Raw genomic sequence first — 72,089 nt, forward strand, 5'->3', positions numbered from 1 at the left:
TTATTTGTTTTGGGGAAAAAAAAATGAAAGCAGATGTGAGCACTGAGACTAACTGATTTCAACTTGAAAGGAAATGGATGCGGTGTTACACAGAACATGGCAAAAATGACAGTGGGAACTGCTTGGAAAGATCCAACTCCCAGAGGGAGGAGGAGCAGTTTGAGCATTTACGTGACCAGTTACATAACTTGGTCATGTAGAAATTATGCTCCTTTAGGCTCCAGAAGCATATTTTTGCTGTAATCAGCTACCACACTTTCTTGAGAGTCTTTTATTACACTGCGTGTGTTTCTTTAATCTTGTTTTATGTCCCTGACTCATATGTCTGTAGCAATTTTAATTAACAGCCACAGAAGAAGGGGTTGATTCACAGGGAAAAACCAGCCATCACGCTCCCAAATCAGCCCCCAGCCCAGCTACCCCAGTACTTCTCATTACAGCTGGTTGCTAACACCACCGTTCCTGTGCGCACCTGTCTATTTCACCATGCTGCAAAGCATTCATAGCTTATTGCCCTGATACATTCACTTTCCCAGTCTTGAAGATGGCTGCGAGAACAGTGGGATTCACTCTGGAGGCTGCTGGACTAAGCATCTGCTGCTGTGATCAAAAGGGACTGAAGATCAGTGATGGGAATCCAGCACAGGACGTCAGATGCCACCATTCAGAGCACAACTGTTCAGAGGGCAATGTCAATGTGTCACCTGTCACCAGACGAGAATGTATGAGAAGTGAGGCATCTTAAAGGTGGTGTCAGAACCAGAGAAAAGGTCATGGTACCCCACAGGAAGATCTGATGTGACCCAGAGCAAAACTCAGCCCTTTAGTTAAGCAGCTGCTTTCAGTTACAAGGTTTTTGCCTCTTCCCTGAGGCATCGTGATGATGGTCTCTGCTGGCAATAAAATGACTGTGGATTAGACAATGCTTTCTTTCACAGGAACCAGAATTCCTATGTCTAAAAATCACAAAAAAGGAAGAATATGACCCTCTATTCTCAAGCAGAATATTCCGAGTTTAGAACTAATTTCATTCCCCATGCTGTGCTCAGCTCAGCTCTAATTGAAGTACCAAAAGGGCATTTTGGCCAGCTCCCCAGGGGAAACAGCACCCAGGAAAGGAGATCAGATAATTTTAGATCACAGGAGTTGCTTTCGCCTAGAAGCATACTAAATCCCAGGAGATCAGGAAGCACTCCTTCACATTCTTCTGCAGGAGAATGACAAGCCCCAGTGTCACTGCCCCAGGGAGAGCATTACCGGAGAAAGAAGAGAGCAGCAGCGTGGTGACACAGAACCTTCCAGTGGAAACAGGGGGGGAAAAAAAAATGTCTTTGAGAGCATGAACACACATGATGAGATTAAGAGAGAAAATTCTTCATATGCTCTCACTTCTCACTCATTTTAGGCATATTCTTCCCACCCTTAAACTCAGCACAACTAAGTATATGATGCAGAGCTCCCCTAAAGGAGGAGGAAAGGCAGGTTTTTCCTCAGCCACATGACACACATGTCACTTACCACTATTGCAGCAAAATCCCACGCTTTTAGTGTAGCCAAAAAGTAGCATCTTCCAATATACACTTCTCTGAAAAAAACTTCTGAGCAACTAACTTTCTTACTCAAGTAGCAAAGAGTGAAAGAGGTCCTTCATAGAGTGGTCCACTGAGACCTGTGCCCTGGAGTATTGAGGCTCCTCCTGAATCCCGGTTCAGCCAGCCTGCTAATAACTGCTATTTGATGGTTTTTAACGGTATGCAAAACCTCCTCAAATATTCTGTGTTGTGTCACATGGTTTCCCAAGCAGAGTGTTTCAGGGGCTTGTGGCAGGGGGAGGAGGGGGCTTTTTGTCCAGTTGGGCTAAAACCAAAGGGCTGAATTCTGACTACTCCCTGCAGATAAATTTGAGACACTTCAAAGGACATTTAAAGAATGAAAAGTCCATTTAAAACCAGAATAATTTGGTTTTTCCCAGTGTAAAGCTGTAGTGATCAAAGCTAGCATCTTTTCCTATAAGGCAAGCACACGCGTTGCTAACTGGACTGTCTCACGTTTTTCTAATTGGCTCTGAAGGCACAATGGACACTGAGTTAACATGATTCTTCTCTACCATTTTGTTTACAGGTCAAGCAGATGTGTGTGTGATAAGAAAGGTGTGATTTCTGTAATTTAAAAACCAGGAGAATGTCTCTTACATGCAGGGAAACTACATTTCTGGTAAGGTGTGTATTGAAGGGTCACTCTAGTGCAACGCTGGAAGAGTGAACTATAAAGACAGATTATTTCCCAAAGATTATTCCTTACAGTAGCCTTGAAAAGTTCAGTCTCCGTTCTGCAGGCCTCTGGGTTTCAATGTTTACTCCTTTGCTCAACTGTCTTGCCTGCACATGCTCGTCTCTTCTGTAGACAACGCACCCAGTTTGAAGGCTCAAAGATTGATCCTGACATCTTCCATTGAAGAGAAAGCTCATTGACAGTTAATTTCAATTTCTTGTCCCACGCTAAGGAGTTTAAATCTCTGAAACATGGGATTTCACTCCTTTCTCCTTCACTTCACTTTTCTTCAGCTGCTGATACAGCTGTAAGGAATTATGTGGAAAAAAATCCTCTGACAGGTGCAGCTGGAATAACCTGTGGTGCAGAAGCGTCTGCTCAGGACTTTGACCTTTTGCTGGCAGAAACACTCCTTGCAGTTCTGCCCCAGGGGCTCGGCTGCCCAGTAAAGTGCTTTTGTTTAACTTAGTTTCCAGGTCAACGTGTATGCCCCTTGCTTCAGGTGTAAGGAACAGAACATTTTGTGTGCAGGTCTTTAGAGACAAAACCTGCCGCAAGGAGAGGACAACACCTGCTGTTACTTTGACCAGAAACAAGTATGAACGAAATAAAGTTCACTGTGTACACACCTCCAGCAGTTACAAAATAGTGATATTCCCATGAGACTGGGACTGCACTGTGCATTAAGCAGAGGATTGAATATCCTCTGTTAACAGAAGTTTTCGATGTAAGCCATCAAGGCTGATCAATAGTGGGCATAAGCCACAGAAATGAGGAGAAAGTACTATCTTCTACATGCATACGCTGTCTAGGAAAACGAAATGGATTTGTGAAAAAAGCCCCAAACCCCAAAAACAACAAACACAAAACAAAACCAAAAACAACCAAACCGCCACCCCCACCCCCCCTGAAAGCTCTCAAATCCCTGTTGACTGCTACTGACTTTCTCATATTATGCTACATTCTTAGAAACACATCGACTGCCAGTGAAATAGAAATTAAGCCCCACCCCACCTCCCAACCCCCCAATTTTTCTCCTAAAATTAGGAATTGAGGAGACTGCCTTGCAATTCTTCATCCCTGTTTTCCTTCCCCCCAGAAGTGGGGGGAAGAAATCCCACAGATCCCCTGTTACAGAGACAGCTTGTCTAGCACTACCATTTTCACCCCCTTTTCTTATTTTTGTACCTTCTACCCACTAGTGAATGTCTCACAAACTCAAGCAGGAAAACCTAGATCCTCCTCCACAAAAGATCGCGTGCAGCTAAGGGAATAGAGGGATTTCTAATAAAAACTTTCAAAACTGACAGCATGAGAGTCTTACACACATGAAGTAATACGAGAATTGAAAAATCCTGCTCTGAAACCCTCAGAGATTAATTGGATGCTTTCCTTTGATTTCAGCAGCTTTCATTCCAACCTCGCATAATCTTGGTACTCCTATTGATCGGGCACAATGTTCTGGAAACAAGACTTTGAAAATCAGAGCGCGTCCCCTTGTCTTTGCTGAATGCCCAACATCTGGAAGTTTAGAGGGTTTTTTCCCGATATGTGCAGCCATACAGAGGCTCTATGAGTATAATTTTCTTAAGCACTCTTCTTTGAAAGCCCTCATACAGACGCTTCTGCTAAATGAAGGTGAGAATGTCTGTTTATTATATGCGTACTAATAGAAGTATTATTAGTAAAATTGGTAATGATTGGTCCAAACATGGAAAAATGGTTGGGAAAGTCTTGAAAATGCCTCTATTAACTGTCACGTTTTACCGCCTGACGTTTGCATGCAAGCAAAGTGTCAAGAGGTTTCACTGTCTGTAGCTCAAATTATATTGTAAAAAGGGAAAGAAGACTGGATTTAAACTTACGCAAACTGCCTTCAGCATTTGATAGAAAGGAGTGAGGAGTATGTCAATCACACAGCATGTTTGCTGTTTTGGTAGTTTCTGAAGTAAAACAGGAAGAAAGGGACATAGCCTGTGTTTAACACCATTTAATTAATTCCAGCTCTGAACTAAAATCCCATTGTGCAATTAGAGGAGTATTGCCCTTCTACTGATTCTTTTCACAAACTCTTGATCCCAGAGCAAATTCTCATCCTGAGTCACACACCTCTGACTCCAAAGAAGTAAGCGCCCTTCTTCCTCTTCCAGAGTCAGTCTCTTTAAAAGGACTGCACAGAAAACACTAATCTCTCTATTAGGCAGAAATTACCACAGCTTCAAAGCAAAAAGAAAAAACCTGGCATAATTTTTCTGCGAGCTATCCTGAGCAAGAAATGCAGGTTTTTTCACTCCTTCAGCCCTTACTAGTAAGTGCTTAAATTACTTAAATTATGGGGTTCTGGAATGCAGGTGGATGGCACCTCTCCCTTCCTACATGATTGACACAGCCAGGGTGTCCGACAGAAAGGCTGCTAGTCTGCCCCAGTCCGTAGAGAAATGTTCTACTAGCCTCTGCTCTCACACTAAATGAATTAGTCTACCCCAGTAATAGTAGATATGGCTTTATCCCCACCACAGGCTTCGAATAGGACGCAAATCAGTCATGAAGACAGCGGTTTTCAGTGTGAAGTGGAACCCGCTGCTCTACCACCAATATCATTTTCTCTGTAGAAACCTTTGCAGGGAAGAAAGCTCTAAGCGAAAGAGACCTTTGCCACCCGGGATTTTTTCTCCCCTTATCCAGGACAGCACACGTCCTGCATGCTCTGTTTTGTTACTCAGCTAGGCTTCACAACTCCTATACTTTCTGAAGAACTTTGTGATAACGTCCATGTATTACCACATTTACATTTAGAAACAGCTGATGCAACAAAACCCAGTAGCCAGAGCAAGGAGTGAATAAGATTATAATTCACCATCACTGAATGGTATGGAGTGGCTTTTCCCCCTTCCTTCCACAAAGGAGAGTCTTACCTGCCCTTAGGTCTTCTTTTGCTGCAGTTTATGCTAGTCATTTCGGCCTTTCTCTCTAGAGACTGGTAGAAGTCATTCTTCCCTCAGAATTATCATCTAATTCTGGTGGCTTTGGAGATTTCCAGTTTGGGAAGCATCATGAACTGGCATTCCAGCACTGAGGAGTCAGCCTTTGCATCGTGCAGTCAAGAGTCATGCTGCTGGCACCAAGGGACACTGCCTGTCATGACAAAACAAACTGTCGCTCCTTTCTCACCGTACTTTCTGCAAAGCTGTATCGAGCCTTGCCTTGCTGGGAATTAAAAACAGAACAGCAGGAGAGAAAAGATTCAGAAAAAGACAACTCTACTTTCCCCACCCCACCCCGCCCTAAGAAATTTCAACACAACCTTTCAATGTGCTCCAGTGACAAAATTCTCTATACCAAATATGAGCCATTCACAGATTTCAGGTAAAAGTTTACCAAGAAAGGCCATCTACTGCTTCTCCAAGCTGGAATAAAAAGGAGATCGTGACCAAGAGCTATTTTAGTGTGTTCATCTGTAAAATATTAATTTTTACCTGTCTTTTTTCATTAGGTCTCCTTGAAGAGAACCTTGAACATCCAGAGGTTAGGTTAGGGACAAAACGTGCTATTTATTCCCTTCCACGTCTGAAACACTTTACAGCAGAAAAGCACATGATTACAAGATACCTACCAGATGGGTAATATATTTGCAGTACACTGGAGACAAGTGCTGAAACAGACTTTTGAAAAAATATGTTAATGCTATTCCAAAAATGCCATTGCAGCTGAGACTGGCCCATTTTATGTGTCTGGAGTCTCACTTGTAATAATGTAATGAAGTGACATTTAGCAGGGCACAGAATACGTATTGCTTTGGTCTGTTGCATCTGAGGGAGCAATGAGCACACACTGTCAGAAGCCAGATCTCACCAGAACAAAAAACTGATGATTCAAAAGGGAGTGGTCTGTTTCAGCCTTCAACACAATTGAAAGAGAAAGAACTGAATTGTGTGTTTATTGCTGCAACATATTCTTCCAGTATTATTGAGAACAAATTGTCTTGATTGCCTCGGTGTTTTCATTATGAGCTAGCAATTCCTGATGCTCAGAAAACCAAAATGCCGTCTTAGAGGTGGGTCAGTTTCTAAATCGTTAATTTTGTCAGTTCTACTATTAAGCACGTAAGTAGTTCTCAGATCACCATCTGAACGCCAGATGCCAGTCAGCTACCCGGCCTCCATTATACGGGAAGTATACCTATCCAAGTGTGTCTTCAATGGACACCTTCTAACGTGTAGAGATACTTCAACCAGAGGTACTTCAACTGCTGGTGTTATCTCATCATGTGGGAAACCCTGGCTCTAACCCATGGCTGAAGTCCTGCAGAAGCTGCCTCACACTGGGAACTGGACTGTCAGTGTCAGAGGGAAGGAGTCCGGGTAAGGCCGAGCACTTCTGAAACCCCACTGCCTAGATGGTCACACAAACTTGGCTCCCTGTGGTTAGGACAAAAATTATTATTCCCAAGGACCCCTTTCCAGGACTATTTCAGGAAGAGTGCCGCTGCCTCATTTTATTTGGGGGGTGAATTATTCGGTATTCCCTCTTCTGAGCGCTCCGCTATGGAGTAAGGCCCAGGTGACATTTCTCTGACTTCCTTTTCACATTGTCTCCAAAGAGGTTTTAGCAGCAGATCTAACCGCAGAGGCACTCGCTATGAGCAACCAGTCTGAGCTCTTACAATGCCCAATGCAACAAAAGACAGGCCAGAAAATTCTGACTTTATATCCTTCCTGTTCTCTCAATCCCAATGGAGTCACCTCTTCCAAGGGGCAGTGACCATCTCCTCGGGGTATTTGTAAGGTTGCTTGCTGATGGACAGCACATACACACCTGTCAGCCTGTGTGTCAGCACTCGTTTCTCATACTCTGCTGACCAGGGAAATGACAAACTCCTGTCTGAGGTCAAAATATGAAGTGAGAGGGTAAACACATACAGAGTTCAAGAAGATACTGGAAATACTCCCACTTCCACTGGTGGGTTCTACCTCCAGCCTCACTCTGGGTACATTTACAGGCTATTTTAGTTCTTCTCAAGCCACAAACCGGCTTCTCAGCAAGCTTTGTCTTGAGCAAAGATCCATCCTGTATCTTTCAGAAAAGAGTGTTACAGGTGGCAGGCAAAGTAGGATGTAAGACTTGTGAGGTCAAATCCCAATATATGAAGAGAGAAGAAAAATGTAAGGTTGCCGTTAAAACACGGGAGGTAATCAAAGCAGGAGAAGCCAAATCCCCACCCTGCTGAGCACCAGGTCTTGCTGGAGCACCAGACCTCTATCACCGAGACCTTTGCTGGGAACCGTGACAGTGCTTAAAACCATTCAAGGGCAAAGATCCTGTGTGAGCAAGGAAACATGGGGTGAAAAGGAAGGTAACGCTGTTGTGCAGTTGCACCACTGACCTTGCACTTGTTTGCAGTTAGGCAGAGGAACTATTTGTCCATGTCTGACATGGACTGACATGTCTGAACCATGTGTCCACCTCATGTAAGGTGAACATCAGCACACAAATACTGCAAGTTTCAAACAGATAATTTTAAGAGAATTATGGGATGCAAAACCACGTGAGGTTCACCCGTACCCACACAACCACATCAGGAATAGCACACGAGACTGAGGGTCTCTAATTTACAGTCCTGGAAATAGGAGGTTATGGTGCAAACATAGCAGAATTTGGATCAGTGAGGGGAAAGCAATTAGGAGTTGTTTTCATTTGGGGAGGTTTAGGTGGAGAAAGGGAGGTACAAGGGTGGCAAAGAGGTGCATGGAGGGAGGGGACAAGTGCAAAGAAAAGTTCGAATAGCAGGCAGGGAAAGAAGGGGGATGTTTTGATGGTAAGAGTGTGGAGGTGTGGGAAGGGAAGGGTGGCAGAACTGTAATCCATCAGCAATTTGTTAAGGTTTCACGGCAATAGCTAATGGCTTTATTTTTGTGTGTGCAAAAATGATGTAAATGTCAATTAGTATTGGTAGTGTGTATTTGTTGATAAGGCTGTAATTTACTTAATTAGTTTCTCAGTAATGTGGTGCTTAGCCACTAAACACTATAGTCTGTTAAACCAGTTATGCGTCGAGCCTGCAATCAAAACAGACAGTTACACCTGGATGGTAACGTCCCCCAGCTGCAGCTATCTGATACATTGATGAGAATCATGCTGGAAAGCTTTGGCTATACTTGTTACTCCTACTGGGTAAGAATGACAATCTAGCTTCTGAAAAAGTAAAAACATTGAATTGGGGTTTACAAATAATTCCCAGAAACTGCAGGCGACAGATTTTTCTAATCCAGTCACATCACAGCGCATAATTTCATGTTGGGATTTGTCTCCAGTATTAAACAGGGTTTGGTGGAAGATGCCCAACAAGATGGGACCGAAGTAGTCAAGAATGCAAGAAAAAATGCCCGATTCCAAGAAGAAATGCCAGATTCTTCACCTGGGACAGAATAAAGCCAGGCACAAGCACAAACTGGGAGAGGAGCAGCTGCAGGGCAGCTCTGCAGATAGGCATCTGGGGGTGCTGGCTGGCAACAGGCTGAATACGAGCCAGCAGTCTGCCCTGGCAGCCAAGAGGGCAACCCGCACCATGGGGTGCATCAAACACAGCCTAGCCAGCCCATCAAAAGACGTGGTTATCCCACCATGTTCGGCATTGGTACAACCTCACCGGGAGTGCTGTGTGCAGTTCTGGGCCTCACAATGTGAGAAGGATGTGAAGTACTGGCGTGCATCCAGAGGAAGGCAACCGCTGGTGAAAGGGCTGGAAGGCATGTCCCGTGAGGAGTCACTGAGGACTCTGGGCTTGTCTAGTTTGGAGAAAAGGAGGCTGAGGGGCAACCTCATTGCTCTCCACAGATTCCTGGAGAGAGGAAGTCGAGAGGGAGGTGTTGATCTCTTCTCCCTGGGATGCTGTGACAGGATGCGTGGCAATGGTTCAGAGCTGCACCATGGGAGGTTCACACTTGACCTCAGGAAGCATTTCTTTAATGAGAGGGTGGTCAAACACTGGAACAGGCTTCCTAGGGAGGTGGTCACTGCCCCAAGCCTGTCAGTGCTCAAGAGGCATTTGGACAGTGCCCTGAATAGCATGTTTAACCTTTGGTCAGCCTTGAAATGGCCAGGCAGTTGGACTAGATGACCGTTGTACGTCCCTTCCAACTGACACAGTCTAGTCTGTTCTGCTCTGTTCTATTCCATTCCATTCATTCCATTCCATTCCATTCTCACTGCCAGCTTACTGCTTTGAAAACAAGCATGGAGGGGAAACGGGACTCACCTATGACCTGTTAATATATGGATAATTTCTTCAGGAGAGTTCTGAGATGGAGGTCATCATATTTGCACACTATGAGAAATCCAGTGCTGTTTATTAGTCAAGTCATCTGAAGCAGAGATTCAGTCACAGCCTTGCCTGTCAGTATCTGATTCCTGCACGGTTACATGGTTAGGTTTCGACGCTCTTAAAGCTGCTTGTGTAACAAATGAGCATGACAGCCGATTGCACCTGATCTGTCTGTGTTCCCCTTGGCAGTTATTACAGCAGAGGTTAACCTGAGTTGGAGAAAAACTCTTTGTCACCTGAAGCACAGCAGCTGCTGCTGGATTACTTCTTTTTCAACCCCCAAAGAACTTCTCCTGAAGTCTGATCTCAAATCAACAGGTTTTACTCTCCTGCACAATTCAAAGCAAGACAATGAGCAAAATCTTTCTTCATAATATGACTTAACTGGGAGTAAGGAGTGAAGAGAGGTGGGAAAGTTCTGCTCTCTGGGACACAGAGCATGTGCCATGCCAATGCAAGTGAATGCCACAGGATCCTACCTGAATTTTCAGACTCCTCCACCAAGAATGAAGACAAATCCTGTTCACAGAAATTAACAAAGCCAGAGAGAGTCCTGGTGGGTTCCTCTTAGCCTATCGCTTTCTAAAAGCTCCACTTTTCTCTGCTTGAGAGCATTCCCATATGGAGATAGAACTGATGATGTCATGGTGCTGTCTCAAGACAAGTGAGTCTTAGCAAGCATTTTTTAGGACAGGAACTGGGGACTGTTTCACAGAAGCACAGCTAAGCCAAGCTTAAGGAGTTTCAGAGCAATTAAAATGCTTATTTCTTGAGTTTCTGTCTCGCCTATGTCCACCTACTGAAATGGGATTAACATTCAACAACAGTGATTATAACAATTCCTCTCTGCCTTCAGAGCTTTCTAATTATTCTTAAGGAAGAGACGAGAATCAATGATGGCTATAGAAAATCTGCCTGTATTTTGTTAATTGGAAGATTCTGGAAGCAATGCCTCAAAAGAATGGGATGTAAGACCTATTTTGTGTCAGTACGCTCCTTCATGTCAGGAACCCACCCAGGGGCTTTTCTGTAACAACAACAATAATAAGACAAAATTTTCTCTTGACTGTAGAATTCAGAGCTTGCTCCTTGCCGATCCCAGCTCAGAGTGATCAACAAGCCAGTTTGCTCTCCAATGTCCGGTTTTGCCTTGAAAGCATAGTAACAGCCAAGTGCACTCACATACAGGTGCTGGAGGCAATGCTTCTAAATCTGGACTGACTAAAACCAGCATGCAAAGCTCTCATTGATTCCAAAGGTAGGGAAGGGTTCAGGAGCTGGTGTTGACAGGAAGATCTTTGTGCAGTCGTCTTGTCTGCACATTCAGGAGATCTTTACGCCTGTATAAATGTCTGAGTCCTTCAGAGACAGAAAGGGCTGAAAAGCTAGTCCGTCACAGAATTTGGCTTATGTAAGTGAAATTTGGATCAAGAAACAAAGAACTGTATGGAGAAAATAGTGTTCCAATACAGTTTTTAGTTCTTGCAACTGTAAATATGAGTTAGAAATACTTTGTTTCTGTCTTGTTTTAAGGACTTAAGTAAGAACCCAATACTTGCTTGTATGGCAGTGACATTGCCCCACAAAGACTCTTCTGTGAATGGGAGCTCAAGGGAAAACAGTCTGAGCTGCTTGATTCAATTGCTTGGTTCCAGTCAGCACAACAGGCGTTCATCAATGATCTCTAAAGCCAAGAGGCCAAAACCTGCCAGACAAGGTGAAAGTGAAGGTTTTGATCCTAACCACTGCATTCTGGACCTGAGGCACTTGTGCTGCTGCAGGAAGAGGGTTATCAAGCCAGGCACAAGAAAGTTCAAGATTTCATACTGATAAATTTAAGTTTTGAAATCCTGGCCAAATCGCACTTGCAGTAGCTATAGGCAGTGCTACTAAGTAAAAGCATCTCTACAGAGGCTTGCTTAAATACTTGGAAGTGTAAAGGAGAGCTTGTGTGACAAATTAAAAGCCCTTCCAAACCACATTTTTGAAGCCTTAAGGAGGAGATCAGATATGCAACAAGTGGGCTACCCTGTCCCTTTCAGTGTGTGGCATCAGAAAGGCACTGAATACCTCCAAGAACGGAGGCTCCGCAGCCTCCGTGGGCATCCTGTGCCAGTGCTCAGTCACCTTCCAGTAAAGAAAGTTCTTCCTTATGTTCAGAGGGAACTTGATGTGCTTCAGGTCATGCCCATTGCTCCTTGTACTGTCAATGGGTATCACCTGAAGGAGTTAGACTCCAGCTTCTTTGCACCTTCACTTCAGATATTTATAGACCTTGATAAGATCCCCCCCTTCCTCCTCAGCCTCCTCATTGCAAGGTTAAACTGTCCCAGCTGTCTCAGCCTTTCCTCCTAGCAGAGCAGAAAGGCCCTTGGTCATCTTCACGGCCCTTCCCTGGACTCTCTCCAGGATGTGCACATCTCTCTTGTACCAGGGAGGCCAGAACTGGGCACAGTGCTCCAGGTGTGGCCTCAGCAGCGCTGAGCAGAGGGGAAGGACCACCTCCCTCAACCTGCTGGCAATCCTTTGCCTAGTGCAGCCCAGGATGCTGTTAACCTTCATTGCTACAGGGGCGCCTTCCTGGCTCACGTGTGGCTTTGTGTCTTCCGGGAGACCCAGGTCCTTTTCTGCAAAGCTGCTTCCCAGCTGTGTGACCCCCAGCATTATTGGCGCCAGGGCTTGTTCCTCCCCAGGTGCAGGACTTTACACTTCCCTTTGTTGAACTTCATGGGGCTCCTGTGGGCCCATTTCTCCAGCCTGTTGAGGGCCCTCTGGATGGCAGCACAATCCTCTGGTGATACCAGCTACTCCCCCCAGGTTTGTGTCAACAGCAGACTTTTGGAGGGCACGCCCTGCTCCATCATCCAGGTCATTAATGAAAATGCTGAACAGGATTAGGAACTGATGGGAGGCTGCCTGGCCTGTACTTCCCTGAGTTCTCCTTCTTTGCCATTTAGAAGATAGGAGTGATGCTTGCTTTCCTTCGGTCCTTAGGCCACACTCCTGATCACCATGATCTTTCAAATCTCACAATCCAGCCATAACATTTGCTAATAATGTGAGAGTTTCAGGCCAACCATGCCTGGTTATGTTTGCCTGTAGTGGATCCAGATGAATCTGCTCCCACTTTTACCATTTTATCATGTTGCCCTTACTGCTAGAAGAGATACGTGAAGAACATGGGTGGTTCCAGCTCACTTCTACAGCTTTTTTGTTCACCTTATGATGAGTATCCAAGTACCTTCCTGAGTATTCATCGTCTTAATATGCTGCTTCCCTCTGCTATTCCTTCCTAAACAGTGTAGCTAAGATGCGGAGAAAATAGTGGCTGACATCGATATTTTATCTTTTTACATTATGCAATTGCTTGTCCACAGCATTTCTGATTGGCCTGGTTTTAGGTCCTCACAGTAACACAGTGTGACAACTGGCATTCAGAGATCAGCATGTCTTGCAGAAGTCTGTGGCACCATCAGGGTATGAGGCAGCAATCAGAGACCAAGATCTTACTTTAAAATTACTTTCTCCTGGGAAAAAAAATCCCACAGTTAGAATTTTCTTCCTAATTAAAAGTGTTTTTTCTTTTTTCTAACAAAAGGGAATAAGAAAAGAAACAGTCACAGAAGTTACAGTAATTTTAAAGGAAAACCAACTGCCTATATCTTTAATGAGTATGATGCTATATAGACCCTTTGTAACCTGCTCTGTATGTTAAGTTAGACACACTGGCTGTGGATTACTGACTCCAGCTTCCTCATCTGCCTTTGTCGGCATTTGTACTTTTTGTCTCTCTAGGAAACTGAGAAGACAACATTTAGCTACTTGATTTATTATGGTTTTTAGTAGCATCTGGAAAACTAGTCAGCTTTGCCCTCATTCTGCTTCCACTCAAATACGTTGCAGTCTTTCTCCTTTAATCTCCTTGGAAGCTCAAGACCAGGCGCATTGGTCTTAAATATCTTGATTTACTTCATAATTCCATGAGGTAGTATCAGAAATATTAGGTAATGGGCGAGGATTGATAACAATGTTGACAGAGAGTTCATTCAAATACAAAATGGTCACCGGAATCTTATTAACAGTTTTACTACCAGAAGTTGCTTAAAATTGCAATGACACCCCAATATATCTCCCAGAGAATGGTGCATGCTATGCATAGTCTGTGTGGCTGGACAGAATCCACTCGAAATAGTATATTACCTTACCATATTAGCAAGCAGTAACAATATGGCAATTCCCACAGCCATGGTGCAGGACAGAAAGAACTTAACTGATAGAGTAAATTAACCTTTTAATCTTGAAGACACTTGCTGACAATTTTGTTATATACACGCTGTAATTACTGCATAGCAAGTTGCTCACTCAAGTGGAATAATGGACAGGCATGAGTAGTTGTTTAATGTGTCTTCCCTCCTCCTCTCAAAGCTTTTCAGGCACAAGTGTGTTTGCAGGTCCTGGAAACTGATTTTAATGTTTAACTTTGTAGATCCTGGTTGTCTGCTTTTTTTGCTTTGACAGGCATAGCATTTAACATGCGCATGAACATACACAGGATATCACTACACACAACATGGCAAAAGGTCACAGTCAGCTCAGAGTTAAAGAAGCTTATTCACAAAGTAAAATGCACATGTATGAAGGATTTTTATTTTATTTTGAAACTGGTGGGAGCTATGGTGCAGCTTTCAACCTTGACTTCTCTGGAGTCAGACTCCAGAGCCCCTAGGACACCTGATATTAATTCTGAGGAATCCCATCTACTGCATGAATCCACCCTGTAACTGTCGGTTGTAGGAGTACATAGTACGCTGGGGCAATGTTTCAGGGGCAGGGTGCCCCCGTCTCCCAGTTTCCAGTCTGTCAACCGATGATGACCTGAGGTTCCCAGAGTGTCAGTCAGGCTCAGGTTTCCTGGCTCTTTGCTGCAGAGCTGGGGTTCTGAAAATCTCAGGACCCTCAGTTGTTGCTGGAATAATCCTTTGGTCTCAAAAGGCGTGCCATGGAAAAAGGTCAGTAGCCATCAGCGCTTTTGCTGTCATGGCTTGAACAGCATGCGTCTTCTGAAAGTTGTCTGCAACCCATTTTCAGGTCTTTCCCTCGGGTGAGGTTTCGTTCTAGGATGCTTTCTTGATGTATGGAGGTTTCACACACGGTAGTTTTTAAATGAACTCTAAAAAAAAAAAACCCTCTAAAAATGCTGATTTTTATTTTCTTTTAATAAGAAAGCATCCTAAGTAACTGAGGATATGCTTGACCTATAGACCACTGGATGAAGGCAAAAATGTAGGATAACATGCTTGCCCTGCTCTTCAGGCTTTTTCTCTTTATCCGTTGTTTGTCCCTTTGGGAGGCAGGGTAATGAATGACAGGGTTAAACGAATGTCCTAGGAGGCAGGAGAATGAATGACAGGGTTAAACAAATGTCCAGTCTCACATCATAAAACCACTCTTACTTCCTTGTGCTCCATTCTGGATTTGTGGGATCAGCTAGCTGAGTCTTCTGTTGCAGATGGTCACTCCTGCTGACTCTACGTTGGACTCACCATTTAGGGACACATAGTTCTGTAAGTGCAATACCCTAGAGGGACCAAGAACTTTAGCTGGAACTTCACCAGAACAAAACCAACAAGAATATGGACTTTTAGACAATTAAATGCTTTCCATTTTCTCAGCATCACAAATGAGAGGGTTTGCTACAAGACCCACAAGAGCTAGAAGGGAACTCTCTACCTTTTGTAAGGAAGACTTCGTGAAGGTAAGAAAAGCTGTGAGGAAGAAAACATAAAAGCAAAAAGGTCTGCATTGTACAGATGTTAAAAATGACTGAGAGGGAGGTATAATGAAAGGCTTTACACAAACTGTGCAACATTGACTAAAGCACCATTTCAGCTGAGAGCTCACTAGGATCCAGTGCCAGGATCTCACAATCTGTGGCAAAGGAAGCAGTTTGCAACCTAATCAGATAAACGGCTCCCATCCTTGAAATGTTTAAACAAAAAGAAGCAATCCCTTTCCCTTAGAGGAACTTTTCCACTTAGGTGGAAAGCAGACCTCCAAGCGTGTTCCAGAGCACATGGCCTCTTAGACAGTTACAAATGTGCATGCAAAGAAAGATTTGGAAAAGGCTGGCAGAAATGAGAAATACCAATGCAAGCATCCTTGTGATGCTGTCTGTCCAAGCAAGTAACTAACAGAGCTCCCTCCAGCTTTGGTGGATGTTCCCTATCACACCGTGAATCTTTTCACAGCCCGTGCTTCCCTTACTTTCTAGCCCAACAGCACAAAGAGCAAAGCTGCAGTTTTTTCTTCCCATACATGTTTTTTTCATTCTATGTCTCTTTTTGTCCCTTCCTCATGGATTTTGGCTCAGATTTCACCACCTATTTCCTAGGCTGGTTGGTAGCATCCATAGAAAACTCTTTGCTATAATCTTCTCCTTAAAAAATTGAAGCAGACGCTGGCTCCTTGTCACCATCTCAGTCTTCTCTCTCCAGCCTTCTGGCCTCAGGATCTCTGCAATATCCCCCTCAAGCTCTGCAAAGAAGTGACTAACAGGGTATTACTCTGAAAACGCTGGACTCAGCCTGCTGCGACTGAACAGCAAACCCCTAAAATTGAAGGAGACTCAGTGGCGATGGGCAAGGGTGTTGTGCTCTTGAAGCTCATGGAATAATGCAGTGTGTGGCTGACCGCAGCTGTTTCAAAGAAACCTGACTATGTCTTGATACAAAAGAGACCACTGGAGGGTGGCCTTTATTTTAAATAAACAGCTAGCAAAAAGGGGAATGGATCAGCTGGTGGTGTAAATGTTTCTCCTTGAGTTCGCTGAAGGAGTGTGAATGTTTCCCAGAGTTAGCCAGACTAGCATCAAGGGAGTGAATACCTGGCTTGGCCCGACACAGTGTTAAATAAAATGAACAAAAGAATGTTGATGACATCGATGGGCTTGAGCTGGCCTCAACGCACATATTCTTTCCCAATGATGGGGATGCCCAGCGTCCTGTCAGTGAGCAAATTCTAAAGACAAGTAACGGCAATCACTATATTTTGTGAAGTGTAACTTAGATTTCTCTTGTGTGTTCTGTATACTTTGTATCACTCTGCTAAGTCAGAAATCCCATGTAGTAGCAAATATCTTCGGATAAGTAAATTTGGTATTAAACATTATACCCTCCATGTGTGGAATATCTAAATGCACGTTGTCACAGAGTATTGGACTCTGACACTTGACCTGCGCAGAAACATACCTGCCAGACAACCCTTCCGCAGCTTCACTGCACTCTTACTAAGCCTCGCTTCTAGGAGAACACAGCTACTTGCTGTTTCTGAGGCTCATGAAGTTTCCTTCTTCCTTTCTGGAAAAGGGATGCACTTGTGTATCAGGGAGTCACAGGAGACAAATGTTTATTTTTTTAAATTCTTACAATTAAACATTATATATATTATATAAAAATATTTTATATATTTAAGTTTATATATTAAAAGAAATATAATTTAATTTTAAGAATTAAAAATTAAACAATATTTAGTTGTAAATTAAGTAAAGGTAAGCGGGAGATAACATGGAAAGATTTCACAAAGAATTGATTGCTTTGTCCTCCTACAAACCTTACAACTTCCTCTACTGCAAACTCCTCAAACCACACTTTCTGCCTGTATTCTTTGATTGCTTCCAAGAATCATCCCAGAAGGATGATACTGTCCATCTTTTTTTAGCTGCTCAGATTATGTCTCTCTGTTCTTCCTTGCTTTGTGTCTCCCTGCCTTTGTTGTAATATGCCCAAGGAAACCTGTGGATTTTGAAACTGTTCAAGATAACCCAATCCATAAATAATACCACGATGCAAAGAACACAATGGACCATAATCCTTTGCATATGATTTGGCCTAAATGACCTTGCGCTGACGTCTGAAGGGTCATTTTGCAATGCAATCGTTCACATGCATCCCTTATCCTAAAAGATTAAACTTCTCATAAGCTGACTGAACAAAGATGGAGCCATTCTAGAACTTCTCAAGATGAAACCGGCCATGACACTACTGCACATGTACATGGAATACTCATTTTTCTAAGTGATTCCTTTCCTTGTCTAGTTCTACAGAAAAATCAGCCTGCTCAAAAACAATTGCTATAATTGAACGGAAAGCCAGCTACCTAAAATGTATTCCAAAGTATAGATTTAATTCATTTACATAGGAAGGAAATCATCAGCACTGCCAGAGAGTCTCTATACTACCATGCTAAAGTACTTTCTATCAGTGGGAGGAATTCCTCTGAGTTTTTTTCAGGCCCACAATTACAAAGAATGCTATAAAGCAAGTTACAACTGACGTTTTCAACCCATGAAAAAAAATTGGGCAAAATAGCAGAAATAGTTACATTTAGGCTGCATTTGCAATACCAGATGCTTTAATGCTTAAGGCCAGAGAAGTCCCGGGTCCTGCCCTTGTGTCACACCAGCCCCACGCAGCGCTACAGGCTAGGGCACAGTGGCCGAGAAGCTGCCTGGCGAAAAGAACCTGGGGGTGCTGGGTGACAGCCAGCTGAACATGAGCCAGCGGTGTGTGCCCAGGTGGCCAAGGCAGCCAACAGCATCCTGGCTTGTATCTGAAACAGTGTGGCCAGCAGGACCAGGGCAGGGATCGTCCCCCTGTACTTGGCACCGGTGAGGCTGCACCTGGGATCCTGTGTTCGGGTTTGGACCCCTCACTTCATGAGGGACATAGAGCTGTTGGACTGTGTCCAGAGAAGGACAGCAAAGCTGGTGAAGGCTCTGGAGAATAAGGCTTATGAGGAGCAGCTGAGGGAACTGGAGTTGTTTAGCCTGGAGAAGGCTCAAGGGGGACCTTGTTGCTCCCTACAACTACTTGAAAGGAGGTTGTAGGCAGGGGCGGTTGGTCTCTTCTCCCAGATAGTGAGTGACAGGACAAGAAGAAATGGCCTCAAGTTGTGCCAGGGGAAGTTTAGGTTTGGATATTAGGGAAATTTTCTTCACTGGAAGGCTGGTGAAGCACTGGAACAGGCTGTCCTGGAAGGGGGTGCAATCACCATCCCTGCAGGTGTTTAAAGAACACATGGGTGTGGTGTTTAGGGACATGGCTTAGCAATGGACTTGGCAGTGCTGGTTTAACAGCTGGACTTGATGACCTTATAGGTCTTTTCCAACCCAAATGATTCTGTGATTTTTAACCTAAATGAGTCTATGATTCTATGAAAGAGTCGGCTCTCATTAGTGTTACTGCAAGTCTGGCATAATCCCGTACATGTCCCTTTGGTGTCACTGAACATTTAACAGCGGTTGAATTGAATCAGTTGTAACAGCCCTACTCCATTATAATTTAACAGCGTGATGTCTTGGGAGAGTATTGAAGATTCTCATATGCATAGTAGGCAGAGGGTAGTAACCTAATTTTGTCATTTCAGCATGGGTCACTTTCAACTGCCTGAGCTGTAGCCGCTCATCGGTGCATCGTCCTTCCCTGCTGAGGCGTTGTGCTGGGCTGGCCCTGGCTGGACACTGCGCCCACCACAGCCGCTCCATCCCTCCCCGCCTCAGCTGGGCAGGGGCGAGCAAATAGAATGAAAAGCTCCTGGGTCGAGGCCAGGGCAGCGCTCGGCAACTGCCGTCACGGGCGAAACAGGCTGGACTTGCGCCAATTAGTTTAATTCACTATCAGATCAGAGTGGGATAGTGAGAAATAACCCCAAACCTAACACCGCCCCTCCTCCACCGCTCTCCTCCCTGCCGGGCGCAGCTGCCCTCCCGCACTCGCTCCCCCTCCCGCCCGGCGGCGCAGGGGCCGGGAACCGGGCTGCGGCCGGTCCCTCCCCCGCTGTCCCTGCCGCCCTCCCCCGCGAGGACAGGGCTCCTCACCCTCTGCCCCGCTCCAGCCCGGGGTCCCTCCGCCGGGGACGGTCCCCCCCGGCCTCCCCCTGCCCGGCCCTGCCCTGCCCTGCGGGGGGTCTCTGCCCCGGGCCGGTCCCCCCCGGCCCCCCGCTGCCCGGCGCGGCCCGGGGGCTGCAGGGCCGCTGCTCTCAGGCAGGCTCTCTCCTCTCTGCCGCAGCTCCGTGGGCCATTTCCCCCCCTCCTCAGCCGCGCTGCCCCCGAGGGGCTCCCGCCGTGGCTGCCGGGCCGGGCCGTGGCCAGCGCCGGGCCCGTCTGGCAGCCGGCGGCCGTGGGCTCCCCCGGGCACGGGGGCAGCGCCGGCGGCTGCGCGCAGGGCCGCCCGGCAGCCAGAGCCTGGTCGTGCAAAGCCGATATTCTCATGCCAGCCGCCCGCAAGGCAGCAGGCAACACACGGTGTGCTCTTGTTCCCTGTGTTTGTGCAGTGCCAGTTTCAATAATTCTTTGTTCGTGAGCTGGGCCAGAACACTCTTCAACCAGGCAAACGGCAGCATCGCTCTTCATGGATTTTTTTGAGAGCAAAAGCTCCTTTTGTTGCAGTGTGAAATATAAAGAGAGTAACTCTTTAGCACAGAGATCACACAAGGAAAAAAGAAAAGAAAAAAGAAATCTCTCATTGCTATTGCAGTCATGCTCAGAAATAGTGTACACCAACTCAGTGGGTTTATTCCCCAAACCTCTTAGGAAACCACTGTCCAATTCAGCAAAAAAAGTGATAATATCTGATATTACAAAACCCAACAATATCTGATATTCCAAAAATCAACATTAACAGGACTGTAATTTGGATGATTAGCTCCTCCTGTAGCTGAAGTAGACTCACACATTTAAGGAGAGAGGTGAAGCACCAAATTAAAAGATAAAAGAGAAAAGAAACAAAGAAACAAAGAAAGAAAAAAGAGAAGCCAGCTATCTCGGGTATCCTTTACCAGATCACATCAGAAATTCAGACATGTGCAAAGCTGACAGTCCTTTCCTGGCTAATCATAAAATTGATGTTGTATTACACATTCTGTAGGAGGGGTGTGCCTAATGAAATGACTAACGTGCTGTTAAGCGATCATTATCTTGCTCACTGTTCATTAGCTGTGACCCTTCTGTAGCAGCAGCAGCAGCACAGGACTATGAGTGTGAGCTGCCTTGCACTTTCTTTGCACAGTCTGTACAAGAGGACAAACAAAGCTTGGGGTTTTCTTACATGCAAGGATGCACATGAGTTCTGCAAACTCAGGTGTCGGTCCCCAAAAGGGCAATGGACCAGATGGCAGGAAAAGCAGGAGTAGCTGACTGACTTTGTGGACCATCTAACAAGTACCGTGGTTTGAGCTCTGCCAGTCTGTTGAAAGTATCATCAGACCCATAGTACATTAGGGAGAAGAGGTATAGAATTATTATACAGGGTGCCAGCTCCAAGGATCTCTCTGAAGGGAGTACTGCATGGGTGCAGACAAGTTTCAAGCCCTGCTCTTCAGGGAGATGATGACCTGCCCAAAAGGCTTTAGGATTCCATAGTTCTCCCTGTGTAATGAAAACAACAGAGTACGCTTATCATTTCTTGAGCATGGCTGCTTTAATTTGTGTCTCTTTACATCCTCATTGCAGTCAAGTGCCTGGCATCTGTGTTTATTTAATTGTCAAGTGTCACCAAAGGCATATAAAACAGAGCGGCTGCCATAACTGACCATGTAAAGCAGCTGATCGGGATCTGGAAGCCATGTCCACACAATCTGTGTTACAGTCCACAGGTGTTGGGCAGGAGGCAACATGTGCAGCAGTTACTGGCGATGGCTCATGCTTCTCCCTTCTGCGGTGCAATTTTCCCTTCCCCACGCTCTCTCAGTGCGGAGCTGCCAACATAAAAGCATCAAAGGCCTACTGTGACACCTTATCTCTTGCTCTGTTATTCTAACTGATGGTGTAAAAACATAACCTACATCCTTTTTGCCTATGGTGTTCCCAAAGATGAGCTGCATTCTTGATGCTCAAGGCAAATCTGCCGGTGAGGCTCAGTACGAACTGTAGACAAGCAAACCTTCGCTCTTTGCTTTTTCTGGACCTTATGACGGGCAATGTGCAGCAAACCACCATCGCCTTTTCTCCTCAGTTTCCTGTCAGAGAACCAAGTCTGTGTGTAAAGTGTAGCATCACCTAACACCACCAAGCAAAAGACTTCTGTCCTTTGGGTCTTGAGGACCTGACTCTTAGCGAGAGGAAGGCATCTTCCACTCCCGGTCCTGAACTCCCTCCTGAAAGGCAGACTGTGTGTCCTGGCCTTCCAGACCTACCTAGAAAAGTTCCATGCGTGCTGTTCCTAAGTTCATGTGTGTTGCTACTCCAAAGGAATTGGTTAAACCTTCAGCTTAGTGCAAGAGAACGAGAGTTCTGGTTTGCATTAGAAAAGCCAAAGCAGTTTTTAAGAAACAAGAGTGTGGCCTATCAAAAAAAAAAAAAAAAAAAAAAAGATTGGCCAACAGTAGACCACATTTGAAATCAGATCCAGAGACTGTCACAGCACTCCCCAAACTATCAAGCTGCAACAAGGTCTTTAACCATCTCACACCAGCATACTCTTCATACAGTCCCCCTGCTGCCTTCTCCTCGTCTCTCCTCATCCAGAGCCTGCTCTCTCTTCTCTTGCTTCTTCCTCTCCCTGCTTCTTCCTCGGCTGCTCTCCCTTCACTGGCTGCCCAACCACTTCCCAGAACCAGCCACAGCTGCGCCTTACCTACATCCGCCAACCCACCGCCCCTGAAGCCAGCCCACAGCTGTATGTTATCAACGTTAATTAACCCAGCTTCATTCCTCTACGAGAGACCAAATTATTTTTTTGCACATTATTAGTGTGCGACTGTATCTTTACCAATACATTTATACAGATACATTTAAAAATATATTAATATATATATATACAAATAGAAAAAATACAATATAAAGCAAGGAACAGAGCATAATGCTATGCCAATACTCTGACTGTATGTTCTAAGCCAAATATTCCCAAGGAATAAATAATCCTTTTAGAAGCCACATTTAAAACACAGGAAGTGGCTGCCTAATGTTAAGCTGCCAGGTTTATTTACTTTGCTAATAGTATTTTGAGTACCTTGAAGTGCTGAACTGACATAAAACGGTCTTTTGCTTCCCTCTTCCCCTCAGCCAATCTACAATAAGACGCACAAAAATCAGGAGACCAGCTTTGCTTCAGATCAGCTTTAGGAGGGGCAAAAATGAAAATACCAGCCCAGATGGGAGAGAGGCCATTTGGCAAAGCCTGAAAGGGCTCTGCAGCGGTGCATGATCAATCACAGCAGCTTCTGCTGAAGGGCACCCACCAGGCCGGTGAGAGGTGGTCACTGCGTGCCTGATTTTGACAATGCTGTTGAGCAAAGTGTTGTCAGTAACATTCAGAGCGTGTCCAGATGAGCACAGGCAGGAAATGTGATTTGCGGGTAGTCTAGAAGGCAATGGCTGCTCCTCTAACTTCTTCCAATTGCTCTCAAGGCTCCTGTATGCCATGTACTTCTGGAAACCTCTCAGTTAAGACATCAAAGCTCAGTTTATCTGAACTGCCTTAGGAGTGGCGCTTCCAGCCTTCATGGTCATCACGGAAGAAATTCAGGCCTGATACGTTAGCAGGCAAGAAAACAAGAGCAGCTTGTCCTTCTAAAACACGCCTTCCCCTTGCTCACAGAAGAAAGGCCCTGTGATGGCGACAATTTGCCTCTGCATGAGTCCTTCAGAGCTCTGGGCTCTCAGTGCACAGACCCGCTGCAGAGACCATGCCCGCCTGCATGATCTGTCACAGGATTTACGGCAATCTCCTGAATGTTTACCGTGGGAAGGTGTATGAAGGAACCGAGCCAAGAGTTTCCAGGAGCCACCGTGACCCTGTGCCCTGGGTCTTCAGTGAGTGCTCAAGCACCACAGGCTCAGTGGCACATCTCTGCCACCTGTGCAAGGCAGTCCAGCCTGTTTCTCTGAGCCGTGAGTGAGCTGCCTTAGCGTATGTGGGCCTGGCCTTCACAGCTCCCTTGGAACTGAAGACATAATAGAGTGTAGGCAAAATGCAAGGCTTTTAACGTACTTTTTGATTCCCTGCATTGCCATTATCTCCCATATCCTTAGTGAAGAAAGCTCAGAACCGGGCTCTGTAAGACTGAATATAAAGAAATAGAGTCAGAGTAATTTTGGCAAAGTCTGATCCCAACAAGATAACTATCTACCAGGTGTGTAAGGAAATTTCTTCTGCTGATGTTCTTCATTGAGTAAGAAGCAACTGCTGCTTCCAACAAACGCTTCTTGTAAAAGTATCCTCCATGTGTGCAAGCGTGTGTTTGTGTGCCTCTGTGTGTGTGTTGGGTGGAGAAGTATACCATGAAAACTTCCATAAATTTTCCATAAAAGTAAACTTTTAAAAGTGTATAAGCTTACGCAAACGCAGTACTGGCAAAATTACCCCAAGATAATTAGGTGATTTAGTTCGTCTGCTCTGAGACAGGTCAATCATATCAAGACAACTCTCAACAGAAAATTATTGTCTTGCTTGCTTTTTAGTGAAAGGATATAGATAAAAAATACCATAATTCAATCAGAGTTCGGGTTTGTTTTCCCCAAATTGTAATGCTATAGTTCAATTAGAGAGTTGGTTTGGGTTTTGGGTCGTTTGTTTTTTTCCTTCTTCTTCTCACCCACCCCACCTCCACCTCCAATTTTGCTAATTTTCTAAAGGTAACCTTTCCAAAAGAACATGTTGCAAGATCAAAAAAAGAGTTTGGTCACTTTCTGAAGGGAAGTTTGATCACTTCTGAAGCCTTACCCAGTTCAGAAGTCTACTTACCCTTTAAGAAGGCGACGTCAGTTACAGGAACACAAAAGCCTGCCAGAGGGATTTAAGGAGACTCCATTAAGTGGGTACAATTTTATTATCATGCTGCAAATACTGGTTAGGAAAAGAGTAAAAAAGAGCATTCCCCTAGATTGCCATGAACATAGCAGTTCCATTGTTTTATATCTCAATAGTTGCCACCTCTTTATTATAAGATCTGTTCTTTCACCTACATGTCTTGATGGATTTTCAGGTGTCCTCTTTAATTTGGTGGTAATGGAATGAACATTTTCAGTCTTGTCAATGTCTGTGCATTTTGGATATGCATATATTTCCACAACAGAGAGAAGAAGATGGAGTGAAGAGGATGAGAAGAGCTGACACGGAGCTCAGAGCTGAGAAGTCATGGAAATCTTTCTCATGCTCAGACTGGGAACCCTGCCTCTGCAAGCAGACCATGACCACCTATCTATCTCAACAGTATGTCTCCTGGTCTGAAGACCCACTTAAATGTGCAAAGGCCTTTGTCCTGCTCCTAATAATAGATCAGTGACATCCCTCGTCAGAGGCTGCTCTGTGCTTAATGAATGGATATTATATATCAATATTGTAATTTATAGCATTACTCCTTGAAACCTCAGAGCTAAGTTGTCATCATTGGGTACAAATGACCACTGCAATTAGTACAGCTGTTAATACTTCTACTCCTTTGAAAGCTCAGCGTGTCCTGTACCATGCGTTGTCAGGCTGCCGGTACCAGAGAGCAACCAGCAGATCTCAAGTTGGTTTTAACACTTCCCATTTCTCCAGGGTCATTTATGCAAGGGCTTCCCTAAATTTCACCAAATTGTGGGAAGTTTTTAAGGCAAGTGCAATGCCCCAGGGAAAAGGAGAGACAGTTCTGGATTATTTGGCTTTACATGGGGTGGGGGGTGGGGGAACACCAAGATGGCTTATAAAAAAATCTCAGTTTCATATAATTTTATTAAATGTAGACCATCTGGACCTGGAGTAACTTAAAGGACATTTCACTCAAAACTTTCATTGCAACAAGATAGACTCTATGGCTTTTATAAAAAGACAAAATGCTGAGTAGTTAGCAAAAGGCACAAATAGCCTGTGCATCTACTTAAAAAAAGGACAGGTTATTTTATGAAGAGTTGGTGAGACTTTTAATTTCTCCCTTACCTAGCAAAAATGAATAATATATAAAATGTGCTAGGGTAGATTTTGTAGAAAAGTGCGTACAGGTACAACATAGCAAAGAGAAAAAGAAACTAGTGGAAGTTTATAAATCAGAAAGCTAATGTAGGTTGAAATTGTTAGCACTCCAGGGCCAAGGAAAGGCTTCATCTAGGAAGCCAAAAGATAAGATTTAAATGCTAGATCTTCATCAGGCCTTCCAGGTACTTTTAGTTTCCCATGTCAAGTAAAATCATCACTCATTCTATGAAATTCAGGCCAACGCGGTTGTTTTATTTTGGTTAGCCTAGCATGGATTCACATTTAGCGTGGCAGTTTTAGTCCAGCTCCTTGACAGAAAGGAGTCACCAGGAATATTTATTCAGAATGACAGAGCTTAGTAGGGTTTGACTCAGTCACTGAACAAACTTTAGCAAGTTGTAACTTGCTTCCAAGATAGGAATATGCCAGCACCTAGGTTAGCTTTCAGAACGATGGCCTGCAAAACCCATCAAGTGAAATTCCATCTGCCTTTCCCATTCTGGAAGGATTTCTTTTCCTTCCTATACGTAGCACATGGTGTAACTGACCCTAGGAAGAAGAAATGGAAAACACTTCTGCTAGCAATGAAAAAAATAAACCTCCCAGCAGAGTTTAGATCTAGAAGTGCCACAGCATACTTCAGCCTATCTGTCTCCCTGAGCAGCCACACACAAGAATAGTATTTAACAAGAGGGTGCAGAGCAAGTTTAAGGTAAAAATCAGCTGTAGTGACTGAGAGAAGAAAGCTGATTATTGTCACTCACTGGAAACAAATCAAAGCCAATCCCTGCTTGTGGTTTTAAACACTGTGGCCTACCAATGCATTCTTCTAAAATGTGAAATATTACAGGTAGCTCATCTCCTTCCCTTTTCAGCATGTGTCATTTTTCAGCTCAAGAAGAAATGCAAAGCAAACACACAGAATCAAGAAGAACTAAGGTTTTCAGAAGCCTGATGACATCTGAAGATCTGAAGTCCTTGGGCTCTGGCTGCATTTACGAAACCTCGTGTAAGAATTGGGTAAAAATTTGAAGGAATCAAAGGGCATTGGTTTTCTTTCAGAATCATCTGAGGATTTCAAATGGCACCTATGTCTTTCCACAGAGATACTCAGAGGCAGAGGTATAAAAGGCCTGGTCTGGGAAGGGAAGGCACTTGCTCTGTCTTTAACCACAACAGACATTTCCATTCCAGATACCTCTCAAGAAAGTACAAGAAGGAGGCACCAACATGCCTCAAACACAGAGAATAGTGGTTGGTTATGTTCTTTTAGAGTTTACATAACCAATTCATGGCTGATGTGTAGCTCTGGTTTCACTTGCACTCATTCTGACTGGCAAGTCTTGAGACACAAGCTTTCCATTTACCTACAGATGCAGGAGATGGGGCAAAGTTAGTGCAGCCATTGCCCATCTTTGGATGTGCAGAAAGAAGTTTGCAAAGCAGAGGGTACTTGATGCCTCTTCCAAGCTCCCAGGCCTGTTGCCAAGTGCCACTGAGAAAAGTGCCCGTTTGTTTCCAGCTTCATTACAATCCTCAGCCCTGAAGTGCTTGATGAGCCTGAGATTCTAAGAATTTTGCCTCCTAAGAAAAGATGAGTGCTGGTTCTGTTCTGTCAGGAATTCAAAGATTTTGAAGGTTGAATTCAAAAGACAAGTGCTCCAGACCTGGCACCTGAGAGACAGGTTTCTTTTAATAAGTGGGTTCTAGCAGCCATCACATTCAACTAACTGCTGTGTGCATTCCTGCATGTACTACTCCAAGACACAGTACCAAAGAGACTGGATGAGGAAGAGTGTATCGTGGCTTTCTTCTCCCTGGAGGATAAAAGCAATCAGTGCAGGCAGTAAACTTGGCTAACATCGTTAATAGCATTCAAAACACTATGCATCCAATTTTGTAAGCCATGGAGGAATCATAAGAAATTCCACATAGGAGAGCTTGTTCCCTCCCCCTGACCAGTTCCTTGCATTAACTCTTTGCTTTTGAACTGTAAAGAGCCACAGGGAAGAGAAGAGGAACAAGTGCTGCAAAACTGTTTGCCATACTTTCTTCATTACACTACCCTGCCCTTTTTCTGCTTTCTGCTCAAGATCATTGAAGCAATGAACCACTATCTGCATACTCCAGAAGAGAAATTCACTGTTAGTGAAGCATTCCCTGGCAACATTTCCTTGCTCTCTCTCTCTACCTCAGCTCTATAATCCCTTTTGAAACCTGTTCAGAAGTTACCACAGTCCTTTGGTAACAGACAATTTGCTAGACCCCAAACATTTACTTTTTATAAGAATATACAGTGTGTTCTAAAATTAATTGTGCACACATGTAAAGAGAACATGTATGTCATTTCACACAGGCAACTCATTTTGTGCAGAGTACTGTACCTCAGGTAAGTCGGGTACCGGTGCTATGAATCTAGACAGTAAGCAAACGTGATTTTTTCTTCAAAAAAGAATGGAACAGGATGCTAACCAAATGCATGTTGCCTCAGGACTCTCACTTACAGAAGCCTTAGGTAAAGACAGATTTCAGGGTGAGAGACTTCCACATTTCTTTGAGTACCTGATGCGTAACAACATTGTTTTAGAAGCATGCAGAGCCAAAGCTCCTGTATAAAACCACGTAATCCTCTTTAGCCATAGACTGAGGCCTAACAGCTCGTGCGGTACCAGTGGTTCTGACGCCGGTGCTGTGCTTTCAGAGGTGAGTTGCCTGTGTCAGAAGAAGCTCAGACCCTGAGAATGAGGATGGGTTCTGAAACCAGACGGACATGGTTGAATCCATAAGGAACACAGGACAAACCATCAGGAGGTTTCGTAGCCCAGCTGTGGGCAGAGCCAGGATTTTCCGCATGACCCTTTGAACTTTACATGGCCAATTTCTACTTCAGAATTGCCCCCTGAGGCAGATATTTCCTGACCTATCATCCAGACAGGCAGGCCAGGCCTGAGCAGTGACTACTCAATGCTTTGAACCTTAAAATCCCAGTGCTGCAATGTTATGAAATAATGACTGAACTTTTTTTAATTACTTTTTTTTTCCCCCCTATTAAAATGATATGAGGCCTGTTAACTGCATTTAGCCTTTCGGTCCTAGGTTCTGTTCTGAACATCCCTCTGGGAAAGTGTCTCCAGGCCTCAGCAGTTCAGGGATTGATCTGTCCAGAAAGCCTCTCCACTTGGAAAGGTTAACGTTGAGCAACCGGAGCAGGACATTCATTACACACTCGAGAGTTATTAACCTCTTCACATTTCAGAATCAGGATGTTGTTTCTGAATACCGTAGGAGCTTGGTCACTAGGTTCTTCTCAGTAAGGTTCTATTGATGCAAGTCAACAGAAAGTTATTTGGGAGTAGGAAACAAACAAACAACAAACCCCCCACCCCAAACCATAACATGACACTTGTGTATTTAGTTTGAATGTTTCAGCTAGTTATTAGACCTCCTATGAGGACCAAATCTTACAGCTCATCGGCTTGGTTTTGTTTTGTTGCCCCTACGCTATCAATGGTTTCATAAAAGATTTCACCTCCAAGTACAAAGCTTGCCCATTTCACATTACTGGACCTTACAGCTAAAATAACAATATCAAGGAGCGTAAGGGAAAAGAAACTAACCAACCCAAATTTAAACAGTGTGTCCAGATAATCCAGTTTTTAAGAACATTTAACAGTCTTTTTGAAAGAGCAATGTCAAAAATCTTAGCTTTAAGGTTTTGTTTCCTCTGTTATTAATGTTAATGATTTAGAGAGCAGACACACACACAGAGGCACACACACACCCCTCCCTCAACCTGTGCCAAAGACTGAAAAAAAGTTTCCTAATGACCAGGGAGCTGCTTGTTCCCTGCCTGCCTGGAAGTTGTGCAGGGTGGATATTAGGAATGCACATCTGGTACAGCTCTGGTGCTTTCAGGAAGGAATTAAGCAACCTCTCAGGCACCTTTTCCTTCCTTAATTCTGTGATTAAAGAGTAAAACCAACCTATAGCAAATTCCCTTTTTTTTTTAGATGTTTGAGTCATTGTCCAAGGAAGTTGAAACAAATATCTGTTGGTTGTCAGGTGGTATATGCAAATTGGTTTGCACAAGAAAGTGGAGTGGTCAGATATCTTCCATCAAATTGCTTCTACATTACGTAGCTGTCCCATTGCCATCTAATTTTGCGTGCTTTTGCGGGAGCAGAGGGAAGACACTCTCAGTCTGTCTGTGCTGCTCTTTCTCTGCCCATCACTGACTGTGTAGCAAATGGAGTTCAGACTAAGGCTGTCAGCATGCAGAGGATCTGATCATCTAAATGATGAACACACTTCCTCCTCCCTGCTGTGGGAAGAACTATTTGTTTTACTCTTGACTGATGTTCCTACACAGGGATAACAGTGGAATTGAAGGAAAACAACCCACATGCACAGTGTGAACACATTACAATGAATTTATTTGTCTCCCACAAGCAAAAGCATACTTTTCCTTTTGAGCTCAAATGCCATTAATTTGGAACATTTGCCAACAACTTGTCCTTCCATACTCTTTTTAATCTCTGAATTCTTACAAATGGACAAGACTATGCAAAGTCATGTAGTTCAGTGGGTGACACCGCTTGCATGTGTCAATGCCATGCATTATTTTATAGGATCTTCCTGCTCGCCACCCCATTGCCAGATGTAAACGTGCCAAGTCAAAATTTGCTCCAGGGACAATGGCAGTCCCCAGTTCCTGTCTAGACAGTCTCAGCATATTGAGAACCTCAAGTTAAGTAGCCTTCTAGAAATATGAAAGATAGAGCAGAAGACTGAGAGTACTGTAGGGACAAGAGTGGAAGAAATTTCTTTCCCTAGAAAGGATTTAACAGGAGAGAGAAGGGTAGATGCTTACGTGATAGTTTGCCTGCCCATAACAGCGAGGTATAGGTTTCTGTGAGGTTTTTTGAGTGCTTAAATGCAGAACTGAATTCAGAAGGCAAGGTAAAACATGGAGTAAGGAAAAGGCAATTCCCTAAAAGCTTAGAGCAAATAAGACTCCTGTGAGACACACAGCAACACTCGAAGTTTATGAGAGGTCAGTGAGGGAGATGAGGTCTCATCTCTGGTCTGGAGCTAATTTGCAGTCTATTCCAACTTTCTTTCACCGTGTCACAGCACAGAGGCTTTGGAATTGTTCCTCCTGTGGGTGGCATGGTGCTCTTCACCAGTGTGCACTCTGACTTGCACGGCAGACACAGAGAAAGAGTGTAAAGCATCCCTTCCCGCTCTCCGAAGGCTGTAACAACAAGCATGGCCCTCTTTGCTTTTACTCAGCTCCAAAGACCTGCAGGCAGGGACAAAGCCTGTACTCTCTCCTCAAATCAGTGGTCCTCAAACTATGGCCTGCAGGCCAGATACGGCCCCCCAGGGTCCTCAATCCGGCCCCCGGTATTTACAGAACCCCCCTGCCCCGCCACCCCCCCACACACCCCCACCCCCACCGGGGGTTTGGGGGGGGAAACCAGGCAGCCGCAGATGACGGCCTGCCCCTGCCACTTTGTCCGCATGCCGGCCCCCTGGTTAAAACGTTTGAGGACCCCTGCCTTAAATGATTGGCACTTTATCTAACAATTATATATCAGCATTTGTCAGACACACATAACCTGCTCTGACATTGAACGTTTGAAAGCAAAATCACTCGCACAAGTTCTTTTTCAGTACAAACTCCAAGGATACTATTTGACATAAATCGTGTAACAGGCAAAGCTGGATTGGTGTCTGTTAAACATTCAATTGCAAGCAGTTAAATGCAGAGTTTTAAAAAAAATGCTGGCCACTCTGTCCTTGAAATCAGTCTGAAATCTCAGTCTGACAGAAGCAATTTTCACAGTCCTTTGTTCACAAATCAGCATTTACATTCCACCATGGTTACACAGGAGACTTCCATTCAGCTGGTCAGACCTTGCCCGTGACTAAGCAGAGTCTAACGTGCAGTTCTGTGCATGCACCCCAGACAGGCTGTGCACTCTCCACCCTTGGGGTTTTCAAGACCCAGCTGGACAAAGCCCTGAGCAACCTGATCTCGTGTCATGGCTGATGCTGTGTTCAGTTAGAAGCCGACCTCCTGAGGTCCCATCCCACCTGATTTATTCTGTGATTCCAGGTGCACAGGTTCAGTTTCAGCATTGCTGCCCAAGTGACAGACTGCTAAAACTGGCCAAACAGAAGCCAGCTTCATTCCTACCAGCTGTCTTTTGGAGTGAAAGCCATAAGTACTCCCAGGAGTAAAGCAGCTTGCACGCAGAGAATCAGGCTTGCAGAAGGAGGCTTCTCAGCAAGGTCCAGCTGTCGGGGTCATGCAGCATTCTTGAAGTGACGGCAGCAGGTTGTATGGTCCCCATCTGAAAACTTGCTAGGGAATTGAGATCACAAGAGTAACCCTGAAGAGGAGCCAAGAAGAGGATTTGTATTTCTCAGAACTCCACAGCGTGTCCCATTTCCCACATACACTTATTTATCTCAGGAGTGCCTTTCTGTCAGGATTTATGGCTGTGGGAATCTCCATAACAGGACCTTTATGAACCACAGGTATCAGTCTCAGAGGTCTTTTTTGTGCTCATAACTGAGGAAGTGTGTCTACATGCATCATCTTAATCGATCTGCTTTTCATTTCAAGGGACAAGTCCTAGCAAATGAGGCTTATTCTTCTCACTCATTTTCTTGTTGAGGAAACAAAGGGCATGCTTTAATGGGCTTCCTAAGCAGGCAAAGGAGCTGAAATGGCTGTTCTGAAATTCTCCAATGACCGATATACTTAGATGTTGGGCAACATCTCTTCCTCTGTTTACACCCAAAAACCAAAGCTGATGGCTTTGCTGAGGAATCACCGGTCCATTTACATGGGCCGATGGCAGACACGGTAAATTTTGCTATGCATTTAAATACCCCTGCTTTCAAATTCAATTTAGGCATCGTTTGGCTGCTAGATGTGTTTTAACATACAGGCTGGTTTTCATGAACCACCAAAGAAATCACGTCAAATTAGACTTGCCACCCACTCTGGGGAAATAAATCATGAACCACAAACCTCCATGTTCGCAAGAAGAAGCGGAAGAGTCAGATTACAAAGCGGGAAGGAGTGGAAAGGGGAGAATCAGGTGAAAGTGCATGAATCATTTTAATGTGTCCTACCACTGGGATTAATTCAAACCAGGAAGACTAGCAGTCTGACTTATGCCCCAAGGAGGTGCACCCACGGACTCATCCTTTCCATCAGTGCTGCTCCACAGTTAAAATCATGGGTGCTGTCTCAGCTTAGATCTTTTATGCTTGAACTGAAGATGATACTGTTCATTTCAGCTAGAGCAGAGTTAACTGTCTTTTGCCTGAGTTGACCCGAGCATGCAAGTGACTTGTCCTTTCTGTGAAAACTGAAGAGGTCCACTTCATGCATACGTATGTGTGTATGTAAAACCAGGCTCTGCCTCAATTCCCTATGGAGCCATTTTCAGAAAGCTTTTTTCAAAGCTTTGGAGACAGAACATCCAGAAATGGAAAGCATTTTATGCAAACAAAACCTATGATATCTGCCCAATGACTAGTCCATACCGTAAAACGAGCTTCACACGCAAGACTGCATGTATCCACTTCCATCCTTGTACTCATTACCGCAAGAAGATCCAACCACACATTCAACAGTGATAAGTAACCAGGAATGTCACAAAGGAACTCTGCAAGATGACTTGGAACAGCGGCAGAGGAGGGAATCTTTTTTCCTAATAAGAGATGTGAGGGGGAAAATGACCCAACAAACCCCCCAAACCTCACAGAGATTGTTTTAGAGAAGAACGCAGGGAAATTTATCTGATCACCCTTTCAACGTGCCTGCATAAAGAGGAGGAAATACCTGAGGTTCCAGGAGTCAGGAGTCTTCCTTCTTGGAAAGGAATGTCTAGTAAGGAGCAGGCTGTGAAAACAGAAGCTCTCCCTGACAAATGACCAAGCTGCCTGGCCAGCAGGTAAATAGAATTAGACAGGGACTGAAAGCACTCACATAAATTGTAACTGAAAAATGCCTGGGAGACTTATCAGCTTTCCCGTTAAGTCTTTTGTTGTCTTTCCACCCTGCAGTAATCTGCTGTTTGAGAAGTAACCCTTGGTCTCCACAGGGTAAGTCAAAACTACAATAAAGAGACAGACACAGTCCTGAAGCTCGATGCAACTCAATCACATCAGTCTGTCTGAAAAATTAAATGCCAAAGTACTTGAGTAAGGATTACTGGCATCAAGGCTTACGTATGCAATTACACACGGCAGAGCTCTGTGGTCAAAGGAAAGGAGAAAGGCCTGTGGAGCAGCACTCTGTAAAGAGATGCCTTGCAGCATTTTCCGGAATGACACTGGAAACAAAATATTTCAAGTGAAGCAGGACCAGAGTGGAACCCCGTGCAAATCATCCCCATTAATGCCCGGCAGGCAGTACTGCCATCCTGGCTGGGTGGGGCATGTGTCCTGTTCCGGGATGGAACACGCTGAACAACATTGAATTACTGTACCGTAAGCTGCGTTATAGCACTTTTAGAAAGCTTTTGTAAGCAGAGCAAGAGGGAGTTCAAGGCCAGGCAACACTGGGCAGCACCTGAGTTACCATCTCACCTTGGCATTACCTCCTTTTCCTTTCACTTGATGATGTAAATGACACCATGAAGACATCAATCACATCGACTAGGTTGTTTTTCCGTTGGTAGAAATGACGCCATTTTCCTAGTCAGTTGTCTTAGTCCGGGGCAGATCTGCTGCAACTCAGAAAAATACAGATGTGTGCTTTATAGTGGGGGCTTTATAGAAGTGAGCATTTGACTCCCAGTTATGATTCCACCTGATTAACTGGTTTGCTTTCCACTACCAGGCCACCCATTGCCAGCTGAAACGAATGACCAGGTTTCCCCTCCCCTCTGCCTTCTGGTTTAGAGGTTGAATGAGGAGAAGGAAAAAAAGAAATCTTAGGCAGCTAAGGGGAAACAGAAATTTCTCAGAATATCTTTCTTTTGCATCAGCCTTTCAGGAATGCATGCGGAAACGAAGGCAAATGTTTAATTCCTTACGTGGTGGAACCAAAATAAGGAGTGGATCCCCAAGCCCAGTAATCTCTTCCTCCCTCTCTGAAACTGTTTGCTGAGCTCCAAGTGAATTGTCAGATTTTGGTCTGTCGTCTTGAAAGTGCTTTAGTTTTGTTCCTTTTTGGCAAGTGGCAAATTCTTAAAAAAAATTTGACATTCCTGCATGTCTTCCCAACAGGAAAGTCACAGCTACTTTAGTTTCTGTCATGCTAAGGGACCACTTTGCAAATGCCACCTAGGGACGGGCTCTGAGCACCCTTTACCTAACAGACCTCAGCCTGTCTGTTGTCTGCATTGGCCCACTGCAGATCTTCAGCAGGCCACATGATAGCTTTCCTGTGATTTATTGGCTTTAAGAAGTATTTGCATTCAGAAGTACCATCTTTCCACATAGTTTCAAGACGTTTCCTACCAATCCCCTTAGGCAAATTATCCTTTATTTGTGTTACTTTCTGCCAGGAGTTGGCATACGGGTGCTGGATCACAGCTAAGACACTGTCTTGAATTCCTGTCCAGAAACATGAAAAAGAAAAGAAGTGAAGCTTCGTGATATTCCCTGGCCTTTTCTTCCCTACTTACAAACATTAACAAGCCCTTGTTTGTCAGGCCAGTCAGTCTGAAGGGGAAACAACCCCCCAGCACAGCAGATAAATAGCAAAACATTCAGTACCAGAGTACAAAGATTTCACAGCCCCTTTTGCCAGTTCTGGGGCAAGACACTTTGTGGGTCGAGTTTTCTTCTCATGCTCTTCAGTAGCACTCACTTACAGCCCTGAGGTCTGTCTTCTTTCCTGGTAGGCAGCCAGGCCTAAATCCAGTTGCCACTTACCAAGTGGTGCCAGCTCTCCTCACCTCCACCGTTCTTTGCAATGCTGCATTGCCACAGCTGTTCCACCCTGTTAGGCACTCCGCCCGTTTCTCACCTACCATTGCAGCTTGCTGCTGTCATCTGTTATAGATCATCCTTCCAGCAAAAGCTGAAGGCAGCCTGCGGAACTCACGCTGGATTCCCACTTACAGGACAATCCTGAGTAAGATGCATGTCTTTCACTTATTGCTGCATTTTCTAATACTGCTCTTTGGCAGCTGCTGGAAACTGGAATTTCCACGTCCTTCTCTCCTAAACGTTACGCTTTGCACCCCAAACCTGAAAACCATTCATTTGGTCAGGGGTGAATATCTACGCCAAGCTTACTTTGAAGCTGCCAGTTGGCTGCGCCTCTCTTCCTTAGAGCTACCACTTTCCCCCCAGTTTGTGAAATGCCTTCTCTTTTGTCAAGGTATCTTCCTGAAGGTAACCAATCGGCATGGGTGATGAATGGATCGAGAGCAGCCCTGCAGGGCAGGACTGGGGGATACTGGTGAATGAAAAACTGGACATGGGCTGGCAGTGTGTGCTTGCAGCCCAGAAGGACAACTGTGTCCTGGGCTGCATCAGAAAGCGGATGACCAGCAGGTCGAGGCCGGTGATTCTCCCTCTACTCCAGTGAGACACTGGAACAGGTTGCCCACAGGAGTTGTGGATACGCCATCATTGGCAGCGTTCAAGGTCAGGTTAGACAAGGCTTTGAGCAATCTCATCTACTGAAAGATGCCCCTGCCCATAGCACAGGGGTTGGACTAAGTGATTTTTAAAGGTGCCTTCCAGCCCCTACCTTCCTACCATTTTACGATTTCAGGGCAGATGGGTCAGGAGAGGAAAAGAGAGAAAATGTGATCATGATAGTGAGCTAACAGGGGTATCTTCTGGGATACGTAACTTTAAAGAACTCAAGATTTTCATAGCACCTTGGGGCAGAATCCTTTCAGAGTATGAAATGCACCTCCTGCGGTATCTGTGGACTTTAGCTCCCAGGTACGCTGGTACTCTGAAATTCCAGGTACTGCTTGCATCTTTAGACCTTGCAACTCTTCAAAGCAAGTCAAACTTCAATTCTAAATGAAAAGAAATGCAAATGGCTTGCTTCAGCAAGCCCTTGCTCAAGCAAAGAGAAATACCCTTCCCAATAACAGCAGAAAAAAGTCCTCATGACCAAAATGCCATCTTTGTCCACACAGAGATTGTTAAACCCCCGCGTATGGTAGCGGACATCCTCCATTTGCATAGGTTTAAAGAGAGGTCTCTGCACTTTGCAGCACAGAGAAATACTGTGTGCAAGTAATGTCTACAAAACATGAGTCAGTGCCAAATTTCATTCTGTTCTTCTGAGCAGAGACCAAATATTCTAGCAAACAAGCGGGGTCCAGCGGGAATTTGATCCTGCCTCATAATTGTATCCCCATGTTCCAAACAAATAAATTTGTTTCCATATGGATTTATGGTTATTGAACAATATTTTTTAAAAGAGCCAGTAATAGCTTTGGCTGCAGCCACTATTAAATCTTGGAAAACCACTTTATAAAGCAATACTCTTCATTTCCTATTAATACAAAGGCCGGAGTAGACCCATTTGAGGGAGTTTACTGAGTTTGTTTCTGAAGAAGATACGGTATCCCAAGAGAGCAGAATATGGATTACTTGTTGTAAAAAGAAACTAACACAGTACTGCAGAATGAGAATCATAGATCTGGCAGGAGTGTACATGACAGAGATAATGGGGCCCCAGGAGTTTAGCAGAAGAGGGATCTACTATGTTGAACAACATAATAAGTGAGCACATTTTAGAAGTCACGTTGCCTTCTAATATGACCTAAGAAAATCACCTTTTCTGCAAGGAGGTAAAAAGTGATTTTAAAAATCTTGTTCTTGTAAAGTATTTTAAAATACAAGGCAGAGAAGAGCAGCCATTTTAATTCAGTAAAGAAAACCTACCAGCAGGATGGATAATGGATAACTTCATTGTCTGATATTGCATATTGCAAAAAACGCAAAAGGGAGTTGCTCCTCAGCCGCTCCTTACTCTGCAGAATCCACTCTGATGTATTGATCAGAGAGCTACAAGTGCGCAGCTTCTCAACTGAGGTATGAAAGAGACTGGCATTTCACCTGAAACATGCTTTCAATATTTTTGCATTAAGAGCCTAAGCAAGCCTTTCAGCTATTTTAATTTTCTTTATTTGCAGTATCAAGCTTTTTTTTTTTCTCCTTCTGATTTGAAAGGAAAGCCATTTCAAAGCCAAACTCGGTGCATCTGCAGAAAGAAGACCTTGGGTTTTAGTCTTTTTAGAGCTAGAATCTAATGCTGGTGCTGAAAGTGTAGGCACAGTATTCTGGATTTGGAGTAAGGAGGGCTTGGGCAATAACATGCAGAGGTGTTCTCATGTGTGGGAATTTGGAATAGATACTCCATGAATGGAGGTTTAACATCACCGCATTACGGGCAATGTGGAAAAGGAAACTTAGATGGTATTTAGGGCTACTTGTCTTCTCACAGGAATTGTGAAGTCAGGTCAATTAAGTAGGGAGACATCAGTACTAGTTCCACTGGGCCAGTTGTTGGTAGTAGTGCTACCTTTGTTAAGTTTGCTAGCAGCCATGAAGCGACTGTCAGGGTGTGAGTAATTATACGCCTTGTGCTGGCAGACCCATTTGAACGCGAGCTTGTAAGAATGTGAATGCTGGCAAAAGAGAGTAACAGTGAAGAAGCCAGGCCATGGAAAACAGGGGTGCTTTTTTCGTTTTGCATAAGGCTTTGAAGATTCTTGGCTTACATGGCTCCATCCTAACTTTCTATATAATGGTCAGAATTGCAGGGGGGAAAGATAGGAAGAAGGTAGAAAGAGACTGCAGCAATGACTGTAGTGGGTCATGTTTTGCAACATCCCTGGAATGTCCCTGTCCAACGTGTGCCGTGGAGTTTGGTGTTGGGGTGATTGCTAATGCAGTGTGAGTGTTATAATTAAAGAACAGACTTAGGAGAGCTATTACCATGACAGCTGAATAGGTAACTATATGGGTCTTCTCTGGAGAGCTTCTTATGAAGCTATGTAAATAAAAATCAAGTTAATAGCAGTGGTGTACCTGTGAATGCTGACAGGCTGTGTCTTATGAGGCATTCAGTGCTTGTGCTTTACCTCACGGTTACTGTTGTGGCTGGTTTGGGAGCATGAGTAGTGCTAAGTATTAGAAACACTGTGTTTAGGACTTAAAGTAGACATGCCAAACCATATAAAGGTTTGAACTGGAAGGGGACTTTAAAGATCTTCCAGCCCAACTCCTCTGCCAGGGACAGGGACATCTTTCACTAGATTGTTTCTCAAAGCCCTATCCAGCCTGGGCTTGAACACTTCTTGTGATGGGGCATCTACAGCATCTCTGGGCAACCTGTTTCAGTATCTAAGTAGTGGACATGACAGCACGGAAGACGCAGTCTAGACCATCCCCAGGCTGCAGAGCAGGGCAGTCCTTCCTCCTACCTGCAACAATGCATTTGTGAGCCTGTTCTTACATCAGCAGTGGGTAGCCCATGGGTGTACACAGCTAAATCAGGTTTCAACAGTCATGGTCTGGGCCATTTAGAAACCAATTTCTTTTGCCAGGTACAAGTTGCCCTTCCACCGTCCCTTCTCCAGGTTGTTGTGATGTAGGTCCCAGTGATGCTGAGGTGTGAAATGGAGTGCAAGGTTAAAACAAAATGCATTGCAGAAGAGAGAGCTTAGCAACCTTCAGCAAGCTGCAAAAGTAGCAACTGGAGGAAGAAGTGTTTCCATCTGTTTCCATTGCCAAAGAAAACAAGTATTGGTCCTTGTTCTTTGGCTGTGGTCTGTATTAGAAATTTTCCATTTTCCACTGAAAGAAGGGAAATCCTGCCCAGTGTTATTTTTAAGTTTTGTTTTGTTTTGGTTTGTTTTTAAAATCTGGACTATTTCAGAAACCTCTTTTACAGTGATGCAAATGTCCTTGGTTTGACTTGCCAAATCTATTTTGACTTGCCAAGTCTATGCCACTATGGCTGTAAACCCATGCAAAGGAAATACTTGGGCAGCAGGGTGGGGTGGGGTGGGAGGCGGGGAAGTTGTGAAAATTGTGAAAAATATGTAAGTTTGAAGAAAGAATGCTGTCTTATAACCAGACAGGTACCCTACAGAGTTCTTCTTGCTCCTAATTGAATGAGTATACCATCATCTGATTTCCACTGAAGTAACTGTGGACCACACAAAATTAATTTTCTGCAACCTTTGCTTCGAGTTTGTTATTAAAGAAGATGTGCTCATGCCAGTGAAAACATTAAATGAGGTATTTTTGGAAAGTGAAAGCAACTGAAGCAGATTCTTTTCAGTGGCTGTTATAAATTTCCTTGGTGATTTTCTTTTTCTAATACAGCTACTGATTACTGCAGGGACAGTGAACATAAGTTGTAGTTTTTTGAATGAACTACATTAAACCGAAATCCAGTCTGAAACTATATAACACACATAGTTAGTTCTGGAGAAGGTTGCCACAACACTGTGCATCTGTTAAGCCTCAAAAATCTGAGAAGTTACTACTTAAGAATTCATTTGACAAAGTGTTGTATCTTGTTGAATGAATTAATTGGAATTAATGGTAATTGCAGATTTGGTCTCACACTTAACAGCTCAGTTTTTTTACATTGACAGAAAATTTTTTCAGTAGCATGTGAAAAGTCTCATGTATCTTCTTCACAATGAGGATTGCTTTTTTTTTGGGGGGGGTGTCTTTTGTTGTTTTTTTTTGTTGTTGTTTTTTTAATGAAGGGGAAATTAATCCTCCTCAGAGACTTTGTTTCAAATATGTTTTATATGTTTAATAATATGTTTTTTGACTTTCTTTTGAAGATCTTCAGCTTCCCTCAGACGTCTTTGAATTCTGTTTTGTATCACAATAGGAGGAGGTTTTCAACAAAAATGCAGGTGTGTAGTCAGCTAAAGAGGGGAAAAATATTATGAGATTCTTATACCTACTTATCCTTATTTGGATTTCAATATACCATCTTCTGCTCATAGCCCTTGTACTGTGGGTCATAATGTAGAGAACTTACAAACTTATTCCCATGTTTGCCATAAAATACAAGCTTCATGGCCTCACCCCAAAACATTAACTCTCTTTTATCATAAAGTGACAGGATCTTGTTTATTGTTGACTCTTTCAACTCATTCCATCACAATTGTCATAATTATGCATTGGAAGATTGAGGTAACTCAAATCAAACACCTGCAGGAACATGTTAAGAGAATAAACAGCATATCAAATAGTCCCATAATTTACTTAAGTACAACTACTGAAAAGATTAAGCCAAGGAAACATGAGTACTAGCAGGGTATAATACCGTGGGTCTTCCCTTCAGCTAGTAAGAAATTGATGGTGTTTGACAGCCATTACTTTGAAAGAAGACTGACCTTCAGCTCTGTGAAGCTTTTGAGTATGTAGTTCTTTTCCTGGGATCCGTTTATGGGAATATCTGCAGGAGCTCCTAGAATTCTTGAAAAGTTAAGCGGAAATGTGAAGTGAAAAAGAGATCTGGAGTTTCAAAATACAAATGGAATGGGATGCTGTGACTTTCATATCAGTTATAAGGATGAACAACTGTTTTTCATTCAGATTTTTATTTAACGTAGTCTTATGGATGGAAGAGTAACTTGTCTGACTCCTCATGATCATACTTAATTTTTTCTGGAAAGATTTGCTTGTAGCCCATAGTTCAAAACCACCACCTGAATATATGAACATATGCCACAGGATCAGAACACTTGCTTTGTTCAATTTTTTTTTTTTTTTTTATTCTTTTTTTCCAAGTAAAATGAGTAGAACAGTCCTAGGCATTATATAGTCACTATTAACAATAAAAGTGGAAAATAAAACTTGGGAACTACAACCATAGCTATCCAACAGATCTAAAACTTCAACAAAGAAAATAAGCTTTCAAATGTACCCCCCTTTTGAACAGAGGTAGGTAATGTATGGAGAGAATTCCAACAGTGTATCATCATGAACTCAATTATTCCTGTATTTGATGGGTATTTCCTCATATTGGTGCTCTCCCTAGATTCTTTGTGCCAAAATCTGGCTGCAGAAAGTACCCTTGTGGGCATTGCTGCTGCATAATTACTCTCCTAATAATTAAATACAAAGGCTGTGTAATTTATTAGTTTGGAAATACCTCAATATGGGGAGCAGCAGTTCTAAGGCAATGAAAACTTAATTGATGCTAATTGTCTTTGCTTTTATTTATACAATGACTAATCTGTTTATACAGAGTTGATGTTCTCTTGACAGACTTCCAAGCTGAGGTCTAAACAAGGGATGAAAAATATTTTTTTTTTTTCCCCCAGCTACAGGGAAGATTTCAGAGCTCAGCTCAGACTGATACCTAGGAAACTGTCAGGCTCCACAGAGAGGCCACTGCTGCAGAGACACTACTTAGGGAGAGAATGTTTGTTTAGAAGAAAAAAAAAAAAAAACAAAACCCAAAGCTAATTTATTTGGATCTTGACATGAGGTAATGTCTACATGGGAATGCAAATGTCTCAAGCAGGGATCGGTCACTGTTAGGTGGTGAGAGAAACGTCTGTTGTGAGGGTCCTGGCAATGATGTATTCAGCTGTAGCTAGTGAGTCTCCCTGAACTGTTGCTCAGCTCAGTCCTAATAATCCAGATGACCCATGGCCTTGCATGACCACTCCAGCATATGCATGACCTGTGGTGACTGACTATCTTAAAGTATATACAAAACACCTTGTTAACTTATCTGTGTCCAGAATATCTTCCTATAAGACTACTTCTGCCTCTGCCGTACCAGCTTCTAGGGCCTGTTTACAAGTATCTTATCAATTCTGTAGCAAGAAACATCTAGGGCAGTCATTTAAAAGGCCAGATTATCCACCTGCAATGTCAAACAGCACTTTTCAGATTCTCTTAGTCATAGCAGGAGCTGCTTGAAGGACTTGGGGCAGCTGGATTTTCCCACCCCGTGACCTCCTGCACCTCTTGTTGTGAAAGTGGCCAGAAGCTCACTCATCCACTTGGTTTTGAGTCAGTCCATTGTTTCAAACCAAGTCAGTATCTCATCTATGAAAATAACTAGAAGCAAAGTTTCTGGATCGCTCAGGGAATTGATGTCTAAAGCTTGCCAGGTGTGCAAACAGGTGTATCCCTGGTACTTGGCAATACCACAAATTTAATGAAAATTTTATTTGCCACTCACTTATAGCTTAAATCCCATCTCTTGCCACACTGCAGTATAAATAAAGAGGCTCATCTTCTGCTATGAGAGGCAGGTCATTAGTCTTAAACGCTAGCTGTGACTCTGCTCACTGCTTAGCAGATGAAACTGTCAACAAACCAGCTCTGGCTTTGTAAAAATAATTCAGGCAAAACCCCCTGTATTTTCAAGAGGCGACTGACCTTCAGAGATGTCCCCACAGCAAACTAGATCACGAAAAGGAAAACAGAGGCAAGCACAGTGCACACTAAAAGCTATTTATTTCCCTCATGGGTACAGATTAGGTGAACAAAAAAAGGTTTACCCATTTCTCTGTCTGCCTAATGCCTGCTGGAGAGTCAAGTCTCATGCATGGTTCTCGTACCTGAAAGGGTGTCAAGTGCACAGTTAAAAGAAATTCAGACAGCATGACTATTTTCTACTAGGTAAGATGTTTCAGAAATCACTAGTTGGAAGCTGATACTGGACTATGTTTTTGAAAAATGGTAGTTCAACCAAGGCAAGCACAACTAACTCCTAGCAAGCAGGGGAAAGCCCAGCTGAGAACTAAATTATCAGATCTTTTTCCAGTTAGAAATCTTTAATTCCTTTCTTCTTACCTACTTCAGTTCTACTCAGAATTTAAAAAAAAAAAAATAAATCCTTTTTCTAGGTTTGCTAAAGATAACCAGCTTCTCCAGAATATGTCTAATTTAGCTAAACAATAATTATATTACAGCAGCAGTGCTGTTTTCCAAGAAGCTTGGATTTAAACTACACTCTGTTGTTGCTGTTGGGTGAAAGGGTTATAAGTATCTTTGTGTACTCCTTACCAGTGTGTTTCATGCTAATGAGATCTCTGACCCAAAATGCTCAAAATAGTTCTTGTGATTTTTCACAGCACCACAGTGTCTCATCTGAAAACAAACAGCCATGATACATCAACAAGCACTTTTCAGCCATAGTTTCACTTCATAGAAGAGTCTCATGAGAACATATAAGAAAAGTATATGAGTATTTAATTTGAAATCTCTGTCAACTGACATTTTTTATCCCACTGTGCTAGCCTGTTCCTAGCTAGAAGTGAACAGCTGCTTTCAGGCAAATAAATAATCAGCCAAACAGATTGCCCCAAAATAACAGAAGACTCTTTTACGCAGCAAGTCCAAAATGCTAGATGTTGAGAAGCTTTACTGGCATAACCCAAGACTGACAGAAGCATCAGCTGTTACAACCACTTTGTTTTTCTAATGATGTGAAGGAGATGGTGTGTAGGCATTGCTTTTTAAGGAAGATACAAGCAATAAGGCATCTATCTGTACTGATTTGCCTGCAGACACCCTATTCAGTTGTATCCTCCCCGGTGAAAACAAGTAATTTCTTTTTAAGGATTCTTTTGCTGATTGCTGTTCTAGCATTTTTTCAGATTATACTGAAGCTTTAGGGTTAGTTTCTATTGTGGATTGATTTATTTTTAAAGATTACTGTATTTTTAAGGGACAATATTTCTTTTGAAACAAGTAGCATTCTTCATAGAAAATTACTACATATATTCTGCCCTGGGAAAATATTCACAAGGGGACGTAATTCATTGAAGTGAGAACTAGGTAAGAAGTTATGTTCCTAAATTGGTCTCAAGGCAGGAAAAGGTGCGCTCACCAGCAAATGTTCCCCTATAGCCTTGGGTGAGTGATGGCTTAGCCTGACAGCTGTGTTCTGAATGACAGTGTCTTGCCAGCCAGTTAGAACTGTGTTTTTCAGCACATATTTACTGGATATTTGATTTATTAGATAAACAAAAAAAAAAAGTTTATACAGTTAAGAAAGGCAGTTCAATGCCTTGTTATAAATAAAATATGTTTTGTAGATGTATTGCCACACACATGTAAGGTTATCAGTCACATATTTTGGCAATTACTGTAAATGTACTGTGGTGATATGTTGCATCATTTTCTATGCTATTTCATTCTCTGTGAGCTTCAACCTGTTACTGCTATGAAATTATTTTGGTGCTCAACGTCTAGTCATCTTCTGATTGTTCAATTGCTTTTGGCACCAGTGTTCTGGAAATAACTTCTTAAATTTGCCACCCTACTGGATTAATTCTTTTAGCACCACCTTCAAATTTGTTGTTGACCATTTGCATTAGGCATGTGCTTGTGGAGGTGGTATTTGCACAGAAAAGAGCTGGGTGGAGTCAGCTTAATTTCTATTGACAGTCATTTTCTATTGATTTCCTGGTTGATTCTTGGTTCTCATTACTTTTTTAGGAATATAAGCATGGCACATGCACTCTGCAATTGTTATAAGATTTGATAAGAGCATCTGTTGTCATCCAAGTTGAGAAACAGATTGCACAATATTCCAGGTCACCTGCTATCTTTCTTTTGGAGGTTATACCCTGTAAACAATAAATAAATAAAACCCTAACTAACTAACGAACTAACTAAATTAAAATCAAAGCATGGAAAAGCTTGCTAAGGTCCATATTTGTATTCTAATTTTTTGTATCTATTGGGCAAGATAAATTACTGCTGAACCCAAAACTGAACAACAGATACCTGTGTCTTCAGCAATGCTTAGTCTTGAAACAAGACAAGAGCCTTGCCCTCTTCTATTTCCTTCTGACAAGGACATCTGAGACCTTACATTTTCACATGCTGAATCTTTTTATTAGCTTGAAACAGAGTGACTAATATATATGTTGACAGCAAGTTCTTTGTGCGATATTTGTAAACTTTTTTACTAAAAATCTGGTTTATAGAAATACTTACACATCTATGGTATCTCCATTATTGAAACAAAAAGACTTAAACATTATTCCTTACATTAAAACTTGATTTTGACCTTTGCACCTCTAAGCAGTTTTTTCGATATGCCCAGTGGTTGTTTGATGGAAGACTGAGACATGTTACTAAAAAATCCACTGTTAATGAAAACTGAGTAATTCCATAGACCTGCATCATACAGAACCTAGATGTAAGTATGGGAGATTTCATTTAAATTCTTCCCTTACAGACAGCATAAGCAGCATAAACTATTCTGCATCAAAAAGAGTATTTTCATGCTACTCAGAAATTTTACTTTTATCATGTTTTACAGCCAAACTACGTGGCTGCAATAATATTGTCTAACTGCTTGGATAGCTTTTTAAGATACAATGTCAGATGTTCTGCATATTTCTCAGGAATCTGAATATTTAAGATGTTACAAATTTTCAATGGAAACTGCATTTGATATGGTCTGAGAATGTTTTGGAAAACCCCAGATTGCTCCTACACACACATTTTGCTACTCAAAGAGTCTGTACGTCATTCAGTGATCATTGCGTAACATTGTAACAACAGAACTTTTTCTTTAGCAGAAATTTTCATTGTGCAGTACCTGTATTAAAGCCTGCAATGCAGAACATGTTTCAGTTTATAAATATGAAGGCGTTCATAACAGAATTTTTTCCCTCCATTTGTGACTTTGTCTTCCTTGTCTGTTATACAAATCCTTTCCCTTACATTAGCATGGGAAGGCTGACAGGTAGTTTTTCAGTATATTTGATCTACTGAATGAGGTTTGAACAGCAGTTCTTTTTAATAGAATGTTGTTCATCTCCATTTACTGTCTTTTCCAGATGTACTCTTCAAGCCAAAATAATGTATGCATGATGACAAATGCCATTTGTCACATTACCAGACCGGTTGTACAGCAGCTTGCTCTGAGTTTGATTACAGTTTTTTAAGACAAAGGTCACCTTCAATCACTGCATAGAATAATTTTGTGTTTTGGCATGTGCATAAGCTCCTCCATACTTGACCATATTCATCAGCATGCATTTTTGTGGTTAACTTTCTGCCTCTGACTGCATAGACTAAGCCTTTGCAGAAGGACCTTTTGTTGTTCTGTATTGACGGATATAAGAAAACCTTCCTTCTGTGAAGTTGCGTGCATTAATTGGAGCTGTATTTGCTTCTGAGAGCTCTGTTAAGGCTCTGGCTCATTCACATTTTATGCCTTCTAATTTCTGTATGCTGCTGCACCCAAACCTGCCTAGGCATCTGGTACTTTCAAAATGGTTGCTCTCAGTTATTCCTTCACCACTAGATTGGCCACTAACCTACTCAGACAGTTTGATAATAGATATCCAAGTTTCCTTTTGAATGAGAAATTATGTTCCTCCACATGACACCTCCAGATTACAATGGATGTGCTTCTTGGACAGACTTTTTGTCACAGGATCACGGCATGGTCGAGTGTTGGAAAGCACTTCTGGAGATCCTCTAGAACAACACCCTGCTAAAGCAGGTTCACCTAGAGCAGGTTGTACAGAATCACATGAAGGCAGGTTTTGAATGTTTCCAGAGAAAGAGACTCCACCAGCTCTCTGGGCAGCCTGTCACCCTCAAAGGAAATAAATTCTTCCTCATATTCTGATGGAACTCCCTGGGTTGTGCCCATTGCCCACTGTCCTGTCACTGGACACCATTGAAAAGAGCCTGGCCCCATCCTCTTGACACTTGCCCTTAAGATATCTGTATGTATTGGTAAGAACCTCCCTCATTCTTCCCTTCTCCAGACTAAACAAGCCCAGCTCTCTCAGCCTGTCCTCACAAAGGAGATGCTTCAGTCCCTTCATCATCTTCTAGCCCTTCACTGGACCCTGTTAAATCCATTGACTTCATGGGTACAGCTAGTCTTGCTGTGAGTTCAGTCATCACTATCAACTCCAGACAAGCAAAGATGATTTCAAATGACTAAAAACTGGCTATGGTATGCATTATTTTCTATTATATCTGGATAATCATTCTCTCATTATTCATTTTCCTCTGTCTTCTCACTTTACTGTATGACCTGACATGACACTACCTTACTACTTGGATCTTCCAAAGTTGTGCACATTCTGCCTGTTTTCTTTACCTATTTCAGAGAAAGACCACAGGCTTCTTCACAGTTTAACTCTATAGCTTTGGCAATTAACTCTGCAAAGACTAGAATGTAATAATATAGATTTGCACATGTGCAAAGGTAGTCTTTTCCCTCTATATTTTCTGTAGTGTTTTCTCATTTATTCATTGTGATAACCCTACCACCACTTATTGCAGGATGCTTGCTTTCAGCAGTCTGCTGCTGCTTTGTGACCGATGTCACAAAGGGATTTTGCTGTTCTTTTGCTGATTTTGTTTTACCTTGGCATCAGTGCTGCCAAGTTGTGCTGGTGTGAAATTGCTAACGGTATGAGCAGAAGTATTTCAGGAGTAACTGGGCGTCTCCACAGAGGGCTCATAACATCACCCCTCTCTCAGAAGGAACTACATATTTGTAAAGGTGTTAAAGTTTTATGCAGTCTAGCTAGCGACTGTTAATAAAACTGAAAGGCTCTGTAGTCACTTTATGGTCACCTCATCGCATATATGTAATGTGGTAAGGTCTTAGACCTTGAGGAAAACATAAAAAGTATTCCTGGCAGTGGACCATGAAATATAGTTTTTCCTAAGTTAGTTAAGGACATCTGTAGCAAAGACTAGCATCTGCAGTGTCTTCTATGACTTTATCTTCACTATTAGCATTTTAAAGCAAAATGCTCTAATTTCATGATAACATAACAAACTCCAAAATTTATATTTAAAATACAGCAATTTTAGGAATTGATTAAACCACATTCCATCTTTTCCAAGAAAAATGCCAAGAAACAGATTTAAAATTCAGCATGGCATTATCTAAAGCAACTTTTAGAAGTTTGTTAAGTGCAGAAGAGAAGTTTGCCTGTGCACTTAGGGCTAAGTGAACAGTAGTGTCTTTTTTTGGTATTCTCTAGTAATTTCAAGACTGTCTCTAATAAAAGTTTCTGACTACAGTGAAACTTCAGTCAGACAGACATACTCAGGAGCTTGCACTGAAATATTATTAGTTTTGAAATCAGAAAATGGATGATTTCTTCAATGGTAGTTTTCTGTGGGTTGGTGAGGCTAAGGACAACTTTCAGGCTGACAGAGCTTCTTTAATTCCTTAGGTTTTATTACCAACACCATGCACTATCCAGCATGGGCAGTATGCAGCACTGCTATGACACAGTTGAATTAAGGCACTTGTAAACTGAGGAGGGAGAGCTCAAGCTTGGAGCTCATGAGCTTTCCATTGCAGGTCTGCTGCATTTCTGATGTTGGGCTGAGGAGTGTCCTATAGCTATGGACCTCTGAGAGGTGAGTTGGATTTGTTCTTGCCAGTGTTTGGGAACTGTTCAGGAAATCACTCCACCTGTAAGGTGCAGTTTTGCCATGGTTGCAAGCTACTGTGCTTTCTAACCCTTTCACAGTCAGAAAAACACTTGGTATTTAAGGATGTGTGTGCATATACTTATGTGTATATATATATATAAATTTGCAAATTTTGTTAAGTCTTTTTGATATCTGCTGTAGATATTTCCTCACTTGAAATCAAGCTTCAGGAATTCAGAGCTTCTGGAATTCTACTGAACAGAAAATTAACTTCTCATCTCGTGACAAGACATAGTTCAGTGTTTGAAAATCAGTGTATTTTGCTATTCGTGTTTATTACATTGTGACTCAAGCAGAGGTGCAGAATTTGATTTTACAGCCATAATTAATTCAGAACATTTTTTTCCCCTGTTTGCTTAAAAAATCTTGCAAATCAGCCTTCTTCTATTTAATAAAAGGCAGATATACTGACATTCAGTCATGCTACAAAAGTGTTGATGTCCAACATGGAAAAGAATTTTTTTTGCGGTTGAAAGTTGTGTTGGAAGAACAATGAAGTAAAGCAAGAGCAGTATAACATTTATGAAATGTTTGGGGACTTAGAAACCTCATCAATGTGTAGGATACAATAGCATGAGAGTGATGGTTTGTTTGCATTTCCTTTCTTCAGGACTGCTTTTACCCAACAGAAAAGTAAGATAAAGAAACCTTATTGCTGAATCCTTTCAAAATGAGCTAAATCTAAATGCATTGCATTCCACGCATGCTCATAGCAGTGTGAAAACTGTTACCGTGAAGCACAGGCCAACTTCTCAGCTGTGAAATCTTACTCGCTCATCTAAATTCATCCAGTTGATGCAGAGAAGCTCTTTGTAGCATTCCTCTTCCAAAATATCCAACAGAGACTCCTTTTGGTTTTCCTTCCACATTTTTAACTTCATAATCTCTATAGTTTAAAATCATACTGTTTTCAAAGCACACTCTTTCTTTCTCATCATGTCTCATTTAACTGGTTTACCTAACCTGCTACAGCCAGGCACTAGAGCCTTGGGAAAAACAAGAATTTAAATTATTATTTGTGGTTATGCACTGAGAAAAAAGCACCCAAACCACAAAAACCCCAAAGTAAGTAAAATATGTTCTCATACTAACTGGACTGTACTCTAATACCTTTAATCTTCAGGCCAGGATAGAAGTTATCCATTATTCAGAATTTTAAAACTACTCTTTGTGGACTTGCAATATCTGTTAGGTCAATCTCATAAGCCTCTGCTCAGACCTTTGCCTTGCTGTCTGTCACCTTATTAACTTGCAGAATAAATATGGGATGGCTTCCCAAGCAAGGGAATTGGAGATCACTAGTAAACACATAGTTTTGTTGAAGATGATGTCTTTTTGTCATTCATGTTCTTCTTCACTCATGTGGCAGGAACAATAGTAACTTGACAAAACTACGAGTCAATTTTCCCATTTAATATAGAAAGCAAAGTCAGGACTTGTGTATTTTTTTCTCTTTTTTATTTTTTCTTTATATTATATGGAACGGCAGACTATTTCCCAGAAGAAAACTACTCTAGAAGCAAAAACATGAGATCATCCATTTTCATTCTGAATAATTTTCCATATCAATAAAATAAATCAAAGCTTCCAGTGAGAATCTATGTACATACAAATCAACACCTCCTAGAACTTAATTTATAGAAGTTAAAGCCTCTGGGTTAGTAATTCCATGTCAGTGGATTTGCAGTTCCTGTGCAGTAATACAGGAACTTCTTCCATTATTCTCTAGATATTTAAATGGACTAATGTCAATGTGTTTATAATTAGTAACACTGACTTTTATTTTTACAGTAATAGCTAGACTGCTAAAATATTTGTTTAGCTCTGTTCAATTTCAAACTAATGAGTCTTAATTGCTTTTCTGAATTAGTCTCTGTCTTGAAGTCTGTACTTCAAGTATATTTATAGAATTAAAATGTGTGGCAGAGTCATCTTCCTAATTAGGAATACGTTCCTGTATCAGTCCAACGTAATTCCTGAAAATCAGAATGATCTTTTATGAGATTATGCCATGCATGACATAGCTGCTATAATGGTAGCTGAGGAAGGGAAATATCACAGGAGACTGAGGTATGTGGGTAAACAGTTGTGGAGGTGCAAATAAATAATGCCAATAAACCCAGTAGTATCATGTAATCAAATATTATGTATATAATAAGAGGACCAAACAAAAACATTTTTTTCACCCTTTCCTAGTGTTGATGTTTTATTGGTACCAGCTCAAAATATGGAGAAAAAAATAAAAAATGCCTCTGGAACGTTGAACTAAAGGAGACTTAGGAGTATAGGAAGATTGTTACATTGGTAGGAAGACATGTTGTGTGCATATGCATTGTGATTGATCATTTTTGGGTGTCTGTTCAATCAAAATTCCTAGTGAAGAAAAGCTCTTAATAAAATCAGTTTAACTAAGACTTTAAGACAAATTACAGATCACCTTTGCAGTCCTTTCTGCCACAAACAGATGCATCACTTTAAATTGAGGAAGAAGTAAGAGACACTTCTCAATTTTTTTTTTTTTAATTTTTATTTTAAGAGCCCTCAGCAGTTTCATTTAGAGACATACTCCCAGTGAAATGCATCACCACTGTCTGATGTGCAGTACAAGCAGGAACAAAGAGACCTGTCAGGGAATACAAAACCTTAAACCTTTTTCTTCTTTTACTGGAAAAAACTTGAAATTTTTTTGGAAGACAGCTAGAATTTTATTACTGTTTTATACAGAAAAAGCTATATGCTGCTATGAAAAATATATCAGAACACTGCTGCTGACATTGAATGGCATGGTGGAGGAAGAAAAGGCAAAATAAAGAAATGAGAAGTGTCGAAACACTCAGCCTTGCACTTGCAGCATGAAAGCATTTCACCACTTGATGTCACTGTGTCATTTGATGTTTCTAATTACTTGCCCACGTTCTTGCTGATGGTGGTTTTTTTGTTGTTTTGTTTTGTTTTGTTTTTTTAACTGTATTCACTGCAGTTGTTTCTTAACAAGTAAGAATGAAAGGTAGCAATTAAACCGAGAGCTGCTAATACCTCTCAGATCTGCCAACAAATTTTGTTGAACCTTAAACCAACAGGTTTTTTTGTAAAGCCTCAGGTACCAAAATGATTTGCAATGAACTGATTCAGAGATGGATAGCACTTACACAATTCAGGGTTTGGAAATCTGTCCAATTTATTTATGTAGTCATTTGTGAACTTGGTAAAGTTCACAGTACTCTTCTCCTTATAACTAAACCCCTTCCATTCTTAAAAATAGCTATCTTCAGGCATTGATGCTTCTACGCTCATCATCTCTCTGTGACTTGGACAGCATTTCACATAGAAAGTTTTATTTAAGAAGTTATTCAGGCTGCAAATTTATTTCAGACAGTGATTTTGTCTGTTCTATGTACAATGCATGACATGTCAGATAGGGCTTCTGTCTTGCCCAGTGCCTCTAGGTCTTGGAGCTAAAATTCCTGTGAATTGAAAAAAAGAAATAAAGGAAAATAAATAATTCTACACTGAACCAAAAGCTTCCTAAAATAGAGGCTGTCAGATGAGAACATGCTGTGATGGAGCAAATGCATTCCTTGGTGTCTCTATGTAGCCAGCTGCAACTGATTCTTTAATTTGTTTCTGCCATTTTCCCTGTTACCTTTCCTTGCTTGCTCTGTCTTACCAGCCTCATTTCTTTTCTGAACACATATATTTTTGTGCTTTGTCCCCACTGGCCTCAAAAGTGAAAAGTAAAAATTAAAAAAAAAAGTAAAAATTAAGCCTCTAGCTGAAATACGAGATTAATATTGCGTAAGTCAAATTTTCTAACCATGTGATTTTTTTGTTCTTAGTTTTGACAGGAAACTGTCAGCCTTGGCTTTAACCTTTATTCTGGCAGACTAGCAATGCAGTGTTTGAAGGCACTGATGTTGGAGTATTTCTGTAATCAGCCAGTTCAAGGGAAGCTGAAAACTAAGGGACTTAAACCCCCTATGATGACTAAAGTTCAATGTAATCGAATTACCAAATCATAGACATGAGGAAATAGAGAACTGGCAAAGATGTTTCATTTGTGAACCTGGTAAACTGGATCATAAGTAGAAATTATTCCTGCTCATTAATTCCCTGATAAAAAAGAAACAAAAAGGAAAAACACCCTCTACATTCTAAACTATCAACTTCTTTCTAACTGAAGCTATTGAATCAATTTGATTGCTGTTGCTTTACTGCCCCATGTTCTGCTTTAATCCTGCTGGCAACTGAGCACCATGCAGCCACTCCCTCACTCCCCCCACAGTGGGATGGGGAAGACAGTCAAAAGAGTAAACGGCAGAAAAATCATGCGCTGAGATAAAGACAGTTTAAGAGGTAAAGCAAAAGCTGCACACACAAGCAAAGCAGAACAAGGAATTCACCACTCCCCATGGGCAGGCAGGTGTTAGCCATCCTCAGGGAAGCAGGGCTCCATCACACGTAACAGTGACTTAGGAAGATAAATGCCACAAAGCCAAACATCCCCCCTGCCCTGTCTCCTTCTTCCCCTAGTTTATATACTCAGCATGATGATATCATGGTCTGAACACCTCTCTGGCTGGTTCAGGTGAGCTATTCTGCCTGTGTCCCCTCCCAGTTTCCTGTGCCCCTCCAGCCCTCTCGCTGGCAGGGACTGAGAAAATGAAAAGCCTTTGATTTAGTATAAATATTACCCAGCAACAAGCAAAACCATCAGTGTCCTGTCAGCATTGTTCTTACACCAAATCCAAAACACAGCACTGAACCAGCTACCAGGAAGAAAATTAACTCTATCCCAGCTGCGACCAGGACACCCTGCAACAGTGCAAGGTAATGTGGCTTTAGAGTATGTATAAAGTTAACGCAAACAGGGAAAATTGGCCTGCTGCCTCTTTATTCCCCACCCTACCATCCCACCCCTGCTTAAAGAAAGCAAAAGAAGGAAGAAGGCTGAGAAAGAAGGTAAAGGTCTGTTGAAGGTTCCCCAGCTCCTTTACTTTATCCCCTACCTAAACATCTCTATATAAATAACATAAGTAACAACAACTTCTCCTCCCTACAACAAACAAAAGGACAAAGAAGCAGAGAAGGGAACACCATGTAGCAGAGAAAATTCCAGCGTAACAGAGCTTAAAAGGTTGGGCAGTCATACGTTTATGTGTGTGGTGCAGACACAGCACACATGTAACATCACAGCTCTCTTAACTGTATCCACCCAAGGTGGTGAGCTGATGGATTTGTAGCTCCCAGTTGTGGGTTAAACTCTGTGGGTGAGGGAGGAGGAAGAGGAGTCAGTAGCAAGCTGACTATTGGTGAGTCTCTGAAGGGAAAAGGCAGTAAGAGCAGCAATCAGTACTTAATTGCAAATTGTCAGCAATGGCTAGCCCAGAGGCTCAGTGTGGTTCCTAGCAATATAGCTTTGTAAGACAGCACCTGTTCAGAAATACAACTGTCATATGTGAATGTCTGTGAACTTTCATTGCTGCTCTGGTACCCACCATCTCTCTTGGAAACAGGGTTATGTGCAATGGTTTAACCCTGGCCGGCAACCAAAAACCACACAGCCACTTGCTCACTCCTCACCCAGAGGGATGGGGAGGAGAATCAGAGAGAAGTGTAAAACTCTAGTGTTGAGACAAGAACAATTTAATAGGTAAAGCAAAAGCCGTCCACACAAGCAAAGCAAAGCAAGGAATCCGTTCACCACTCCCCATGGGCAGGCAGGTGTTCGGCCATCCCCAGGGAAGCAGGGCTCCGTCATGTAATGGTTACTTGCGAAGACAAATGCCATAATGTCGGATGTCCCTCCATTCCTTCTTCTTCCCCTAGTTTATGTACTCAGCATGACATCCTGTGGTCTGGAACACCTCTCTGGCTGGTTCAGGTGAGCTGCCCTGGCTGTGTCTCTTCCCAGTTTCCCGTGCCCCTCCAGCCCTCTCGCTGGCAGGGACTGAGAAACTGAAAAGTCTTTGGCTTAGTACAAACATCACCCAGCAACAGCTAAAAACATCAGTGTCCTGTCAACATTGTTCCCACACCAAATACAAACCACAGCACTGAACCAGCTACTAAGAAGAATTTTAACTATCTTAGCTGAAACCGGGACATTCTGTTAGAAGATGATGTTTTTCAATGAAGCCGTCTGGCAGGCAAGAACTAACCTTCTTATGTATCACTTGTTTGTGATGAAGTAAGTGAATCACCATGTCCGCATAGAAGGTGTCACACAAGGTGTTTGGCTTTAGATGCCACACTGATCACCAGGCAGTGCAGACTTCTACCCATTTTGACCATTCAATGAATAAATGTATAGTGTTAGCAATTGTATCCATCTTAAAGAGTTTATTTTCCCAGGAGTGTTCACACTGTGATGGAAAAGGATTCCATAGCCGTTTCATTGTAGGTATCAAATTGGGCTGCTGAATCATGCCTCCAAGATGGACTTGTTTAAGAATTTGAATCAAAATCAGGCAGATTTACTGATCTGCCTGAGCCAAGAAGATGCTCTATGACTTTTACAAAGTTTGCTCTGAGTCTGCCAAAATTAAGCCCAAAACAAAAACAAAGGGAATGAGCCATGGGGCAGTGTGAGTGGAGGAAGGTACTTTTGTGAATAGGTTTAAGGTTGAGTTTTCTATGTCTATCATATTAAGCAGTACAGCAGGGTACATTTGACCTCACCTGAGGAAAATGTAACTACATATCTAATTGCCATATTGTTATACTCATCTCTGCTTCCAGATAGGTGAGGGCCTTTGCTACATTGTAAGTGCTACAGTACTGCAGTATCATGCATTGCTAAATGTTGTGTAATACTTAGAAAATTGTGATGTCTGCAACAAATGATGCAAGGATTAAGATTGTAACTGTGTCACTTTCAGAAATACATTCTCAGGGAATAAAACTGAACCATATGTTGATGTTTTTCTCTTAACAATTTAGTCTGTGTTACAGGACCTTTCTGTCATAGAATATAGAGCCTAATATACTCTCCATATTAAAGTACTGGAGGCAAAACAAGAGACATTCCAATATTGACCAAATTTAGTAAAAATGACCTTGAATCAGTCTGAAATATTTTAAATCCATCAACCAGTCATGAAACATATGAATATAGAAATAGGTATAGCCATTGTCAGATCCCACTGCAAAGATAAATGAATGAATGATAAGCCTCATAAGAATATTAGATTATAACTAGTAAAAAGTGTTCAAAAGCCTTGAAACATCCATAACATGGAAAGAAAAGTGTCATTGGGAGAAAGGAAATTTGAGCAGCTACAAATCTGTATAATGTTTTTGGTCTGTAGCAGTCTTAATTACTCTAAGTTATATATTACCTTGTCACACCATACTTAGGGAATACGTTTTAAAAATATTGGGCTAAAAATTCCTTCTTAAATTATTTTAACACAGATCATTATGAAAGTTACAATTGCCCTGTTCACATGTTTGATCTCATGGAAAGTGTAATTTAAAACCCAGCTGCATTTTCACTCATTCTATTTATATTGAACTTACCATGATGGTGCCATTGCTACACCACTAAAATAAAATAAATTACTTGGGTAAAAATCCTTGTCTTTCTCATTTTTAGAAAAAATTATATGGTTCCTAATGAGCAAATTAAGTCGATAAGCACTGTGCAACACTTTGACAAATTCAATTATTATTAAAAGATAGCAAAAAACTTCTTTAGCGGTTAGGTAATTGTAGAAAGTAATTATTTTCCCAAGTTTCCCACTGTTCATTATATTAATATAATTTTTTTCAGACTTTTTTGCATGTGCTTTTAGTAAAAGGTATATCTGTAGTTGTACATCTGGTATAGTTCCAAACTGCCAGTTTTCAGGTATACTGAAGGAAAGGTTTGAGTCTTTTAACTCTTTTAAGTGACAGTTTTGTTTTCTGTTTTTAACAAGCTATCAATTTATTCATTGCTGGCAACCATGCACACACAAATTATTCCCTCTCCCTCTGGAAGCATTTTGTGATATCAGATCCAGTAGAAACTTTTTTTGCAGGAATATATATGAACAAGGACAAATCCCATATAAATAATAATAATATTTTTTTTAAATATATATTCCTACAGAGATAAACAATATGCCTAGGTAGCTAAACAAGTAAGATGTTTTTTGCTGTCCTGGAGAAATTTCAGTTCTACCACTGAAATGTCCAGCAGCATAAATGTCTTCTTCATTTTCTAAATTAGTCATGCACCTGATGTGCTCACATTAACAAGGCCAGTGTGCCTCTTAAAACCCATTAAGTATTAATATAAATCAACAAGGAATCAAAGTACACAAAAAGCTTTGCAAGCTGTTCTGCTGAAAGGAGCAGATTAAAAGTTAGAAGCAGAAGTAAACAGAAGAAAAAATAGCTGGAGTTAGCAACAGCCCCTGAGCCTTTTGTAAAGGATGGTTCAGATTCACTTGAGATGCTTCCTTGGTATTAACTGACTTTCTAATGAGTCATAGATATAGATAATATAGAATAATATAAAGCATTGTAACCATGGTAGGCTATAATTAGTGGTGGCACTGCCACAGACGAAAAAATAAAGCATCATGCTGGTAATTCAGTTAAAGACCCAGGCCAAAACACACACAGTAACTTTAACTGTGGGTGTGCTTACATGTGCTAATATGCCAAGGCTGCATGTGTATTTAGGACCCAGAAAGGGTATTACCTCACTATACATTTGAATGTATCTCTGGGGCAATGGAGTGGGAATGGATTAATTTATCCTTGGAATTCATGGAAGTAAACCCATTGTTTTTACCTTGTAGCTGTCCCAAAACCTTGGAAAAAGGTTTGGGAAAGGGCATCAGTAAAACCATTCCCTCTAGCAAAGGATGAACACTATCAAGTGGATGAGGCTTTGAGGATCAGGAAAATATTTTTTCAACCTAAGGCAAAGGTTGCCTTATGCCTGCTCTCCCAATATAGTCTGCAGAGTGATCAGACTGTCCATTTAGGATGAGGCACATCTTGCAAGATTGTATTGCAGCCAGATGAGCTTTGTGAGTTGATGTAGGAAATGGAAATAAGTCCAAACCCCTTCTTTCTGTGGCAGTGCCCTTTAGTAGAACTACAAAAATCTTGAATATTTGGGCTCATGAAAAACATTTTACTTCATAGATTATGGTTTAAAGATTCCCAAAAGTGGAGAATAACTCTTTTGAAACTGCAGCAAAATGCATTTAAGTGATTGGAATATGTTTACTTAGGAGACTTGTGGGAGAAAAAAGAAGTTTGAAAGACCAAGTTTATTAAATATGTATTTCTTGCTGCCAATATGTGTGTTTAACAGGTCTGACGAGAAAGTGAGACTGCACATCAAAAAGAAAGTGCGTTTTAAACACTAATCCTAGAGAAACAGGCGTAAGTGAGAAACACTTCTTGCATAACCCATAGTAAATCCTACATTTCAGTCTACAGACCAGAAGATGACAGGATTTTAAGTAATAACACAAACCAAACCTCCAGGTCTATGTTCAGAAAAAGCCTGGAAGTACTCTAGAACAGGGAAATACATTATCCTGTCATAGCAAACTGCTATGATTGCTGCCAAAGGATGTGCAGCCCATTCAGAGCTTCCTGTGCTCTGGCTTTGCTGGTAAAGGCACCGGTCAGGCCCTGCAGTTGGAGGCTGATGCACTTTAGGGAGCTGCTGTCAGAGGTTGCGTAGGGATGTAATTCAAATGCTTGCCCTTCCAGCAAAATATTTCAGTTTCAGATGTTTCATGTCCCCCTTTTTGGAGAAAAAACATAATTTCATGAGTTTTGCTTCACCTCAACAATCATAGTTGCAGTCAACAGGGCTCTTGAAAGGAAGAAAAAAAAAAAAAAAAAGAGGGGAGAGGAGTAAGGAGAGAGTGAAGGAAAGAAAGGAGATACAAACTATGTTCAAATACTTACTGAACCTTAGATACTATTTCTACTCAATAGCTTTTCTCCAAGTGCTCTATTGAGTCTTATAAATTGTGTTCCCAGTAGTTTTGTCTTTCCTGAATGTGGCTGCATTGTGTTCCTAACAAAAACAAAAAAAACCCACACAAAATAATAAAATCCTATGCGTTTCTCAGTAAAGAACATGTCAAGTGTAATGAGAACAGTGGGTGACACATAGGACCTATCCACAGATCTTAAAGGAAAATTAGCAGAGCAGGTGATACTCATTTAGATATAAGAGGTTCACACAGCTATCATAAACTAAATAGCTGATTACTTTTTTTCAGTTTGAACCAGATGAAATACATTTGTTTATCCATCTGTGGAATCTTGAATTCTTTTCCAGCCAGTCTAACCATAATTTGCCTGGGCTATGTTACAAGCAGTCATGATTATTGTTAACTTCATCTGGACCTCTCAGGACTCCCAATGTGTGACATATCCATAAAAGATTCATGTTTTCAAACTTTTTTTTCTGGTTTCCTGGAGACTTGAAACAAATGCAGAAATTGCATCTTGCTTCAGAAATTTCTGAGTATACACCTCTCTCCTAATTGCACCTAGATGAAACTCCTCAGAAGACATCAGTATAAATGGAGTAGACCTGAAGTATGCCTTTTGAAGAAGAAATTAACTTGAAGCTCTTCTCTCTTGCCTTCTGAAGCAACATCAACATAACTTTCCACCCTCTAAGACAGGAGATGACTGGGTTACACTCTGGTCCTGGAAACCAATATAATTTGTGCACTAAAAATTAACAATTCTGGCAGATTTGAAGTCTTGAACATAAATGAATCAACCATCCTCAGCCTAATAGCCTCATTCAAAAAAGTTCTATGGCCTACAAATGTGGTTTTTAAAGCTTGATAAGTGATATTTTTATTTATTTTTTTGGCTAGTGCCATTTGTCTTCCAAAGAAGCTAACCCATTTTCTAACGTACTTTGTTACAGGACTGCTCTGAATGAGGGAGAAGGGACTTTTCAGTTGACGTAAATGCTCCTAATTTCACTGGAGTCAGCTTCTGAATGACTGCAATTACCTGTTTTAGCCAGGGCTTTTAGTGTAGCTTCATATTGATGGCAATCATGAATTATAATTTCTAATGGAACATATTTGAAGTGAAAGGAATTTGAATAATTGAAAAGATGAGCTGACATTGGCTTGTATTAAAAAAAGTAATCCTATAGAGTACTTCACTTAAAAATTTCCTAAAATGAACAACTTCATGATTTAAACTCAGATTGTTACAAACCCTTTGGTCGTCATTGTGTGAAAATATCCCCAAGCAGCAAAATAATCAGGCAGAACAATAAAAAGTAAACCACATGTAGATCATATTGGTTAAATAAAGCTCATCAAGTATGAGTTACTGTTAGCACCTGCAGTTGTTTTCTTTCATGAAAGAAAAAGGAAGCTTTTGAATGGGAGGACTGTTAACTGGAAAAAGAAATCTAGGATGATAGAGAACATGTGAAATTGGGATACAGCTGATAGTGTGATTGCATAAAATTACATACATCTGGAGAGGTTCCTAGCTTTGTATCATGACCAATTTCCATATAAGCTCACTTTGACATTTTAAGCTCATTTTAAAAAGACCAGTGCACTGATACAGCCCTTATACTGAGATGGGTGTTCTCCCTTTTTCCTTAGGCAAAATGAAACCCAAACCCCTCCAGTTTTAATGATTCTTCTGCTGACAAGACAGAAGTTCAATTGTGTTTACACAATTGACTAAGATCAATGAACCATCCCAGGAGATCTGATAGAATATACAGGGTAGATATTAAAGAGAGAAATCACATGTCTTAAATTACATGAGCTTTTTTTTCCAGATTTCATTTTCAATATGGTTTTATCAAAAATTTGTGCCTCAGCAATAACAAAATAGTGAAAAATATTTATTCATACAAATTTAACTATAGGAACACCTCAGTGTCCAGTTTTAAAATGGTAACAGTCAACAGCCAGCAATCAGATTTGTATTTTGTAGGCATGATACAATTTTTATGCAAGGATTAACTAACTAAAAATTAGTCATCAGCCTGTTCTTGAGGTATTTTTTATTTGACACATTAAATGATTTACAGAAAAGCTTCCTTATCCCAGGAGGTTTGTATGGGTACATTTTCAATTACTATTAAATCTCTTTTTTCATCTTTTCAACATTTTATCACAGCACATAACCATTACACGCTGTACTCATTTTTACATGTCCAGTTTTTCATAATTAATATGGTTCCCTTATGTCATGACCTTATTCTTTATCTAAGCCAAATGCTGGAAGGAAATTGTGGCCAAAGACAATCCAGCTCCCTAATTGAGAAGAATCTATATTTTACAGTCCAATGGATTCCCTTAATTAAGAGCAGTGAAAGCAGTGTGTGTTATTCTCTAATGTAGCTGATTTAGAATGGTTTAACAGACTAGCATTTAACTTTGAAGTCTTTTCTCTATTGATTAATACATACCAATAATTTTTATTCTCTTCAGCTGGCTGAGAGCATTTTTTTGTAAATCACTGCAAGTGTCATGCCTCATAATTCAGTGACATTTCTTGCACAAGTCAGTCATCCGGAGATTTCAATTTTATTTACTTACTAAATTAAATGATTTCTACAGTCAAGCATAACTGAACATGGAAAGAAGCATGGTTGCTTCCTATTTGGGAAACCAGACAAAGTGAGGACAAGCCTTATCAGAAGTGGTAAACTAGCTTTGTGCACTCAAGGGCAAGAAGCAGGTAAATGAAGGAAGGAAGGCTGTCTGTTGGTAAGCTGTTGAAGTGGGCTGCAAGACTGCAGGATGGAGACATTTCTTTAATCTGTGATGGATCTCGTCGTGTTCAACAGTTTCTGAATTTTCTAGGTTGGAATGCTATTTCCATGGGAACTTCTAACTAAGAATTTGGATTAGTCTGTCAAGTAAAGGACTGATTCAGAGGACCTGTCTAACAACACCAATGTATTTTGTAAACAATGTCCACTTCCTATAACGATTGCTGTATGGTTTTGTTTCCTATTCTTAAAATATGGGTTCAGAAAAAAAGCCCAAAAAATAAGTAGACATATTCTTGTTAAGTCTTTGCTTATTCTATTCGCTTGTGCCCTGAATGCACCTGGGAAGTTTAGAGGAAAGGCCTAACATGCTTTTGGAAACCTCATGTCTAATTTTTAAGCATGGGACCTAATATGCAAACTACAGTCACAGTACATAACAGTATCCATTCCCCTCAACAACAGATTAACAGTATCCATTCCCCTCAACAACAGATTTTGCCATTTACAGTGTTTTTTACATAGGTGGGTAAGTGATGTTATTTCATTGAATTCCTCTGAATGCAGTTTGTAATGGTTCTTTAACAGTATTAGATTAGGGAGGGAACAGGCAAAAACAAGTGATAGAGCAACTATGTTCTGAAATTACTCAACACAACACTCATATTCATAAAAAGTTCCTAGCTATATTTCTTAGCCTAATACAGGGCAGAGAGAGGAACTGGGTCACCTGAGACAGGGTTTTGACCTGTAGTTATCTTCTAGTATCTGATACCAAGAGTCAATCTGGAAGCATGCATAGACTAAGAAATTCCAGCTCTTTCTTTGTTCAGGCTAAGACATAAAACCTAAAAATAACCAATATCTACATCAATGCCATTTTGATACAAGCACACTGGTAAGGTCTATACATAAAAACATGTTTTCAAAGTGCCTTCACTTTCTTTTTTACTATAAATATGAAACTAAGTCAAAATAGATTGTATAGAGAATGCTAGAGTCTCTTAAGGCCAAACTTCTAACTGGAGTACAAGACTGCAATAAACCTGTTGGCTGATCCTGGCTTGAGGTGTCACCTAGCTGACTTCCAAGAATGTCTTCAACTGTGTGGTGGTAGAAACCATCTATCATTTTACAGTTCAGAATTTTTCTAGCAAAAGTGTGTGTTTTTGCGTAAGAGGACTATAAGAATCACTCATACAGATTATGCTAGTGAACTGCTATGAGGAGAGGCAGCTTGGAACATACTGTTTTGTTGTCAGTGGTATGCATCATACTCCTGCAATGTTGCTTAAAAAGCCTTGTTTTATTTTGAGTTGTTGTTACAACCTATTGAACTCTAGCAGAAAAATAGATTATATTGACTCTGGATTGGAAAACTAAGTGAAACCAGATGTTGTCAGATTCATTTAAAATTCACTACTCACTACTGTTTGGGGGGTTCAACATAAGAGTGGCTTTAAAGTTCAGATACTGATCTAAAAGTGCTGAAGTTATGTGCACTGCAGTCACAAGAGACACCGACTAAGAACATTTTCACTGCGCATCAGATCAAGTCACCAGTCATGTCTGAAGTCTTGTCAGTCTGAAGCTCCTGATAACTGACTGATAATGAATATGGATGTGCATCTGTTCTGACCCAATGCATCCTCACATCATACATATGTTTGATTTTTTTTATCATAGAGGATTTAAAGTGGATTTTATTGGCAAGGTAAGCTTTACTGAGACAGCAGTCTTCCAACCACAGTGATGAATCATTACATTATGAGCTCTGATCAATTACACTGAGTACAATACTCAGAACATGAAATAAAGATTTGGAACCAAAGCTTTATTCTATTTTTAACAACTTCCTCAACCCTAGAGGGCACTTTAAAGTTCCTTGGATAGCAGGTGACCATATTATTAGCCTTACCTCAAGGATGCATGGACAGGTTTATTTATCCAGACAAACTAATAATGCAGATTATAGTAATATATAAAGATAGAAAATAAAAGTTTTGTCCTCCAATGTCTAACACACAACAGCCTGGGTACAGAAAATAAGAGTCTTAGGTCTGTCTTCAAATGTCTGCTGCCACTGCTAGTGGAAGCACTGTTGAATTAAAATAACACTTCTGGAAGAACTACCTCAAGAAGTTATAGGAAAATGGAAAAAACCATGAAAATAAAAAAAAAAAATGTGAATAAAATTACCCATCTGTACTGTCCAAAGGAAGATTGTGGTTTATGTAAGACTTAAGTAACAGTATTATGCTCCCATTCACATAAGTGCAGCCACAGATTTGACAGCTTGAGCTACAGCAGTGTACTGCAGGTTTTCATTCTTTTTTTGTTTGTTTGTTTAGAAGTCCATCCCCTCTTGATGATGCCTATGATATTGATAGTGACACACTGACAAAGGAAGGAAAACAAAAGCCTGATTTTCTAGCAAGCAGATCAAACTGTGTACCAGAACTTTAGATAGTGGCTTTACATTTTACCTTTTGGTCTCCTGCAATCAGTACTCTTACCTCACTGTGACTGCAGTCCTAGCACATCAGGTGCTCTGAGCAGGAAATTCAGCCATCAGATTCCTCTTTCTGTTTTACAAAAGGTCTGCTATCTGTTGTTTGCAGATACTTCCCAAGCTACCTGTTCTCCTTGGGCTTATGTTACTACTATGTAAGAGCCAGAGTATCTTGCACATACGGGTTATGGAATTGTGCCATTAAGGCCAGCAGTCTATTCTGGCTGCTTCCCTCTGAAGGGTTTTGGGATATGTTCACAACGCTGTATATCATTGCTTTAAATGCAATTAATACAGGAGACATAAAATTAGGAGATGCAAATAATGCAGACAAACTGAAGATACCTAAATGCTGAATACCTAAATGTTGGGGATCTTTACATCCTACTGCCTGTGAATATTTGTTGTATAATAGTCTATCTAGCAGGTGCTGCCCACAGGTTTAAAAGTAAACCCAGACCTTAGGTGAGCTATTTACATATTTTTTGTATATATGTGTTGAAAAACTATTAAAGAGGTGTTGTGTGGGGTTTTTCTCATTAACAAAAAGCTAAGGGTTATACATAGTGTACAAAAGAGCTATGTACCTCATGAGGGAAACTGCAGACAATGCAGACAAGGTGAAGAGTGCATGACACCTCATAGTGAAGTCCTACACTATATATTTTATGAGTGCCTGTAATAGAAACATATGGGGAATAAGATAGCACTTTTTATTGCCTTCAGAGAATCTCATCTGAATGAAACTAAGAACAACACAGGTTGTTTGTTTTTGTTTTTTTTTTTTTAAAACAGCCATTTAATGAACACAAAGAGTAACAACATCAAAGCTCTCCACCCATTACAATAACACTTTCAGAGTAGTTACATGTCCTGTCTAAGAAAGAACTGGAGACTAAAAGTTGTACATCTTTTAGTCTTCTTCCTGTTTGGAAGAATTAATTGCCTCCGAAATCTAGACTTAGAAGGGATACCTATATGAAATTTTCCCAGCAGAACAGGAAGGAATATTCTTGGCTGTTAAAACTAAAACATTTTTCATTTATCTGAATGGAATCCCACTCTTCTGGACCAGCTCGTGATTTATAGCCATGGTAGTTATGATTATTTTTTTTTTTTCAAGGAAAAAAACCCACAAATAAAATATTCCATATCATAGCAAGAGGTGTGAAATAGCAGAGATGTGGTATGGTATCCTTTAATTTATGTTGCTGAGCAAGGTTGTCAGAGCAAAAAGAAATTGCAACAGTGGCAACAAGACTAAAGTAGAACTGTACGGTGGAAACTTCTTCCATAAAGTGAGGCTGCCGTTAATATTTACTGTCAGTTTCCTGCTTGTGTTTTGTTAGCTGGCTATTACCAGCTATTCAAACACCCACTGACACTGAAACTACATCATGCTAGAGAGCTGGTGGGTGAGTTGCTAAAACCTTGCTTAGACTTACATGTCTGCAAAACCATGACCTATCTCCCAGTTGTTTTTTCTTCTTGGTTCTGAACATCTAAGCTTGTAGAAATCCTAGTATCATTATTTTGAAGAACCAAGATCCCAATATTGAATTTGCCAAACATACATCTTGACTTGGGTTCCTCATATATGCATTTCCCACCTTGGCTCACACACCGCTTAGTCTAGTTCATTAATTTAAAACATAGGTTATTTGTAAGCATAACAGAGATACAAGCTTGCATTTCACTGTTGTTTCTCTGACATTCACCTCTTCTTGTCCCCAGAAATTTTCCATTTATTGTCTGTTCCTGCCTACACATTATAGGCATCCAAGCAATATGCTGCATGAGTATCACATACACAAGAAATCACCCTACTACTGCAATTTACAATCAATAATGTCATGTCTACCTTGGATAAGTTCAGTACCAAAGAAAAATTGGATTTTAACTCTTTTGATCCAGTATATATGCTGCTGTAAAGTAGCATATCCTCTTAGCTTTCTGAATATTTTGCACAGGAATAGGCAACACACAACTCTTCTGTGTAGATTAAGGTGAGATGTCTTGCTAGAGAAGTATTGAATTAAGTGACCCAGGCAATTTTCTCTGGTATTTTGAAATCAGCCTTATGGTAATATCAAGGACAGACTGAGAGAGATTAGTCAGAGAGTAATGAATAAAGGAAAAATACATTCAAAAAACCTTCCCCGCTCCAGCTTTCTCTCTCCCTACCCTTAGATTCCCAAAGTAAATGTGCCACTTTTCATCCTAGAGGGATGTCTCCCTGATAAAAACATAGAATCACTGACAAAAATTGATTTAAGAGACCTCTGCAGATTATCTCATCCAAACTCCTTCTTGAAGCTAGCATAATTTCAATGTTAGGTCAAACTGCTCAGGCCCCTGCCCACAAGGGTTTCGAAACTGCTGTGATAGAGGTTACACAACTGATCTTGGCAACATGCTGCAGTACTTAGAAAACTACCTGAGTGTTTACTTTGCCTGAATAGCACACAAGATTTTAAATAATATTGATAGTCTCACTGTGGCTTTGACGAATAATGTAGGCAATCTGTCAGGAGAGACCATTACACTATTTATAATCCTTTTCTTCCTGGGACAATAGATCCTGTCTACCAAGCATGAATTTTCAGTAGATAGGGTTGTCATAAATGACAATGAATACCATGCTTCCAAGTGGTCTTGTAAATCTACAATTGTTCTTAGTTTCCTGATAGCCTCGAGAGAGATCTTCAGCCTAAAGGTGTGCATTATGTATCCATCTCACATGCCACATCCATGCGGCTGTGCCATTTACATCTGGTCTCATGTTACTGTTTATACAAATCCCCAGAACTGCAAAATAACATGTTTTCCTCACACTAATCTGACTGAAATTAAGTTTGACTGTCCTAAAATCAAAGGATCTAGTTCTACATCTGTATTTTCAAGGAAAAGCAATCAGAAGATTTCAGGAAAAAAATTAAAATCTTTATATTGCAACTATTCCAGTGTTACTTTGTATTGAACCCCAAAACAGTCAAACACACAGAATTATTAGAGTGGGTTTGTGTATCCTCTACATTTGAAAGGCCTATTACAAAACAGCAGCACAGAACTGCAGTTTCTGTCTCACTGAGCTTTACTTCAAGCAGGAATGGTCAGAAAACCCCCAAATTTCAGGGGAAAGCTATTATTATTTCACATTCTGGTCATTGGTAATGCAAAAAAGGATCCAGAGGTCTTCACTGATGCTGTAAACTGCAAGATTAGTGACACCTTAGCAGGCTTACCACCTGCAGTGAGCTTGTTCTGAACTGTCCACTCAGAACTGTGATCAGTGTGGCTGAGGTATGAGAAGGGACAAAATTAAATGTAACACTTTTATTTCCCCACACAAACACCCTACCCCCTACCCCTCCCTCAAAAAAAAAAAAAAAAAAAAAAAAAAAAAAGCTAATTTCCAACCTGTAGAACTTTGAATGGTTCAAATTTGTTTAGGTTTTGTTATCTTGGCCATAATGTACCATAGAATAAAGTATTTTCACAAAGAAGTCTGAAGATGGGAAACACATATATTACAATGTGAAAAAAAGGAATAAGGGAAAACGCATTTGTCAGGAGTGAGCAGTTAAGAACACTAGCAACAAAATGCAATAATTTGATTTCTATAAGAATAAAAATAGTTTGCTTCCTCTGAATGTGTGAGTTGGGCTTTCAATATTAGACACTGAAGTTCGTGATCATTAAAACATACCATAAAAACATACCATAATTACATTTGTTTTGGAAAATTACATGTACTTTTGGTTCTCAGCTAAATAAAACTCTGTAAGAGTTCCTTTAGTACCCTAAGCCGTTCTCACAAGGCTTACAATTATTGGCTTCTTTCAGAGATGGTCTTTAAAAGATATGTGTGTATATATAAAACAAGATTAACAAATAGGAAGAATTGTGCAATTTCTGATTTGTAATTATTTGTAATTACAGGTAATGTAATTTTGATGAGATACTTTCCATACAGCATGGATAATAGAAAAGAATAAGTGTGGGACATAGGAAAAAACCTTCTGAATAGATACTAGAAGCACTTTTCTTTTCTTATAGGTAAAGTGGAGAGGAAAACATTGCTACATTTAGCTGTAGAGACAAATGCAAAGAGGTAATTCCATAAGTAATTACAAAATATCTCATCTGTGCTAAAAAAACTGATGAAAAAATACTATTACACCAGCCAGATAAGGACTTCTGTTGCTTAAGATTAATTTCTTACAATTTTATTAAATTAGACTCGCTTCAGTAATCCACTTCTTATGTAATATTATACTTTACTTTTAAAGGGTAAAAACATCAGTTTATATCTCCAAAGAAACATAATTTAACCACTGAAACATGTGAGTTTAGAAATGCACTCACTGATCATATTAAGTAGCTCTCTCTTAATGTGCAGCTGTGTGCATCCTAACAATGTCAAATGATTTGTTTGGGGTTTTTTTGATAGCTGATTTAAAAGAACCTTTTTTCTTATTGAAATAAATAAATAAATAGATAAATAAATAAATAAATAAATAACTTGTCTTTGGTATGTCCCAAATGCATAGGCTCAGATTTTAAAAACTGCCTAAAAGGTACATAGGTCCAATTCCCAGCCAAATAAATTGGATTTGGAGTTTGAAGTACCCCAGTTTGAACTCCTTTCTGATTAAACCTTTTAAAGTCAGGCTTCTTAAAGTACTTTAATAAGAAACTAATATGAGATTTTATCAATAACGTGTTTTTGTAAAGTTCAGTAGACTAGCAGACTGCTTGTAACTCTGATTTGTTATTGCTTTGAATTCCTTTTGCAAATGGCAAAGAAATCAACCATAGTATTTATTAATATCCTAACCATGCTTATAAGATCTATTAGTATTTCACTAGCATTTCACATTCAACATTAGAAAGTGATAATGTCTGTGCTTTATCAAACTTATTCTTTACTTTAAGTCACTGGTGGACTTAAGACTACAATATATGTGTAAGCCTTCCTCATTTAAATATGTTATGCAGGTCCTTATGTCCTTTTTTGTTCTCTGAAAGCAGAGACAACCTTTGCTTCTATCATATAGTCAGGGAGGCCCTCTTGTTTCAACACAAATAAAACATTGAAGACTTTTTTGCTAAGGACATGTAAATACAACATTATTCTTCATGTACTGGAATCTTTTCCATTAGTCTAACTGCTGCTTCAATCTATACTGTCTCTACATCACTGCCAAAAAAATCATGTTCATCAAATGATCTTTGCTGTGACTGCATTTCTTAGCAAAGAAACCTCTAGATGTATAATGGTAGGAGTCTTGGTACCAGCATGTATTCTTTACAGATCATGGACAGGGAGGACAAACATTTCAGAGAAGAAAGATACTGCTGGTCTTGAAGTAGCTTCTACACTGCTACAGAAATTGATATAATGTTAGTAGAAATGTAATACTGATGTAGAAACTAGTTTTGATGGAGAGGCAGTTTATGCAAAGCTCACCTTGCATTTACATCTGTCAAGCTGACAGCAGTTAGATGCTGAGTGTAACTGTACTCAAGAATACATGATATGAATATGAAAAGAAAGTTGTTTGAGTTGGAGTGGGTGCACTGAGATAGTAAAATGGTTTTCATTCCATGGTTTAATAATTCGATAGCATATAGCTTTCCACATAAGAGGATTTTGGAGAGATGGTTTATGTTATTGCTAAATGTTTAGAGGTTTTTTTCCTGAGACAAGACCTCTGGAAGCGGGGATTTTGCAGCTTTCCTCTCCTGTCCCCATCTCCCTGTCACTCTTTTCCCCACATCATCCTGCTAGGTCTGTTAACACAAACACTTGTACAATATACTGTGGATGCGGTTACTTTTTATTCCCCAGGGAAGGGGGAAAAAAAAAATAAAAGAAAGGAGAAGGGAGTTCATCAGATAAGATCATGTTCTCACGCTATTTGAGAACTAGTTATTGCAAAGAAACACTATCGCAACTGCAGACAAACACAGAGATTCCCAGAAGTGCTGCAGCATGAAAGTACCTGTCTGCCCTTAAACCCAGGCACAACCAGGAGTCTGACCCTTTTATTTAAGCTGCTAAATTTCAGTGAAGGTGTGTTGCTAGAGTGGGCAGCATGGTTATGCCTGGAGGTGCATGTTATTATTATTTTTTTTTTAATACCAGGGTTCAGGTTACTTTTTTGAAGGAAGGCTTGAGGCTGCTTAAGGGACATATTTCCCATAGGTGGTGGCAACTTTACGCAAAGCCAGACATAAAGACTGAGACTATAGGCTGGAGGGAACTGAACAGGGTTGACTACAACTTATGAAATTGCTCAGTTTTCTAAACTGAGACATGGGAGAGAGAATCAACCTGCTAGAACACAGTGATGTGGAGAAGGTTACATCTAGACTTGTTTGTTTCTATTCTGCTTCCTGTATTGGGTTTTCCTTTTCTCTTTTTAAAACAAACAACAGCCTTCCAGTTGTGTCTGCTTCTCAGTACTGTCTTGCAATCTTTTTCAAGGAGCTTCTTATGTAGGAAGGTCCAGGAGGGCCACCCCAGAGCTCTGGTTCACTGTTTCTTGAAACAAGAATCAGATGCGGGAGAAGAAATGAGAGCCCTGCTCACCTTAGGAAGCTGCAGGTAGCTGATACTACTCAAAATTAGGGAAAAACTTGGAAGAAATCTGACTTAAGAGATCACCTGCTGAGCTATAGGAGAGCTATCATCTGCACTTGGGATTAGTCTTGAAAAGTAAAAACTCCAGCCAACAAAAGGCCTTTTAGAGAGAATATGCTTCTTGCCTGCATCAGCTTCAGGTAGTTTCCTGTGAGAAACTATTTTCTTTCTAAGGCTGTGGTATAGCTTTCCACATAAGGAAATTCCACAGAGGATTTCAGAGTGGTCGTTGGTGGTTTTGCTTGGGAATTAAACCCGACATCAACTAAACTGTACATTTCAGTATCTCCTCTTCACTGAAATGGCTCTTAGTTTATTTGATTTGGGCTACAACTGCACCCTAGAGACAAGAAATAAGTTGTCAGGAAAGATGAATGAGGAACTGAAGGGGGAAGGAGGGCACACATGAAGCTTCTGAGACTTTCTTGTGAAAATGCTGTTAGTACAAATAATGATCCCTGTGCATCTCCTGCAGACCAGCCACTTGTAATAGCCTGAGCAACAAACTGTCAGAGTGACTGCTGCTGAAAACTGGCAGTTTCATGGGGTCTAGGTTCTAGTTTGCTGATACAGCCCCTGGGTAGGAATGACTGTAGCAGTGATAACAGTTTCCCCAAAGACAACCTGCTCTGGTGAAATTGCCCTGATCTGGTGTCCTTTCATTGTGGACCCCCTCTCCTCCCTCTCCTTGTGCCTTGCTTTAGCCCTTTCTTACCTCTTATTGAAGATTTCTGTGCTGAAAGGGGAGAGGTGTAGTGTCAGCATGGAGACAAAGGATTAGGAAGCTGGGGCACAAGTTCTCCCTTAGGTGAGGAGTCTTGTGTGTCAAAATAAGCAAACATTGGAAGATAAGAGTTAAACACATAAGACACTTAAATCCTTGGGATCTATGGCCTGCAGGTAGAAAAGTACTTCATAAAGGTCTCTTAATGATGAAAAAATATTTCTGTACTGCCATATTTCCCAAAAAGCATAGGGAAGTTTAGGGCATACATAAACCTATTTATCTTTCTCAATCTGGATCTGGGAGTCACTATGAAATAAATTCTCCCTGGTACAAATGTGGAGCTTCAGCAGCCTTTACCAGTTTAAGCAGGCAGATGGTCTAGCCTGAGGCTCTTTCCTTACCATGTCTGCCATTTCTTCGACAGAGGTGAACTAAAACTCTCTTTCTGTGTTGTTTTCCTTTTAGGCCAGTAGTTCATTGCTCC

Source organism: Falco biarmicus, chromosome Z (assembly GCF_023638135.1).
Source record: "Falco biarmicus isolate bFalBia1 chromosome Z, bFalBia1.pri, whole genome shotgun sequence".
Lineage (NCBI taxonomy): Eukaryota > Metazoa > Chordata > Aves > Falconiformes > Falconidae > Falco > Falco biarmicus.